Consider the following 60,948-nt stretch of genomic DNA (forward strand, 5'->3'; position numbering starts at 1 on the left):
TTCGATTCATTTGTGTATCCACCTTGCCTGAATCGTTAGACCATTCCCATCTGTTGATGTGTTGTTACTCCTCTTGTTGAGATTAATTCATTTCAAGGCTTGAAACGGTAATTCCACTTTTTTCTACATGCTGATATAGTCCCACACATCTACTGCCTCTGGCTGGGCTAACAAAGGAGATGTTTCACAGTAAAACTCTATCAGCACCATAAATATCTTGAAATGACTTGAATTAGAGCCACCTTTCCTAGGTCTGGGCTTCTGTTTATTTTCAGTGATTGGGACAGTTACAAGCACTGATTACCTTTTCACCCATGTTGCACATTGGTGAGTGTGGGTTACACTCGAAGTGTAGTCCACAGACCACTAGCAAGACCTGGGAGTATATTGGAAAATATATTGGAAATAGATCCCGGCATGCATCAGACCTACTAAATCAAGAAGTGCATTTTTAAAAAAACATTCTTGTGGGCTCCTGGACAGATGAAATGTGCAGGGGGGTGAACAGAGCCATTTTCCAGAAGGAATAAGCAGTTAAGTAAAGGGTCCCTTGAAGCAGAATTAGGTATGTTCCATGTGTTGCATCAGCAAATTAAGTAAGTTCTCTGGACCAAAGTGGATACTTTTTTCCTTCCAGGTTCATCTGGTTGACGTTATGGCTAAAGTGAGTCTAGGCTCCAACCTCGTTTTACTCCAGAAACCTGGGAAAATCATGTAATTTGGATTGCCTTGGGATTCTTGTTACTGTGGCAGGCTTTCATCATCATGTACCACTCTCCCCCACTCCGTTGTCCACCCTCTTCCCCCGTCTCTCTAGAGCCTAGGTCTGACTTCAAAGACTTAACCAAGAATGTGGTCTATAAGCAAGGCCCTGGGAGAGGGGCTGGCAGAGGCCGATGCAAGTGAGAACAGAGAAGGAGTCCACCCTGTAGAGGATTGGGATGATAATAACAATTCTTATTATCGGCAATTTCTATTATGTCCCCCTTGTTAGCACCCTAAAAGTATCAGCACAGTCTCATATCTGAAAATATCAGTTACTCACTGTCTTCAGCTTGGGCTGGCAGCATCAGGGTCACCACATGAGCAGAATCTGCATAGCGGAGTGTGGCACCAGAAGGGGTCAGCACACAGCACAAAGAGCCGTCAATGTCTTGGTTTTAGATCAAGCATGTAGTGATTGTGTGGGTGGTGGGAAGGGTTCAACTTGTGATGTCTAGACCCAGCCTGGTAGCTGTTTTGGCTTCATGGGGCCAATTCCAGAACTAGGGCTTTGTTCTGTTCTGGCTGGGTAATATTCAAGTCTCTTTCTGCATGTAAACTATTCAGTATAAACTTAACACACTTTTCTCTTCATTTCTTTTTGTACTGAGACAGGTTTTGTTAGTATTTGCAACTTTTTTCTCTTTTATTATTTTATTTTAGTTTAGTTTAGTTTTATTGACACAGGCTCTTGTTAGGTAGTTCAGGCTGGCCTTGAACTCACTATGTAACCCAAACTGACCTTGAATTTGCAGCAATCCTTCTGCCTCAGCCTCCTAAGAGTTGGGATTATAAAGATGCACCATCATACCTGGCTTTTAATAAATTTCTTTTTTCTTTAAAATAGCCAGATTTGTTATCAATTGCTCAAGATGAAAAATCAAGAATGATACTTTTGGTATGTTGGGCAATGGAGGAAATGCTGACAAAGATTTCAGCACTGAGTCCTCTTTATATAAAGAGCAAATGATCTTGCAGAAATAATGAAAAATTCTAGTTATTGTCTTGATTACCTAAATCACTTGATGAAAATATTTGGATCTTATTTTGTAGGTTGGGTTCCAGGACTAAAGTAAGGAAAATGAGTTGATCTTCTATGAAATTATCCAAGTCCTGGATGTTTTTCCAACTAGGCCTTTTTTGTTTAATTTTTTTTTTTTTACCAGTACCAGGGATTGAATTGATGACCATGCGCTTGCAAGGCAGGTGCTTATGCTGCTGAGCTAAATCCCCAGCCCCTCCAAGTAGGTCTTAATGGAACTTTAAGAGGTAAAGAGAGGGCACAGACTCTTGCTGGAAAATTGATTGTTAAACTGTACTTATTTAGTACTTTTTGGACTCCAAAATCTGGTCCACGTTTGCAGGATAGTATGGAGTGACACAAACAGAAAGATTCCCCCCAAAGCAGATGTTTACATTTGTAGTAGGTGGAAAGTACTGCAATGTGACAAAAAAAAAAATTCTCAAGAACACCCGTAGTTGTTTCTTTTTAAGTTAAGCAGCCAAATAAACTTTCTTAGCAATAGATACCCCTCCCTTATTGCCATAATGATCTCAGAAAAGGCTGACTTTAAAATATGGTCCTAACTTTAAAATTTGATGAAATAATTCATTTTGCTTCTTCCTATGATGCAATCCATCATTCCAATTATGAAGGTTAAGTCCTTAGGCAACTTAATAGAAAATAAAACAATATATGAGTTTATGTCCTCTCCTCTAATGTAAGTTGCATTTAATTAGAGCCTTTGCTTATTTTAATGCCATGTCCCCTGCACTTAGCAGGTGCTAGACCAAGTTTGCATAGCAGATGAAATGAATGTGCCCCCTCAGAATTTGTAAATAAGAGGGAATGCATGTGTATTATAATATAATATGCATGTACTTTGGCAGCTCTGGCAGTTGAATTTAGGGCCTCACACATGTTAGGCAAGTGCTTTACCTCTGAGTTATTTCTTCAGAACGTCTTAATTTTGTTCCAGACAGGAGCTACCCAAATTGTCCAGGTAGCCTCAAACATGCAATCCTTCTATTTCAACTTCCCGTAACTGGGGTTACAGGAGTGTGTTCCCACACCTAGCATACATAGTTAGGGGAGAAGATGGGTTACTCTCTAGTGTCTATTACTTTTTATTTCCAGCTAAATGAATGCTAACCAGGAAGTTTTAGTGTTAGGTTTTCTTATTCTGCACACCCCTTCTCCCCTGAGGACTTTCTGTTTTCAGAGATTCTTTCTATATAAAGGAATTTGACTAAAGCATTCTTGGATTTTGCTGTACAAGTCAATGGAAAGTGTGTTTGTTTTATAATGTGATGAAATGTGAAGCAATGTTTTAATCTTGCAAATGATTTTAGTAAAGCATAAGGCTTTAGAAGCCTCTATGATCATTCAATATTCTCCCTGTATTTGAAGCAATACTCCAAACACACTGCTTAGAGTTTTCAGAGTGAGTAGCTTCTATCTAAATTGTCAATTTATTTGTGAGTCTGCCATCCTCTAACTACTTTGCATAATTAATATCATAAACAATATTAATAACATTCTTTGATATTGGGATAAGGAATGAAAATTTAATTTTAAATGTATCCCACAAATAATTTGATAGTTGATTTAGTAAATGTCATTTTTAATGTATTTCTAATTGTTTTGCTAACAGCTCCTCTGGCAATAAGCCACACGATGCAGGAAATGCTTTCTTTATCTTCTTGGATTAAATAAAACAATGTATTTATCTTTGTCTTCGTTTGTTACTTACTGTGACTCACTTTGCTGGCAAAGTGAATTTTAAAAATAAATAATAAATTCCGATGACCTTTTGGTTTCTCCCATATTTGATAAAGGAAAAATGCAAGGGTAAATCCAAACTTCAAATAAGAATAGAAAGTGCCTCTCTTTTATTATGGTAGCAGGTTGACAATTGTCTTAGTTTTCTAGAATTGCTGGGACGAGGTACTACAAACTGGGTGACTTACCACACCAAAACTGCACTTGCTCAGCGTTCTGGAAAATAAAAATATGGAATCAAGCTCTCAGTAGGGCTATTCCCCTCCAAAATCTATAGCGAACCCCTTCCTTTTATCTACTCAGCTTCTGGTAGTTTGCCTGCAAGATTTGGCAGTTCCTGGCTTGTCTTCTGGCTTTCCAGGGCCGTCTTCTTGCAAGGACCGCAGTTGGAGTGGAGGAGGGTCCATCCTATTCTACTATACCCTCACTGTAATTAATTGCATCAGCAACAACCTGATTTCCAACTCCTGAGAGTTAGGATTTCATCATCTTTTCTGAGAAGGCACAATTTAACTTATAACAACCATTTGTCACTAAAGAAACAACGGTATTGGAGTTATCCAATTGTATTACTGAAAGATTTCCTTCATCAGAAGGAAAATTTGGTGTAGTAATTTGAAAGGTAAATGTGAATGCGCTTTAGCAAACTGTAGAGAAGAGAGAAGTTAGTCAACATGTGTTAGTCAAACTACATCAAAAAACAAAAAGGCAGGGGTTTCAGAAACAGGTGAATACAGTTCTCCTCTCTGTTCACAACTATGTCATCATCTTTAGACATTTAAAGGCAACACAAGTCTGGTACATATGAGCTTCCTGATTGCTGTGAAATGAATTGTGTTCTCCCAGAATTCATATGAAGAAGTCTGACTCCCACTCCGATGGCATTTGGAGAAGGGGCTTTTGGGAGTTTAGATGAGGTCCCGCAGTGGGGCCCTCAGATTAAGACTGATGACCCACCAAGAAAAGACACTAGAGAGGTTGCTGTCTGCCTCTCTACCATGTGAAGACAGGGTACCACGTGGCCATGTGCATGACAGGAAGAGAGGCCTTACCAGACCGAGATGGTTCCAGTACCCTGATTTTGAGCTTCAAACATTCATCATGGTAAGAAAATAACTTCTGTTGTTTAACCGCCTCCTGCCCCAGTGTTTTGTTCTGATCTCCTAAACTAAGACAGTAATACAAAATCAGAACTACTCAATAAAATCTTGCATTAAGATGTTTTCAGGCCAGAGATGGTGGTACTTGTCTGCAACCTCAGCACTGGAGGAGGCCGAGATAGGAGGCTAGCAAGTCCCAGTCCAGCATGTGCAACTTAGCAATTTAGTAGGAACCCGTATCAAACTAAAAAATAAAGGGCTGGGGATGTGCCTAAGTCCAAATGCCCTGGGTTCAGTGTGAAGTATTTTAACAATGTTGTTTTCAAAGAGCCAAGCAACCCAAATGTCAGTATCTAATGTCAATTCTACTGGGAAAATGGTGAAGGCAAGAGATCCGTAGACTTGTCAGGAATAAAGAGAACAGAAGACTTTGCCCACTGATCATGTATACGATAATTCAGCACTCTTTCCTCATCATACAAGAGATCTGCAGTCGCACTGTTGACAGTCCTTGAAGAGGAGAATCTTGTAATAATAACAAACACACACAGCACTTTCTGCAAACCAAGCACTGTTCTAAGTATTCTACTACAAATCTGAGCAACTCTAGAAAGTAGATTCTCTGATTCCTAAGCCACAATGAGATTAATTTGCCCTGGTTGGAGCTGGTAAGTAATAGAACCCAAGCCCTGTTCTTAATTATTTTGTCATGATGTCATAATGTTTCATATTCAAGAACTGAACCACTATCTCTAAGCAGTAATGCTTTTCCTTAGTCAATGTGGTTCTTTTTGTTAATAATGCAAATATTCTGGTATCTATTAGGTACAGCATTATATATCTGTGTCTGTGTGTTCATCTCACAGGTCCAAAGACCATGAAAACAACCTTTCACCAGAAGTCATCATACTCTGAATACTCCCAAACTGATCCAATTCATGTAGAATTAATTTCCTGACTACTTTGAAGAGCTCGGGTTATTCTCACAGTTCCTGAACTCTTTAGACTACAATTTAATTGTTTAGGCTTTGCTGTGTTGCATAGGCTTGTGAGCTTACTCACTTCCTTGAAAAAAAAAGCTTAAAAATAATGATTAAGTTATTCTAACATAGATAACATTTAACAGAAGATGCTTGCTCAAGTAAATGCTTTTCATTAGTATAACTGACTTGACTTTAGTACGTAGTATACAGTCTAGTAATAGACAACTGAAACTACCAGAAACACACAATGATAAGCTTTTCACAAATCCTGAAATATTGATAACTAGAAAATACTGATAGTAGAAAATTGATAAGTGGAAAATATTGATAAGTAGAAAGGTTTTTTTGATACATTTTATCATGGTTGTATTGTAGAATACAGGTATCTCTAAATGCTATTTAGTGACTGATGTCTCTATGTATGAGCTGATGTATGTACAAATGTGTATATACATACTTTGTGTATATAACTTCTTTCCCTGAAAATAAAGCCTAGTTAGAAAATAAACAGGCTTGAAAACCAGAGATCACAAGTGCCAGCCCTGGTCAGCCTGTCCTTGCCTGGCCTGCTTTGTAGAGTAGCCACCAAGCACGAGAACAGTGATAGCAGGGAAGGCAAGGATAGGTCGATGGGAGCTGGCATTCAAGCCTACTTATTTTCCAGCGAGGTCTAATTTTCAGGGAAACACAAGTAGGCACATACTTATGACATTTTTGTCCCTTTTTGAGGAGCCCGGGTTATTCTCAGCTTCTGAGCTCTTTGGACTATAATTAATTGAGTGCAGAGTATTCTGTGAATAATAATTAATGAGTCATGAAAAAGAACATTTGATGATATTTTGTGTGCCAGTTACTTTTTAAGGATGTGTCCTCAGTGAGGACTCAGACAGCCCTGGTAGTTGGAAGGCTTTCTTGGCAGTGACCTGTAAGAAAAGGCTTCACTCATCGTCTCTCGTCCTTAGGCTGCTCATTGGTAGAAGAAGAGGGGTTGACCTCAATGGCTTTTGAAGATTCTTTTACTTCTAATATCATGTGAGGATTAAACATTGCCTATTGCTGCCTGTCATGAAAGCAGAAATTGAATCAGAATCGTGTTCCCTTTTCTGTATTAATGGGTTTCAGCCTTCTCAGATTTTGTATTAGACAAGAAATATATCAGACTCTCTTTCTTCCAGGTATGAGAAAATACATATGGGGGCATTATATTTCTCTTGGGGATTATGCAAACTATTTCATATCCTTTGGGATGCTTCTGAAGACACAGGTGTCTGGAAAAGACAGTGCTAAAGTTGTTGCTGAGTAAAACCAAACCAAGAGAAAGTTTCTTTGAATTTGCAAAGTAAAACACATCATGCATTAATAGTAAAGATTTTTAAACCCACAATCTTGGCTATGAATAAATGTTCTTATTACTACATAGTATCTAATTTGAGGTTTAGCATTCCTGAGAGACTGCTAAAGGCATCTCATCACTTGTTATCCCTGTTCTGAGGGTTTTGCTACTCTGTCTTGAGAATCCCCTTGCCCAATTCAGCTATGACCCAGTCCCATATCCCACAGGCTTCTAGATGGCCAAGTTTATTTCAATTTGCCAAACATTATGGACTATATGCCATGCTGTGGAGTAAGTGTTAGGAATATGAAATAGGGACTCACCAACGTAAATCAACTACAAAGTACATCATGTGGTGAGTTGGCCAATCGAGCCACTATATAGATTCACTTTGCACTATACACTTGAAAATTTGAAACACAAAATTGATGTGCTGGTCTACATGTGTAATCTCAGCACTATGGGAGGCTGAGGCAGGGAGACCACAAATTCCACCCCAGCCTTTGCAACCTAGTGATTTAGGGAGATCCTGTGTAAAAATAATTTTTTTATACCAGGGATGGAACTCATGACTTAGTGCTTGCCAGGCAGGCACTTGTGCCACTAAGCTATATCCCCAGCCCTCTAAAAATAATTTTTTTAAAAAGAGACAGGAGTAGGGAGTTGAGGGATGTAGTTCAGTACAAAGGCCATGGGTTCAATACTCAGTACAACAACAATAACAATAATAATAACTCATCCAGAAAACTATAAAATCACCTCCTTAGGTGTATTTTGGTTTGCTTTTATTTCATTTATCTTTTACAGTTAACAGTGATCTCATCTTACTGATACTGGAAACTGTCCTGGAGCACTATGCTGATTCATGACAATAAAATAATCTCTTTGATGTCTGCAAGGAAAGACTCCTATTTATTATACTATAAGAGATGTATTAGTCTATTTCTGTTTCTGTAACAGACTTCTTGAAGCTGAGTCACTGGTAAAGTAAGAGGTATATTTAGCTCACATTTTGGGATGGTGAATACCCAAAGAGCATAGCATTGGCTGTAAAAGACCCCTCAACCACATCACATCATGCAAATGACCTCATCACAGAGGGTTGGGAAGTGAGAGGAGAGGTTACACGGTGAAAGAGAAAATCAGAAAGACGCTTGGGAGGGGTCGGACTTATTATATTATGACAACCCTCTAAGAGAACTAACCCCAGAGTCCAATGATAACCCCCTCCCATGGGCAGTGCCCCCACTCACCTAACAACCTCCCACCAGGGCCCCCTCTGTATCACCATGCCAAGGACCAAGTTCCCAACGAATGAACCCTAGAGGAATAAACCATAGCAGAGGGCAAATACTTCTTGTTATCCAAAAGTGATGCCAAAGTATTAACATATGTTAATACTTCCTTAAAGGAAGTTGTGCTAAGATAAATTGTTTTTATTTTTGAGACAAGGTCTGACTGTGTAGTGCAAGCTGGCCTCGAACTCGTGGTGATTCTCCTGCTTCGGCCTCCTGAGTGCTGTGATTACAGGTGTGCATCACTATGCCAAGCACCTGAGACAAATTGTTTATGACCATTCAAAATGATTGGTCAAAAGCCATTCTGTCTGAGTAACTTAGCAACCTGGTGAGACCCCATATCAATATAAAAACTAAAGGAAATAAATAAAGGAATGTAACTCAGAACGCAGGCCCTTGATTAAATCTTCGGTACTGTCTGCAAGGAAAGAATCCTATTTATTATACTACAAGAAATGTATTAGTCTATTTCTGTTTCTATTTTAAAAAGTCATCCTGTGTAGATAATATTAGAAGTTACATTTAGTAGAAACACTAATAACCAGAAATATATATGAAATTCATATACTCTTTTTTTTAAGTTCATATACCCTTAACACAGGTGGCTCCTTATTAAATCAGAGACTGAGGAAAGGTCAATAAACATATGAAACAATTTTTATTGTGCTTTTCTATTTTAATTCACAAGGTAAAAGACATACCTAAGTGTTTAGTAATAAAATAATTATGCCTGAAGTCACCTGGCTTCTCCTAAAAAGCAATGGACTTGCACATCACAAAAAAGGATAATGATATCTAGCTTCAAGGTCCTACCTAGCAATTAATCAGCCTGATTCTATAAGAATATACAGAAATTTGCAATCCCTCCACCTACAGTGTTACGAGGTAGTCTGTGTTTGATTTGCTTATTACAGCATTGTCAGCACCAAAAAGCATCTGTAGTAGGAGTTCAACTGAATAAATAAATTAAAACCAAAAGCTGACACAGATTTCCAGGGGTCCAAAGATTAAACTTTTTTGAGGATGTCATTTAAAGAAAAGCTCTCACACTACTAACAAATAAGTTACAAAAATGAAAATTCATTTCAAATAAGAACAAACTCAAATATTATTAGATTTTTAGGACTAACAGTATAATTATATAAATCTAGGAAAATAATACAGTATGCTTTTACTAATTAATTGCATAACTGACTTTCATAATATTTATTTCCCTATATGGTCTAATTTCAAGCTCTGTGATGGCCTATTTACAAGACAATGTTTTGCAATTTTATTTTCCATAAAGAGATCAGAAAAATCATTGAGCCTTTCCTTTAGCATGATTGTTTTAAAACATTAATAATAATTTAGAAAAGTTACTTTCAGATTTATAATGACTTGGCTGGTAATTATGTTTTTATAATTACTACTAATAATAATAATAATTTAGAAAAGTTAATAATTATGATGTAGGTTGTGTGCAAATCACCTCTGGTCTTGTACCATCATGTCATCGCACTGGTAAATTCAGACACTGGGTAACAAGAACATAAGGATATTCTTATAAGTCACTTGTACCCCAACACCAGAATGTTTTTTATTATTAGCAGTGGGCATTGAACCCATGGCCTCATACCATTAAGGAAGCATTCAATCACTGAGCTACGATTTCACTCTCAGAATGTCTTAATGTAACTAAATAATTTACCTATATATTGAAGTTATTATGACCAAGGTCTTGGTTGTAATTTTTAATTGCACATTTCTTTCTTATTTGTATTAATTTTCATGCTTTGCCTGTTAGGTTGAAAGACTTAATGTTTTTGTTGCTACTGTTGGTTCCTCAGTACCTAATTCTGTAAGTAAATTAAGTGCTTAATATATATCTTTTGAGGCTCAAAGACCTAAACATAGGAGCTAAAACTATAAAACTCAGAAAAAAACATAAGGAAAAGCTCTATGACATTAAACTGGTATCTTAGTCACTTTCTGTGTCCCTGAAACACAATATTCTGTGTTCCCAGTTTAAAGAAGAGGTTCTGTTTTTGGCTCACGGTTTCCAAAATTTCAATCTGTGCTCCACAGGAGGGAATCAAACTCATGTTCAGATGATTGAATGCAGAAAACAATAAAATTGAAAGCACCTAGAGAGAGGAAAACTCATATCACAGAGACCAGGAAAGAGATATAGAAGGGAGGAGATGGGAAAGGGAATATTTTCTTCCAGGTCATGCTCCCAAAAACCTTCCTCCCTCAACTAGAATCAACTCTGAACATGTGAAGCTCTTAGGGGACATCTAGATATAAATCGTAGCATGCTACCCTTTTGCCCAAAAAGACACATATCTAATTCTTTATGAAACATGTATTTAATCCATTTCTAAGAGTTGCCAAATTTTTCACAGTCCAAGATTGCTGAAAAGTTTGAGTCCAAAGTCTCCTCTGAGATTCAAGCAAACACTTAGCTATGAACTCCTGTAGAAATAAAAAGGAAAGTTAAACATTGGTGACTTACAATGGCACAAGGTAACCATTACCATTCCAAAAGAAAAAAACAGAGATAGAAGTAAATGTGACCAAAGCAAATCAACACCGAGAAGACAAACATTAAACCCTGTAGTAAATGGACAACATTTGGAACAAGTTGTGGTGACAGAATGTGAACTCCAAAGGCCTCTACAGCACTGCCTGTTGCAGCTCTCGCGGCCTCTTTCTTAAGGTGGCTTTGCTCATTGCCTGTAACTTTCCTCAGCAGATGTTCCACATTCCTGACTCTTCCCGCTACACGGGGTCTCCACTGCACTTTTGGCTTCGCATTCACAGCTTCACATGCTGCCCTCTGAGACCTTCTCAAATTTGAGTAGACACTTCACCTCACAGCTTTTGCATTCTGCGTGCCTGTAAAGCCAGCACCCTATGGATAGTGCCAACTAGAACAGTAGGTAGGCCTTCTTGGATCATGGCTACAGAGATCTCTCAGTGTCTGGGTGGCTGAGCAATGTGAACCAAATCTTAGGGAACAAATTTCCTAGGTAAGATGCCCCGGTGTTCCCTTCTCAAAGCAACACCTCTTAGTTTTGCACCATCGACTCAGCAAATGGCAGAGTCTTCCTGATGCCTTCAAGGCATCTTTCTTATTACCCTGATGCAAAGTATTTGGCTTCTTTAAAAAAACATTTTTTTTTTTTGAGGCAAGATTTCATTGTGTAGCACAGGCTTCCCTTGAACTTGTTTATGTAGCCCAGGCTGGCCTCAAACTCATGACAATCCTCTTGCCTAAGCCTCCCCACTAAAATTTTTTATTAGTACATAGTTTTATTAGTACATTCACTGTGAGCAGTTGGTATATGTCATGACATATCTTAATTCTTTTTACATCCCCACTCCTCCATCCTTCTATCTCTTACTCTCCTCATTTGCAAAAGATCTACCTCCTTATTTCCTTCAGTCTTTTATTTTGCTCTTTTGTTTATTCTTTAGATTACTCACATAAGAGAAATCGTACAATATTTAAACTTGTGTCTGTAACTTATTTTACTTAACATTATGGTCTCAATGTATCCATTTTCTCACAGTTGATTCAAATTTATACTTCTTTACAGCAGACTAGTACATCATTGTGTATGAATATCATACTTCATTTCATTTGTTTGTGGACATATAGGCTGCTTCTAAGACTTAGCTATTATGAATTATGCTGCTATAAACATGAGTGTGTGTGTAACCTTGTAATATGATGTCTTGAACTCTTTCAGGAAGATTTCTAGTAGGAAAAGTTTAAGTCAAACAGAATTTCTATTTTTCGCTTTTTGAGGACTCTGTACTGACTTCCATAGTGGGTATACTAGCTTACATTCCCACTAATAATGATTCATTTTTTTTCCCTCAGCCTCACCAGCATTTGTTATTATTTGATTTTTAATGACAGCCATTCTTTCCGGGCTAGCTTCTTATTAATGGTAATCTTTTTAGCAACAAAGTTCTCTGCTCCAACTTTGCAGGTTTCTCTTTTCTAGCAAAACTGAAAACTTTTTAAACAGAATTTTTGTTCCTATTTTCCAATATTAATCTTCCTAAAGCATTGAACAATATCTGCATCACAGCCTGCACAATATCCATATCACAGCCTGCAGGTTAGGCCGCCTTGAAATTTTCTCTGCCAGATGAATTACTCTGCGGCCCTTAGTCTCTACAAAGTCTCAGGACATGAGCAAAATGTAGGCAAATTTCCCGCTAGAGCATAACACACGTGACCTCAAGTTCAAATGCCGATAGAGTTGTGGTTTCCATCTCAGACCTCTTGAGCCTGGCTTTTACCTTCTGAAATCTGGATGGTAACCTCTGACTTCCCTGCCAGCACTTGCCTTCTGCCGATGCATAAAACCAGCACCACGTGGCTGACTCTATGATCTGCCACCAGAGGGAGCAGTAGTTGGATCCTTTTGCATCTTGCTGGTGGCTGCTAGAGGGCTCCGAGTTTCTGGCAGGCAGAACCTGGTAAACTAAATCCTGGGGAATCGTTTTGGATTCCCTAGGCTGCTGCCTTCTAGAGTACAGAGCCCTGTGGCTCTCTTCTTAACACAAAGACTTTCACTTTTTCACCCTTAAATTTGTAAATGATAAGGTCTTTCAGATTCCCCGCATAAGCTCAAAGCGTCTTTTGTATTGTTCAGATCCATAGCACTTGGTTTCTTTTCACTGCTAATATTTTTAACAACTCAAGCTCTCTTCTACTCCATCTCAGCAGGCTCTTTTACTGGATCTTCCCTTTTGGTCAACAACAAAACTTTTAACTGTTAACACTTTACTCTGAGCAGTGCAGTTGTTTACTGTACTATCACGAACATCGCTTCAGCAGGTGTCATTTCGGTCAGGTCTCGGCATTAGACACCCCCTACACACACACACACACACACACACACACACACACACCTTGCTTAACTAAGAGAGAAAAATTCCCCCAAACAGATCTGTTATTCACACCTCGGGGAGTGTGGCATTCAAGAGGAAGCCAGCAGCTGTCCCAACACAGCTCATCCTGCAAAGAGCTGGTACCACGAACAACCACAAGAGCTGTGCTGTGCCTACCAGCATACTGTACCAAATACTGCCCTGTCTGTCACCTAGCTTTAGACTCCCTACTCAGAGACCCAAAATTTTGCACACACATCCCCCTCAGCAATATGTTCTTCCTCTACCTAAAATCCCCTATAAAAACACGCTCTCACCCGTTGCTCAGGGCCAATGGTCTTTTTGCTCTTTGCCTGATAGCACTGGGTGGGCAATGAAGTCCTCGCACATCACTTCAATCTTGCCTGGCTCAGTGGGCTCAGCTGCACCTTGATCTAGCCTAACCATTTCAACCTGTTGATTCTTGTTTGCATGAGATACACCCATATGTCTGTTTATTTGTTTCATGTCAAACTATTTTTTGCATACTTTTTAATTGGAATGTTGTTGTTCATCTTTGATATTTGTTTCTAGTGAAATCAAATAACAGATTCTGGTTATTTTCTTTCACTATTTTATGTTATTTGTGAAAAATAAGCTATAATTTTGTGCTATAATCTATAAAAACTTACTGTAAGTACATTAGATATCATTTTTCTGCTTTTCCAGAACTCAGGCATATTCTTCTACAGTACAAAATGGACACATTTGCGACACTGAGACTGAATAAGAAAGAAGTACCAAAAGATCTATAAAAGAAAAAAACTGGAAAAGAGAGAAATGTTAGCGTATCAGAGAGGAAAAGTCTGTGTTATAAGATGTAAAATCAAAGACATCTTATAGTTAACTATTCATAATACAGAGATGATAGAACTTGAAAGAAGAAATGAAACTAAAAAAATTCTAATAGTGGTTAATGATTATAACAATTCTGTGGATGAACTCCAGGGCTGTGTCCTTGCTAGCTGCATGAAGATCCAAATGCTGCCCAGCCCAGCAACCCAGCCTAACAGAACACAAAGGTACTGAGCCCAGTCTAGCCCAGAGCCCCAGAGCCGCCCATTAGGGAGCAACCATTAGTAGGTCTTGGAGAATTTGAGCCCTACGCATCAGAGCACAAGGTCTCAATGCCATAGTTCAGGGGAGTGTCCCAGGTTTGGAACTCCACCCAGCCAGGAGCAAGGCTCCAGCACCATCCTGGAGATGCACCAGGCTAGCTACTTGGTCCAGAGGCTCTGAACTCCTCCCAGTCAGGCACAAGGCCCCAGTGGCACCACACTCTGGGAGTGCATCTCGGCTAGTGGCCTGGGTCTTGGAGGTTCTGAACCCCCACCAGCCAGGTGCAGGGCCATGGCACCACACTCCAGATATGTGTTCTTGCTACTGCACAGAGGATCTGAGCCCGCCCTAGTCCAGTGTCTCAGTGCAACCCAGAGAATCAATCAGGAGAGCACATAGCCAACCTTAGAGGTCATAGTGCACAAGGCTCTGACGCCATAGTTCTGGGGTGCTCCCCAGCTAGCCACAGGGATATTGGAGGATTGAAGCACTGCCCAGCACAGCATACCAATAGAACCCATCAGGAGGATACCTGGCCAGCCACATGGATCCCAAAGTGTGATAGCTCGGACCCCGAAATAAAACCCAAGGAAGCAAGAAATTAAAATTTGGGAAGCAAAGGCTTTATTTTAGGCCAGGCCTGGTGACACAGCCTCTGGTAGCTAATTTGGAGACTGCGCGCCTTACAGCTAGAAAGGTTGGGTTTTAAAGCCGAAAACCACAGGAATGTTGCGAACTTTGACCCACTTAGACAGCATCTGGGCCTTACAGAACTTCCTGTAATTTCCTTGAAGTTAAGCATTTCTTAAAGAACAGCACATTTTATTACAGATAGCTGGATGAGGGGTAGGGGAGGGGGTTACAGGAAACTGATACCTAAGGCCTTTACGGCCTTTCAGGAAATTGAAACTTAACCTAGAAAGATAGGAAGGGAAGGGGGGGGGGGCTGAGCGGCACATACAAAACAGAAATGAGGCGCAATGGTTAAAACTAGGTTACAACAAAAGGAAAATGACAAAACAAAAGAGCAGGACACAGTGTCAGTCTTCCAACCCACTGAGAACAAACCCTGGAGACACTGAGAGCAAAGACAGTAGAAATGGCACAACTGAACTTTCTGACATGATAGCAACTGAAGTAAAGAAACAACTCCATGAAGGAGTTGAGGAAATCAGATCAGAAATAATCTCTCAAGTAAAAAAAGAAGGGACAAACATTATGAAAGAAATGTTGAATGTACCTAAAGATCAAGATAAAAAATAGAGGAACATAAGAAAATGATGGAAACATTGAATGAATGAAATAGATTCAAAGGAATATTCAGGAAATTAAAAATTCCATTGAAAGCTGGCCACTTGCATGACACTGAATATAGACTCTCAGACCTTGAAGACAGGATGGAAGCTTATGATCATGAGAGAAAAGATTTCCTAGAAACGACAGGAGACCAAGAGACATATCAACACCTACAAGACGATGCAAAGAGAAACAATATAATACTAATGGGTATCAATGAAAAAGCAACACAAATGACATATGTCAACACAAATGACATATGAAGACTATTTATAGAAATAATAGCAGAGGGCTGGGGATTTAGCTCAGTTGTATAAGCACCTACCTGGCATGCACAAGGTCCTGAGTTTGATTCCCAGTACCAAAAAGTAAATGAATAATAAATAATAGCAGAATACTAAAAGTTGTCAGAGAAAAGAAACATATAACCCTCAAAGAAAAGCCTATCAGAATTACAGCATACTTCTCAACACAAATCTTAAAGTCAAGCAGAGCTTGGAGTCAAGTATTTCAAGTCCTGAAAGAAAACAACTTCCAACCCAAGCTGATGTAAAACTACCTTTGAAAATTGATGGAGAAATAAGATACTTCCATGACAAAGAACAACTGAAGAAATTCATGACCACTAAACCAACACTACAAAGAATACTGAAAGATACTCTAGAAAGAGACAATGATAACTACAATTCCAAGAACAATAGCAGAAAGAAACCACTAAGCAGGAGGGCAAACAATTAAACAGAAAAGGTAGAAAACCAGCAACAGAATGATAACATGACAGGGATAAAACTGAAAACTTTCAACTTAAAATCAAGAATAAGACAAGGATGGCCACTGTGTCCACTCCTATTTAATATAGTTCTGGAAACATTAGCTAGAGCAATTAGATAAGAGAGATGAATAAAAGGAATAAGGATAGGAAAGGAAGAAGTTAAATTATCATTATTGTCAGATGATATGATACTCTACATAGAAGACCCCCAAAACTACATTGAAAGACTTCTAGATGTAATAACCAAAGTCAGTAATGTAGCTATACACAAAGTCAACACTCAAAAATCAATAGCATTCCTGTACACAAACAGACTCACCGAGAGAGAAATAAAGGAAACCATACACTCCACTATAGCATCCAAAAAAGTAAATACTTAGGAATCAATCTAACAAAGGAAGTAAAAGATCTATACCTTGAAAATGAAATTAACTCTGAAAAAGGAAATCGAAGAGGATTTCAGAAAATGGAAAGACATCCTCTGTTCATGGTTAGGAAGACCAAACATTGTGAAAATGGCCATTTTCCTAAAATTGTTACACAGATTTAAGGCAATTCCAATCAAAATATCATTTGTATATCTCACAGATATAGAGAAGTTATTTGTAAAATTCAGGTTGAACCAGAAGAGACCTAGAATAGCAAAGGCAATTCTGGGCAACAAGTAGGGGACAAGGCATCACAATCCCTGACTTGAAGTTTACTGCAAAGATACTGTGATAAAATCAGCATGGTACTGGAAAAAATAGATTTGAAGATCAATGGAATAGATTGGAGGATGCAGCCACAACTACCAACATATGCGGCCACCTTCTCTTTGACAAAGGGGTCAAACATGTTCACTGGACGAAAGACAGCTTCTTTAATGAGTGGTGCTGGAAAAATTGTGTTTCCATATGCCAAAAACTAAAACTAGACCCATGCCAACACCATGCACTAAAGTCAAAATGGATCAAAGATCTAAATATTAAAACAGAAACACTAAATCTGCTAGAGAAATCTCAAAGACATAGGCGTAGGCAGAATTCACAAACAAAAATCAAACTGTACAGGAAATACTTCAAGGAATCAACAACTGCAAACTTCTCTTATTAAAAAGTTTTTGCATATCAAAAGAAACCTCTAACAGAGTGCAAAGAAAATCCACGAATTGGAAAATATCTTGACCAACTGCCCCACAGACAAAGGACTTCTATCTAAAACATATAATCAATAAAAAAATCAAGCCCCCAAGATTCAAAAACCCAATACAAAAATGGCATCTGAGATGAATACACACTTCCCAGATGAAGAGATACAAATGGAAAATATACACATGAAAAAATGTTCAACATCAATGGTCATTTGAGAGATGCAAATTAAAACAACACTGAGATTCCATCTCACTCCAGAAGCAATGGCCAAAATCAAGAAACCCACCACTAACAAATGCTGGAGGGGCTGTGGGGAAAAAGGAGCTCTTCTCCACTGCTGGTGGGAATGTAGACTGGTGCAACCACTATGGAAATCAGTGTGGAGATTCCTCAAAAAGCTAGGATTAGAGATCCCATTTGACCAAGCTATCCTGCTTCTGGGCATTTTCCCAGAAGAATTGAAAACATCATACCACAGTGATATATGAGCACTCATGTTTATAGCAGCACAATTAGTAATAGTCAAATCTTGGAAACAACCATGTACCCATCAATCAAGGAAGGAATAAAAAAGATGAGGTATTTTTATACAATGGAATATTACTCAGCTATGTAGAAAGATTGCATCTAGGCTTTTATAAGTAAATGGATGTGACTTGAGACTATATAAATGAAATAAATCAAATTCATACGTGTAAATACCACATTGTCTCCTTAGTGTAAGAAACTGAAAGAGTAAATATGATCCAAAATCTACAATAAATATGTGTAAGGATAAGAAACTGCTCAAAGAGGAAAAGTAACTGGGATAAGGGAAAGGAAGGAAGGGAAAAGGAAAAAGACATAAATTTGTGTGTGTATATATATATACATATATATATATATATGAATAAGATATCAAAAACAAATATACTACTAATCATATTAGTTTTTGGAAAGTAACAGTTAATGCTTATATGATTAGATCAGTTTTACATGTCTATATCTGGTAATCTGAGCAACACTTTCGAAGGTAACAGTCTTCAATATTACAACCATTGCTAAATTTCTGTCATCTTGCTCAAAACAATAATGTTTTGAGTTTGTTGTTGTTTGTTTGTTTCATTTGCTGTGTCTTTTTTCTCTTAAATTAATAACAATAATAATTTTATGAATGGTGTTGACAGAGTTTACCAATATCTAAAAAACTATGCTGCAATCAAATAATGAGGAAAAAGATTATTATAAAATATTTATGTATCTTCTGAACCAAAAAATATGAAACTTCATTATTTATTCAAAATAAGTGTTCAAAAACTCATTTATTACTTAGATTAGTTCTAATAGACCAAATAATTGAAAAATACAAAATAGTAAAATACCCATCACGATGTCCCTCATCAATATCTTCACCATTACATTTAGTGAGTAGTCATGTTATTGAAATTATATCACCCACAGACAAAAAGGAAAGACCAACACAAGAGTGTAGAGTGCTCAAAGAAAAACAATACAAAAAGAATTTAGATAGAGATTAGATTACAATATTGCATTGTATATTGAATTTTTAAAGATATACCATACACAAACAATATTGGATAGACTTGATAAAAATCATTATTTTTGTTTCCTGTTTTATTATCTTATAAAAATAAGTGAACAAGCATACAACTTTTGATCACTCTGTATTTAAATAATTGGACTAGTAAATGGTTAAAGTCCTTCAGTTATGCCTTTTGCTCTGGATTGTCTAGGTAAATCTGGCTAATAGATCCCCCAATGGTATCCAAACCACAGGCTGAGTATTCAGCTGTCTTGAAATTTTTCCTGCAAGATTAATTAGTCCATCAGCCTTAATCTCAGTGGCCTATAAATTCTCAGGACATGGACAAAATGTAGTCAAATCTTCAGCAGCCCATAACACACATGATCAGTAGTCCAACTGACAGTAGAGTCCTTCTTCCCAACTGTAACCTCCTTTTACCTCCTTTATGGTCTGCCTTCCTATCTGCATTCTGCTCTTCTGAGTTCTGATCAGAATCTTCAATCAAGCTCAGTCTACAGAATTCTAGGGTTGCTTCTTCAGCTGGCATTTCCAATCCTCTGATAAACCACTTTTTTTTAATTTTTAAAGAAATTAAGACAAAAGAGGACAGAACAAAGTAGATTAGAACAATGTAAGCAACACAGTATATCACCACAAGGCAACCCGGGATTAACAGTAGCTACCATAACGTCTCTTTCTTTGAAATAGTTGAGCATACTTTCACCTACAATAGTATCAAACATAACAAGATAGTACAAAACCATTCAAGAGAATGAAAGTATTACAGGGCATTCAGAACCAAATAATCAAAGATGAACAATGGCTATTATATTATCTCATTTTCCATAAAAAATTTGTTTATATTCTCACACATATTAAAATCCAGTAAGATACAACATGATAGAACCAATGGAAACAGAAGAACGAAAGCATGGTAGGGCTTCAAAGCAAGATGATATTAAATCAACAATGGCTGTCATAATGTGTTGTTTTCTTCAGAATAACTGTTCATACCATCACACATAATAAAATCAAACAAACCAGAATGAAACCATTCCAACTAATGAATGAAAACATTATAAGACTTCAAAGCAATGTAATGTAATGGGGAATCATGATTACCATAAAATCTTAGTACTCTTACCAATTCTTACACTAGGGAGACTATATGATATTTATATATGTGAGTTTGATTTATTTCACTTATGAGTATGGTCTCAAGTTGCATTCATTTATTTATAAATATCTCAATGTGATCATTCTTTATAGCTGAGTAGTACTCCATTGTATAAAAATACCACAACTTTTTTATCCATTCCCCAGTTGATGGGCATTTAGGTTGTTTCCAAGATCTGGCTATTACAAATTGTGCTGCTATAAACATGGGTGCACATATATCACTGTGGTATGACGTTTTCAGTTCTGGGAACATGCCTAGAAGTGGAATAGCTGGGTCAAATGGGACTTCCAATCTCAGCTCTTTGAGGAATCTCCAGACTGACCTCCACAGTGGTTGCACCAGTCTACACTCCCACCAACAGTGCAGGAGAGTTCCTTTTTCCCCACAGCCTCTCCAGCATTTGTTGTTGGTTTTCTTGATCCTGGCCATTCTTTCTGGAGTGAGATGGAATCTCAGTGCGGTTCTAATTTGCATTTCTCTAGTGACTAATGATGATGAACAGTTTTTCATGTATTTATTTGCCATTTGTATTTCTTCATCTGAGAACTATGTATTCATCTCAGATGCCCTTTTTTAGATTGGGTCTTTGAATTTTGGGGGTCTGATTTTTTAAAATTCTTTATATGTTTTAGACAGAAGTCCTTTGTCTGAGGGACAGTTCACTAAGATTTTTTCCCAGTTTGTGGGTTTTCTTTTCACTAGGCTGGAGATTTCTCTTGACATGCAGAAACTTTTTAATCAGATGTGATGCCAATTATTGATTCTGGGAAGTATTTCCCATGCAGTTTGATTCCTGTTCATGAACTCTCTACCTACCCCTATGTCTTCAAGATTTTTACCTACTTTGTCTTCCAACAGATTGTGTTTCTGTTTTAATATTCAGATCTTTGATCTATTTAGGTTTTAGTTTAGTACATGGTGACAGGCATGGGTCTAGTTTTATTTTTCAGCATATGGAGAGCCAGTTTTTCCAGCACCATTTATTAAAGAGACTGCCGTTCTTCCAGTGAACATATTTGGCCCCTTTACCAAAGATAAGGTGGTTGAGTGTGTTTGTAGTTGTGGTTGTATCTTCTAATCTATTCCATTGATCTTCAGAACTGTTTTTATTACAATACCATGTTGATTTTATTACAGTAGCTTTGTAGTATAACTTCAAGTCAGGGATTTGATTTCTCCTGCCTTGTTTCTGCTGCTTAGAATTGCTGGGGGCTGGGGGTTTAGCTCAGCGGCATAAGCGCCTGCCTTGGAAGCAGGCAGTCGTGAGTTTGATCCCTGATACCGATAAAAAGGAAAAAGACAAAAAAAAAAAAAAAAAAGAATTGCCTTTGCTATTTTAGATCTCTTCTGGTTCCAGATGAATTTTAGAAGTGATTTCTCTAAACCTATGAGGTATGTTCATGGTATTTTCATTGGGATTGCATTGAATCTGTATAACAGTTTTGGGATAATAGCCATTTTCACAATATTTATTCTTCCTATCCATGAACAAGAAATATCTTTCCATTTTCTGAGATTTTCTTTGATTGCTTTTTTTCAAGGTGTTATAATTTTCCCTGTATAGTTCTTATACTTCTTTTGTGAGATTAATTCCTAAGTATTTCATTTTTTTGGATGCTAGTATGAAGGCTGTGGCTTCTCATTTCTCTCTCATGATTTTGTTGTTAGTGTATAGGAATACTATTGATTTTTGAGTATTGACTTTGTATCCAGCTACATTGCTGAATTTATTTATTATATCTAGGAGTCTTTCAATGGAGTTTTGGGGGTCTTCTATGTAGAATATCATGTCATCTGCAAATAATGATAATTTAACTTCCTCTTTTCCTATCCTTACTTCTTTTATTTCTTTCTTGCCTAATTGCTCTGACTAGTATTTTCAGTACTATGTTGAATAGGAGCAGTGATAAGGGAATGCCTTGTCTTGTGCCTGATTTTAAGGGAAAGGCTTTCAGATTTTGGCCATTTAATATAATGCTGGCTGTTGATTTGTCATAGATGGCCTTTATCATCATATTGAAGTAAATATCTATTCCAATTTTCGGTAAGGTTCTTATCATGAATGAATGTTGGACCTTATCAAAAGCTTTTTCTGCATCTATAGAAATGATCATGTGATTCTTACTTTTGGCTCTATTGATATGGTGGATTACATTTATTGATTTACATATGTTGAACCATCCCTGAATGTCTGGGATGAATCCCACTTGGTCCTCGTGTATAATCTTCTTGATGATTTGCTGCATCCTATTTGCCAATATTTTATTGAGGATTTTTGCATCTGTGTTCATTAGGGAGATTGGTCTGTAGTTCTTTTTTTCAGTTGGGTCTTTCTCAGGTTTTGGTACTAGAGTATTACTTGCTTCCAGGAATGACTTAGGAAGAATTGCTTCCCTTTTGATTTCATTGAAGAGTTTGAGGAGTGTAGGCATTAAGTCTTCTTTGTATTACTTGTAGAATTCCGCAGTGATTCCGTCTGGGCCTGAGCTCTTCTTTATAGGTAATTACATTTTCAATTTAATAAGAATTGGGTTATTCAGCAGTTTTACATCTTCTTGACCCACCTTTGGTACTTCATATGTTTCTAAGAATCTGTCCATTTCTTCTGTGCTATCAAACTTATGAAAGTAGAGGTTTTTGAAATAGTTGTTCATCATCTTCTGTATTTCCATAGAGTCTGTAGTGATTTCACCTTTTTCATTTCTTATTGCATGAATTTGAACTTTTTCTTTCCTTTTTTAATAAGGTTGGCTAGGGGATTATCAATTTTATTTATTCTTTCAAAGAACCAACTCTTTGATTCATTGATTCTTTGGATTGTTTTCTTAGTTTCTATCGTATTAATTTCTGCTGAGATCTTTATAATTTCCTCCCTTTTTTGGCATTGGGCTTTGCCTTTCTTTTTCTAAATGTTTGAGGTATAGCATCAGGTTATTTATTTGTTTTCGTTCTGTTTTCCTGATGTGGGAATTCAGTGCAATAAATTTTCCTCTAAGGACTGTTTTCGTTGCATCCCATAGATTCCAGTAAATTGTATTTGTATTTTTTCTTGCTTGTAGGTATTGTTTAATTTCTTCTTTAATTTTCCCTGTGACCCACTGATTGCTCAAGGGTATATTATTAAATTTCAATGTGTTTGTGGGGGTTTTTTTTGCAGTTTCTTTTATCATTAATTTCTAGTTTCATGGTGCTATGATCTGGTAACATGCGTGGAATAAATTCAACCCTTTTGCATTTACTTAAATATGTTCTGTGGGCTAGTTTACAAAATGTTCCATGTACTGCTGAGAAGAATGTATATTCTGATGTTTTTGGATGGAACACTATATACATCTATCAAGTCCATTTATTTAGAGGTATGATTCAGTTCTGTTATTTCTTTGCTTATTTTCTGTCTGTTTGATCTGACCCTTGGTGACAAGGGTGTATTAAGATCTCCTGTTATAATTGTGTTATTGCTTATTTAACTTTTTATTTCTGTTAATACTTGCTTTGTATAGCTAGGTGCTCTGGAATTTGGTGCAATATATTGTTATCTCTTCCTCTTGAATTTTTCCCCTAACTAGTATGTAGTGACCTTCCTTATCTGTTTAGGTCATTCTTGGTTTGAAGTTCACATTGTCTGCAAACATAATTGCTACCCATGCTTTTTGTGGGGGTGGAGGGTGTTCCTGTTGCATGAAGTATTGTTTTCCACCCTTTGACTTTTAGACAATGAATTTCCTTTCCTTGTAGACAGCATATGGTTGGATGTTGTTTCTTGATCCATTCTGCCAGTCTGTTTCTTTTAATTGGTGAATTGAGACCATTTACATTAATGGTTATAATTGTTATATATTGGTTTATTGTTGTTATCTTTTCTTTCTGCTGTTGCATCTTTATCTTCCCATTCTGTTTAATTGTCTGCCTTACTTAGTGGTTTTTTCCTATGTGTATCTAGACTGTCTTTCAGTATTCTTTGCAGGGTTGGTTTGGTGATCATGAAGTTCCTTAGTTGTTTTTTGTCACAGGAGTATCTTATTTCTCCATCGATTTTGAAGGACAGTTTTGCAGGGTACATCAGTCTAGGTGAAAGTCATTTACCTTTAGGATCTGAAATACTTAGCTCCATATTCTATTCTTTATGTTGGATTTTTTATGGTGATTATTATATGTCTGGGTGTAGTTTTATTTTGGTTATGGCTATGGAGTTCTATATGCTTCACTGATGGACATAATGCATATGTCAATTTCCATTTTCATGTTTGGGAAATTTTCAGCTATTACTTCTGTAAATATCCTCTTGATATCATTTGTGCTGTCCCCTTCTTTTTCACTTGTCCCTATAAATCTTATGTTGTTTTTCTTTGCATCATCCTGCAGCTGTTGAATTGTTATTTCCTGATTTCTTGTTATTTTTAAAAGATCTTTTTTTTTTCCTGTTCACTAGCTGCAATCTTACCTTTGAGGTCTGAAATTCTATCTTCACTTTTGTTGAGGCAGTTTTGACAACTTTCAGTGGAATTTTTGATTTCCTGTATATCTCTTTGCATCTGCTTTGTGTATTCTGTTTGTTTCTTATATTGTTCATCCAGGGATTCTATCTTTTTGTTTTGCTCCTCTAATTTTTTTAACTGTGTCTTCTTTAGATGTGTTCAGCATTTCTTTTATCATTTCTTCTTTTACCTGGGAGGTTATTTCTAATTTGAATTCCTTTAAAGCTTCCTGGAGTTGCTTCTTTATTTCTGTTGCTATTATTTTAGGTAATTCAGGTGTACAGTATGTTTTCTTCTATGTACATGACTCCTAGGCTTTCTTGGGATGGGCTGGAGGTTTGAGATTGTATTTTGTTCTTTGGTCTTGTCATTTTCCTATATTTCCATGTTTCAAGTGATTTCCATGTTTCAAAGCTTCCCCTGGGACTAAATGGAGGTTGCTGTGTGTGGTCCGGTCAGGCCCACAGGACCTCCCTTGCCCCCTCTGGTGTTCTAGAAAGCTGGGTGGGCTCCTAACCACTGTGTGTGATGGTCCAAAGCTCTCCTTGGGCTAACACTGATGCACTGAAACTCACCTCATGTGCCCTCATCTCCCCTGATTGAAGAAGGTCGCTGGCCATAGTGTAGTGGGCAGCGAAATCTCAGGAGCCTAGTCCAGTGTGGCTGGAAGCTGGGTGGGCACTTAACCACTAGGAGTGATGACTTTAAACTCTCCCTGGGCCACACCAGTGTGCTGGAACTCAGCAGCCCCAGGTCCCAGGATTGAAATAAGGTAACCGGGCATGGCCCAGTAAGGCCCATGAAACCTGCAGAGCACAGTCTAGTGTGGCTAGAAGCTGGGCTGGTCCTTAACCACTGGGAGTGATAATCTTAAACTCTCCCCTGCCCACGCCTGTGTTGATAAACCACTTTTAAAGGCTTCTGAATACATGGTCAGGTAACATCACAGCAGTGATCTCACTTCTTTGATACCAAGATCTCTCTTAATCACTTTCTCATTGCTGAGACACCATACCCAATACTGTCAAGTTCAAGTTCGTAGTTTGTAAAGGTTTCAGTCCATAGTTGGCTTTCTCCAAGGAAGGATAGCATGGTTGAGGGATGTGGCAGAGAAGAAATAACTCACAGCATGTCAGCAGAAAGCAGACTAATCCACTGATGAATATCATACCTCCATGATCACCAGCCAAAGCCTACCTATGATCACATGAGGTTTTGCCGGGGGGGGGGGCAGGAATCTAGGTATAAACCATAACAATGAATATATTATTTTAATAATGAAAATTATTACTACATAGTAAATCTATCATTTAGAATACAAACAATTTTGTTCACTACCAGAGAGACCTAGACTGAAGAAAAATAAGTGTAAAAATGACTCCTTTGACTCTGATTAAAAGCATAAATATATTTAAAACTCATTCAGCTTCTAAAAGTGACTTTTTCAGGTTTTTAACATACCTAGAAATCCCGCTATGTGATACTGATTATTAATCATATTTTTATTTTAATAAATTTTGTTAAATTACACCTGAATACTATTATCTTCATCTGTAGAGTTAGTTGTACACATCCTCCATGATAAAGTAACAAATGCAAGGGATTCAGGATGGTAATATGTAAGTGTTAAAAGCATTGTCTCCTATTTCCTTGTAGGTTCCATACTATTGGAAATTTTACCTGTTTTGTGCTTTGCTTCTATAGGCAGAGTAAGGTTTCTAGTAAGTTATTCTGTCAGGGTAAGCAGAAGTATTTGAAGTGAAAGTAAGCTAGAGTCCTTGCTACATTTCAGGATGGAGAATTCTTTAATGTCCTTGTGAAGAGTAACAGTATACTTTATACTTTCAAATAGAAGTGCCTAAAATTTTCATTTCATCTTGCAAAACACTATTTGTAGGTCAATAATTGGAGAAAAGGTGGGAGCTGCTTGTCAGATTTCCTTTTAAGAAATACACTGTGAAATTTCTCTAAGAGCCAGTTAAAGTGATGAACAGGCAATTTAAAGCAATTCACTTATATTGATTGAGGCATAAAGTTGTGTTTCAAGTGTCAGAGTGAAGAAACTTGATCTCTGACTTTCAACAAAAGCCATTATAGTCCATCTCCTGCCAGGTCCAATTCCTGTATATGTTGATGCTTATGAGATGAAAGAGAGTGTGATGTGTCTTTAATTTCTGAAACTCCAGAATATAATATATATATATATATATGTAATTTTTTATCTTGTATATAAAATAACACAGGTTAAAAATTTTATGTAGCTTATTAAATAATGAAGAACTGGGAAAGGTACAAAAACTTGTTAAGTGGAAAAATCAAAGACTACAAATTTATATGGAGTAAAGGATATCGAAGTGAATTAACAAATCCTTGAAGTAAATATATAAATGGAAACAAATGGAGTAGAGGTAGAAAAGTCAATTAAATTTCCAACAAAATTTATTTGCATGTCTATAGATGTGGTAGGCAGAATAATCACACAATACACACACCATTCCCAAATGTCCATATCCTAATTCATAGAATTTATGAATGGGATTGAGTGTGTAATTTAGTGGTAGTGCTAGGCCTAGAGTTCAATCCCTAGTACTGAAAAAATAAACAAAAACCCTACAACATTGTGAATATGTTAGGTTGCATGACCAGGAGTTAAGGTTGCAGAGGGAATTAATACTGCTAACTAGCTAGGGGCATAGCTCAGTGATACAGCTCTTGCCTAGCATTCATAAGGTCCAGGGTTCAATCACCAGCACTAGGAAAAGCAACAATGAAATCAGGTGGTAGAGAAGAGTCAAAGATGCTGTGACTATGGAAGAATGGCCAGAAAGATGCAACATTACCAGACTTGAACATGGAGAAACGGTCCTTGAACCAAGGAATGGGATGGCCTCTAAATGATGGAAAGCCAAGGGAATGAAAAGAATACAGCCCTGCAAACCCTGGTCCTCGCCCAGCAAGACCTGACTTCTGAGAGTGAGACTTCTGACTTCCAAAATTTTTAAATTAATAAATGTATGTTGTTTCAAGTTACCAAATTTGTTATAATTCATTGCAGCAACATTGAAAAATTAGCGTAATGGATTAGAATTACTTACATTGCTGTGAGTTATCTATAAATTGTAGAGTTCAAATATCAAAAACCAAGATGTGTGTGTGTGATCATGTAATCTCCAGTTGTATTTCTTGAAAGTAAATTTTTCCTTACATTACTAATCTTGAAAAAATAAATTTTGTTAAGATCTCATACTTATGTTACCTCTGCAAAGTATATCAAGCTTACTTTTTTTTTTTTTTTTTTTTTTGTCTTTTTCCTTTTTATCGGTACCAGGGATCGAACTCACGACTGCCTGCTTGCAAGGCAGGCGCTTATGCCGCTGAGCTAAATCCCCAGCCTCAGCTTACTTTTCTTTTTTCTTTTTATGTTTTTCAAGCTTACTTTTCATGCAGCAAATAAAAGCAAGATTGTACTCCTTATGAGTGACCCAGCACTTGGCAATTAGAAAGACTCTCTATCCAACTACAGGATTATCAATCATTGCTGAAGCAAAAATGAGCAAATTGATGACTTGATGGCTCAGTAGAAACTCCCTTGAAAACTGGAGAGAGCCAAGTCATCAATAACGCTGGAATTAGTTCTTGCTCCCTCAGCCAATTTCTAGTCAAAAGGAATGACAGGATATTGGTAGCCAGCTACTTTAGTTTCTGGGCTTGTGTTACATCAGAATTTTCTTACCTTCAATTAAAATAAACTATGAATCACTGAAGAATTGGCATTGATCTTATGGAAGTCAATTGACAATCATTGAAAAATGTGAAGATATGAAAAACATCAATTAAAAAATGATGGTTGGCTGGGCATGATAGCACATGGCTGTAATCCCAGCTAATTAGGAGGCAGAAGCAGGAGGACCGAAAGTTCAACACAAGCCTGGATAATTTAGGAAGACTTTGAATCAAAATTTTAAAATAGAAACTGGGTTGTAGCTCAGTGCTAACCTGAGTTCAGTCCCCAGTAACAAAAGAAAAAACTGAGACAGAGAGAGGATTATAGTGGAACTATATATTTTTTCCCAGACATCCATGTCTCATCCTTTTCACAGTGAAAACATCACCCAGGATCCCTTGTTATAAACAAGAATGACACAAACTTTAGTGCCTGTGTCTTTTTTTTTTTTCTTTTGTACGCGGGATTGAACTCACAACCTTGCACTTGCCAGGCAGGTGCTTGTGCTGCTGAGCTAAAGCCACAGTCCCCTATTGCCTGTATCTTACATCAAATAACTGGTTTAAGAACTTTCATAAGCCCAGCCGAGGATTTAGCTCAGTGGCATAAGCACCTGCCTGGCAAGTGCTAGGTCATGAGTTTGATCCCTGGTATAAAAAAAAAAAAAGAATTTTCATAAGCCCAACTTTATTAAAAGAAAATCAATTGTGGATAATTATTTGAAAGAATTGGCAAGGACACTTTCTACAGAGTAGTTTTGCTAACCCAGGGGAATATGGGTTCCAGGGGAAGGAGAATCAGTTTGACAATGAAGTTAACTGAGAGAAAAGCAGAGAGGAGAATGAACTTCTTTAATAGCAGTAAGACTGTTAAATCTAGTCATGGATTCAAGAAAAGATCATCTACCGTTAGTCTTATTTTGCCTTTGACTACCTTATATCTACTAGGCTTAATCCTTTGTTTTATAGGAGTCTCACCTTATTAATGAGGGTTATATTATTCCAAGGCTTCAACAGACTCCTGGAACTGCAAATAATGCTGAGTCCCATAATGTAATACCTTTCTATACATATATATCTGTGATAACACTTAATTTATAAATTAGGTATAGCAAGTGATCAACAATGACTAACACAAAATAAAACAATTGTAATAATGTACTATGCAAATTATATGAATGTGATCTCTTTCAATATATCTTATTGTATTGTATTCACCCTTTTCTCTGAGATAATAAAGAGGTGATACAATGCCTATGTGTTGAGATGAGATGTAGTGTCCTGAAGAAAATGACATAGGTGTAAAGTGCCTACCTGGCAAGCATGAGGTTGTGAGTTCAATCCCCAGTAAAAAAAGACATAGGTTTTATGACATAGCAATTAAGTTACTTTGACCTTTTGGTAATATGTCAGAAAGAGGATTATATACCTCGTTTTGAATTAGAATGACAAAAAGGCTTCACTGTAATACTCAAAATGGTATGAAATTTGAGACTTACAAATTATTTATTTCTTCTGCAATATTCAACTTAATATTTTTGGACCATGACTGATGACAGATACATGAAACTGCAGAATCAAAATCTTCATATGTGGAGGAATTACTGTATTTGCAATCAGGAGAGTCACAACTAAGAAAACAATGTCTGAGAAGTTGCCTCACTACAGAAAAGAATGATCAAGAAAGAAAATAAAGACATATTTTGGAAAAAAGAAGATTAAACTCCAATTGTTAGAGGGGGAGGTTTCCAAATGATCCATATATTATGTTTACCATTTATAAGTATAACACATTGTAACACAAAACATAAACTATTCATTTTTTTTTGCAAAAGAAAAACTGGTAGGTATCACTGTATTGCATTATTGTTTATTTGTTTGCCTGTTGGTATTGGTAGGGATCAAACCTAGGGCCTCGGAGCATTGTGGGTAAGTGTTCCACCACTGAGGAATGTCCTTAGCCCTGTGTCACTGCATTCGATAGTTGAAACACTGACATCTGTTAGCTGAACAAAACTGCTTCAGCTTCTACTATGGCCTTGGTGTATTTTATACTACTGTTAATTTGCCTGAAACTTTGTCCTAGAACTCAAACTTTCTGTTTGAATCTGGGGGAACAGCACAGAAATGAGAAAAAATAGTCTACCTCTATGACGCTTGTGTTCTAAGAGAGGACAGAAAAAGAAGAAAATTTATCTGTTGTGAAAAGTAAAACCCATTTATAATTTTAGTAAAAATCTAATATGCTGTTATCTCTTTTATTTTTATCTGCTCAAAACATGATTTGTTTTCTTAATAACCTTTATAGAACTTTGAATGTAGACCTTTATGTGTGTTTCTTTTTCAGCATATCTGAGAATACAAAAGAATGAAATAAAACAAACTTAATTGTTAGATTAATATAATTCAGTTGATTTAGTCAGTATAACTAAGTCAACCTATTAACATGAGTTTTAATTGAGTATATCATCTTTCATAAATTGGACAAGAGAACCGTGATTCCTTTGAAAACAATTTGATTTGACTTTAGCTGCTTCACGGAGCCATGAGTCAGCCAGTTTCTAGCTCAGTTTGGGGTTTATGCTTACAGGAAAATTATTTCTCACCCCTTTCTCAGGCTAATTTAATATTTTTATTCATAATTAGAAGATAAGGAAAAATTTTCAACTCATATAATAAAGTTACTATAAAAATATGATTTTAACAAAACACTTTAAAACTTTAAAAATCAGTAATGGAATAATAAAAAAAAGCCACCAATAGAGAAGTCCTGAGTGAAAAGTGAAAAGTGAAAAGATGCTCAGCTTCACAACTACTCAGGAAAATAGAAACAGAATCAATAACAAACACCATTTTAAACACAGTAAACATCGTGGGCTAGATGTGGTTTGTTCCTCAAGAGTTCATGTGTTGGAGATTTGGTCACGAATGTGGTGGTATTAGGAAGTGGCAGAGGGCTAAGAATGTAACTCAATAATACAAGTGCCTGCCTAGAGTATAAGAGGTCCCAGCACCAAAAAACAAAAGGTGGTGGAGCCGTGAAGAGATGGGTCCTAATGAGAGGATGCTGGATCACTGGGTGTGCTGTTCTTGAAAGGGATTAATGATGGCCTCACAGAGCGTGTTACTTCTCTAGAGCAGGTTGGTACAAGAAAGTAAAGCCACTCTATGTATTTGGCCTCTTTTGTACGTGATTATTTCCCTTTCTATTTCTCTACCATGCTGTGATACAGCCAAGGTAGCCTTCATGTGAATTAAGCGCATAAGGCCACCAAACTTGGACTTCTCCTCCTAAAACTGTAAGCTCTAATGAACATTTTTATATTTTGTTGTAGCAACAGAAAATAAACTAATGTTGGTAGGGACTAGTATTATTGCTATGCTGTAAGTACAACCTCTTGGGAGAGTACATTTACAGTTATTTTAGTATGCAGAACTGAAGATACACTATGGCCTATTTCACTTTTTTTTTTTTTTTTTTTTTTTTTTTGTGCCAGGGATTAAACTCACGACCTTGCGTTTGCCAAGCAGGCACTTATGCCGCTGAGCTTAAACCCCCAGCCCCTTGGCCTATTTCACTTCTAACTGCCTATTTACTTTAGATAAACTGTCATGTGTACTGTTTATTATAGAATTGATTTATAGATGGAAAAATAAGTATCCATCATTAAGACAATGAATAAATCCATTTTGATTAGTCATAATAGTTAGAACATATAAAAACCTATGTGTACAGACCTGGATATGTCTTGAAAACACAATGTTGGCTGGGCATGGTTGCCCATGACTATGATCCTAGAACTCAGACGCTGAGGCAGGAGGATCACTCTGAGATCAACTATATTCTGAGCTCCATAGTGAGCTCAAGGGCAGCCTGAACTACTGTTATGGTTTGATAACTAGTGGTCAACTTAATGCCAGCTGGATTACATCAGCATGCATTGAGAGAAGATGCTCCACCTGAGGGGGATTGCCAGGATAAATAGGTGGAGAAGAAGAGAGGTGTGGACAGGGATTGAGGTGTGAAGGAGACATTGTGGGTTCTACTGCGAGTTACTGTCTGAGCTGTTGGTTCTCCTGGAGAAGCTTTGGTCTTCACATCGAGCATTGGTTCCTGGCTCCGGAGGGGAAGACATGTGCTGCTTGGTCTCCAGGGTGAACTCGTCACGCTGCTTCCTGGCACACACCCGACTGTGCTTGTCGTCGGAGGAGCTCAGGGCCTCTGTGTCGCTGAGGACAGCAGTGGTGCCTTTCAGGACAGCCCCACTCTTTGTTGTGAGTGTGACTTCTCAGCTTCAGCGTAGAACCCTCATCCCACTAGCACAGCTCCTTCATCCTGCTGGCATAGACTTTCTGGCTTCCACCGCTGACCCTTGGGTCTTCCTGGCAGGGATCTGTAAAAGAGACTGGCGTGAGTCCTTGTGGGCCCTGGACTTCCAGTTGGACTCGTGGAGGCGTTGTCCTGAGCTCTGGGTTTTTATCTGAACTCATGTGGGACATTGCCGTGGGGTTTAGACTCTTGACTAAATAATCTATGTCGTTGCTATTGCGGATAGATTTCCTGCATTCTCCTGTGTTAACTTCTGGTGACCATTATAAAAATATTATAAACTTCATGTCGTGATCTGAATTGTTCTCTGTGTACAACCCCTGACTATAACAACTACACAGTGAGACTGTGTCTCAAAAAAAAAAAAAAAAAGAAAAAGGAAAGGAAAATAAACAAAAGATGACACAACAACGTACACTGAAAAAGGCAGGCAGCAAGAGGATAGATAAAAATGCAATGAGGCCCTCAAAAATGCAAAAGGAGCCAAGTGGCACACATCTGTAATCCAAGTGCTTGGGAGGCTTCGGTAAGAAGATCTTGTAACTTTGAGGCCAGGCTAGGTTACATCGTGAAAGGCTAGTTGGAACTACCTAGTGAGACTCCATCTCAGTAAACAAAAACAGACAAAAAAAAAATAAAATCTCTGGAGTGATATTCTAGAAAAGTATCAACATCAATAGTTCATCCAACGGCATCCACTACTCTTCCTAGTATTAGTAGGAACATTTATTACCAATTTTTAATGTATTTATTTTTAAATTGACTGGCTTAAAAATTTAAAATTATAAATAAAGCACATTAGGCTGCCATCCAAAAATCCTCCATTCTCTTCTATTCTTCATTAACAATTTCTCATATTTCCTTTAAAAAATTTAAGATTCTGATGAGAACACAAAACCATAAAGTACAAAAGAGAATTAAATAAGCACCCTAAAAGAATAGGAATATATTCAGAGGTTTCAACGAGGGACTTTTTTTTTCTGACGGTTACTGGGGAGCTGGCCAAGATCCCCCAACTGCCTATATGATGGGTGCTGGCAAAAGGATAAAATAAGAGACGGGGAGAGTCATGCCTCAGGATGGGCAAAGACAAAGACTCTCCAGCTAGCCAGTGCACAGGTAGGAGGAGTGACTGATTCTGGGAACAGGAGTGGCAATTGCTGTAGGCTAGTAGGAAAAACAAAGTATTTTTGCAAGAATGAGACAAGGAACAACATGGAAACTGTGGTTTCACCGGGTAAAACTTTGTACTATTGCTACTACATTTCTTTAAGGATCCTTATCGTCCTCAGCAGGTCTTATTTTACCTTGTGAGCACCATAGCGTCACTAGTCATATGCCTTCAGCTGTGACCAGAAGAAAGTAGGGAGTTTCCTTGTTCCAATCTGGCTCAAAGGGCAAGACAAGGATGGTCTCAGACATACTCTAGACTCAATTTGTAATCTGTGCTCCCTGACAGGCAGGAAAGAAATATTAGAGATAATGTAACTGAGCAGTAGCCAATGAGTGCATTACAGTTTAAGGAAAAGTTCACTACTTAAAAGAAGTGGGAGGAAGATACTGAAAGGATACCATGAATAAACAGAACAGAACAGTGAAATCAGCTTGTGGTGGCTTACAAGAGATAATTATTTTTAGAATTTTTGTGAACTTGTTATGCATAACCATTACTAAAAATTTAAATTGTATACATCTTTGTTATATTAAAACAAAAATAATAACTATTTAAAACTCATCACTTCCTAATTACTATGACATCTTACTATCATCCATGCTCTTGAATTATCTGTAACTATTATATCTGTATGATGGAAATTGTGGTTATGTAGTGGTGTGCTATGCACATCCTTTCCTAGCTCTACATTCAATGACTTTATGTTTGCAGTTTGAAACAGGTCCCAGTGGGAATACTTACACTGTGGAAATATTATCAAACACTACAACACAGGGCTTGAGGGTTAACTGTTGTTTTATTGGTTATCTATACAACAAAAATGATGGAGAAAATATTAATAATTAAATTTTAAAATGTGCTACACATCTATAGGTGTTACATTGTGAGTAGCACCCCAAAAATTTTGAGTAAATATTCTTCCAGTGTACAAAAACTAGTGTTTAACTTAGCAAAGAAAACTATGAAATTTTTAATTCATTTTTGAGTGAATTTCAATGAATGGAGTTCTGATATATGTCTTTTAATTGTTCCATTGTCATCTTATTGCTTAATAAAAATATCAAGCAGCAGTCATGGAATTGTACTTGTGCATTAATTATAACTGTACATTACATGGATGCAAAAGTTCAGCAAAAGTTTTTAAAATGCGTTCTATGTGAATCAACTGGAATTTATAATACAGAATATATTTTAAATATTGCTATAATTTTAGCATTCTTTTAACACATACATATTGCTGCTATGGATTGAATTGTGTTTTCCACCTTACCCTCCAAATTGTTACATTGCAGTCCTAACCCCTAATATTTGGAACTAGGATTTTAGCAGGTAGATAAGGTCATGATTCTTATGACATAACGAATGCATTCCCCACTCCCACACATCTGCTGAGCACACAGAAAAATGGCAGCTCCCTTCACACCAAGAGAGAAGCTCACAAAATGAAGTCCACACTGCTAGTAACTTGATCTTAAACTTTCAAACCTCTGGTCCATACCTATGAAGAAAAGGATAGCATTTTTGTGATTGTTTTTTGAGCCAACATATGCATGAACACATATGCACTGAAAGACAAGTAATTATATAAGATACTTTACAAAGTGATAAGTATTACAAAATATGAGCCAAATGATACATGAGAGGAAGTAAAGGCCTGAATCTGAGCAACAGCCTTAGAAAAAGAGATGTTTACTCCTTTTTAAGAGAGCATGATTTGACTTGTGGGCTGCAGCGACTAGCACTTAGACTGCTTTAAGGGTCCGGAAGGATAACCACAATCTGACAGAATAGGAGGAGCATGACAGGTGTGTGATTTTCCAGTGTTGTACCAGATGTCCTGTAAGTTTTTAGTCAGTTCCTCCTCTCCAATCCTTTAGTGCTTCTCAGTCCCCTGCTCTTCTGATGCTATCTTCTCTACACCTCTTCTATAGGTCTCAGAAAATTCTTTTCTCTTCTACACACCTAATCAGTTACCAAACTTTGGAAGTTACCTTCAAGTCATCTTTCCTCTTCCTTCACAAACTCCCTTCTAGATGTATGTAAGCCAACAAATCTCTTGGCTTCCCTTCTGATCATCCTCAACTCTGTAGTTAAGAGTGGTTTTGCTAAATCTGATGATATTACACTTCTGCTTAAAGTTGCGCCATGGTTCTCTGTCTGGTACAAAATCAAAGTCAGATTCTTTGCTCAACACATCCCTTCCTGCCTTTCTACCCATATGTTTTTATAGTTCTCTTACTAGTACCTTTTTCTGTTCATACTGAACTAGATCTCTGTCCTATTACTTGCACTTTCTGTTCCTATCTGAAATTCCCTTCTATTGTCGCTCAACTTCCTCTTTTCCTTCATGATTAGAGTCAGAATTAACATTTCCGGGAAACCACCCGAGGCACCTTGAGCTCCCTGAGATTAACTCAGCCGCTGACCATATTATAAATTCATCTTGTGATTTTTTGCTGACGTATCTGTCATTCAGTTTGTAATAGTCATCTTTTTATCCTTCTAGCTAAGCACAGAAACTGTCACATAACAAGCTTTGTAAGATCTGCTGAAAAAATTTTTAGAAGTTGAGAAATAGGGTTAGCAAGCAAGTGAAGCAGTGATCAAAGATGCTTCTTAGGTTTCTGTGTTAGAGAGTAAGAGATTTTGTGGCTGCAATAAGTGCAGGGAAGAGCTTCCTCGCGCCGAAGATAAAGCAAAATTCGGCGTGTCTCATTTCTTCCTTCACTGAACCAATGACTACGGACAGGTGGAGCCGGAAGGAAGAGAAAAACTACACTTCCCGTCATGCCTCCCGTTTGCCCTCACAGTCACCGCCTCATGCCTACGGAAGTGACAGAAGTACTTCCGAGTTAGGCAATAGCCTGAAGCCGGCTGCATTAGGCGGCCCATTAGGGCTTTGCTTGAAAGCCCCGCCTTTGTTTCGGTCTTTCTAGAAAGCCCGCTTCGATCTCGGCGTTGCGGGACAGGTATTTCCCGACTGCCGTGGTGTCTTTGCGGCAGTGTGTTGCACAGTGTCCGGCGAAACCTTGCCCTCTGGAGTCTGGAAGTTCCTGCAAGGCGCGGCGGGCCTGTGGCACCCGGCAAAGAAACCAGTTACCCGGGGCGCGGTCCCGGCGCTGACGTTCTGTCACTTCTTCTTGCTCCGCGATTACAGCGTAGCAGACGCGAATTTGTCTCCCATGGCTGATACGACCCCAAACGGCCCCCAAGGGGCGGGCGCTGTGGTGAGTGGGCAAGGTTGTCTCGCTTGATGTGCACTAGTTAGGAAGCGAGGTTCCAAGGCGTTCCAGAAGCTCGGAGCTTCCTTGACCCGGACTAGAGTGGGGGTGGAGGTAGGGTAGGGGTAGGGTGGAGGTGTTTGTAAGTGAGCGCTGGGAGTTTGTTCCTGCAGCATCCACCGGCAGGCCTGGAGAGGTGACCCCCACCTGTGCGCCCTGGAAATGGAGTTTTCCTGGCTTTTCCTACTATTCCTTTCTGATTGTCCTAGACCCCAAGGTTGAAAATGCCATTCGAGGTGCTGTGACACGCCTCGTGGCCCGCCCGCGAATTAACAGAGAACCTTTGTACTTACTTTGTTTCGTATAGAAATTACGCAAAAAGAACGTTCGGCTCCTTTACTTTCTCTTTATGAAAACAAATGTCACACTTCTGTAAATTTTTTATTTTTAAGATACTGAGCTGCAGTTTCTAGTTGTTTGTACCAGAAGCGTTGTATTTTAGTTTTAAAAGTATGAATTTGTAATTGGGCAAATTTTTTGTTTTTGTTTTTAAATTGCAACGTTGTTGAATACCGCATTTTAATCTTGCTGGGCCATTTGAGTTAATCTTGTTTGTTAACCCGAAATATTTAGGTATTCTTTCACATGACCAGAATGCAGTTATCACATTAGGGAAATTTAAAATTGATACGTTATTACCTAATATGCAATCCGTGTTCAAATTTGGTCGTTTCTTTAAAATTGCTTCCATCTCCAAGATTTTTCTAGAAAGCACATACTGCATTTACTGTTCATATCTCTTCAGTCTGTCATAATGCAGAACAGTTTGTCTGCCCTCGTCCCCTTTGTGTCTTTCAAAATAGTGGTAATTTTCAAGAGTCCAGACTTTTTCTGGGGAATGTGTCTCAAATTGCAGTTACATAAGTAATATTGTGTCCCGTCTCAGTGCATAGATGAGGCAGTTCCTGTTGATTAGTCCTGTATTGGGGAATTTAAGTTTCATTATTTGGTTAAGGTCATGTCCATCAGTTTGTTCACTGTAAAGACCTTTTCCCTTTATAACTGAAAGATGTTCTATATCATGAAATTGACATTTTGTGACTGTTGCTCTTCAAAAATTTTTCATTCACAAATCTGTTAATAGTTTTTGCCTTTAAAACATTACTAGCTGTAGTGCTGGGGTAGTTCACTCTTAACATGTAAATCAGTTATACCTTTTTATTGTGTGATGAAATTCACATCTGTAAAATTGTACCAAATGAAGTGTACACCTCAGTCATTTATTTCATAGTAAACACTGTACACAAGTAGATTTTAAAGAGAATGTTAAATTTTTAACTGCGGTGCAGTTTGGGTATTTGTAGAGAAATTTTGCACAGTAAGCTAAATTCATCCTTTCACTTAACTGCTACAAATCCTTTAAATTTAGGGGAATGACAGGATGGTAAGTCTGAATAGAATAAATCAGAGGAATATTTCTTATTTGTGAAATTACCTGCATGTGCTTAAGAAGTCTTACAGTAAAATGTCTTTGAATTTGAAAATGATTTTTTCCCTAAAAAATTTTCCCCAAAATATAACAGTTAAATTGCTTTAACACAGTATTTTTAGTTTATAAAGACAAGAAAAAGCTTATATTCACATTTGACTAAGAAGAGGCCACGTGTAAATAAACACATTAAAGCTTTAGAGCATTTTCTTTACAGTTTTTTGAACCTCAGACCAAATATACTGATGAGTGTGTAATTCCTTTTATTTTTACAAATACAAATATTGGTTCATAATTTAGTTTTATTTTTACAAATTATACCATGATAAAACTTGACAGAGCTGGGTGTGGTGGTGCATGCCTGTAATCCCAGCACACTGGAGGCTGAGTGAGGCAGGAGGATCAACAGGAGTTGATCCAGCCAGCCTGGCCTACATCGAGAGTTCAAAGCCAGCCTGAACTACTTATGGAGTCCCTACCTCAAAGACAAAACAAAACATGATGGAAGTTACTCACGTGAAAGTTTCCTATAGCAGTTTTTTCATTGCTACAAGTCTTCCATGGGGCCAAACTTAAACACTAGTCCTACAGAAAATACAAATGCATTCTGGAAAAATACAGCAATGCCAAAATATACTATTGTTTTTTTCTTGCCAATATAACCTCCAAAGAAAATCCAATTAGACACAATCAGAGATCCAAAGGCCAGCGTGAAACCCAGTGAAGAACCAAATGCTAGTACCTGTTTGACTCAGTCTTCACTATAACTGGCACCCTAGGCTTGTCCTATAATACTGCATTACTCATTAGGAAGGTTATGGTTGCTTTAATGCCATAGGCATGGTATTAGTGGTTGAACTCTTCGATACTGAGATAAATAACAGTTGTATTTACAATAATCCACCCGCCTGTGAAAAACACCACCAGTAGGGATGGAAGCAATAGTATTGTGCTTTTTCCTCCTGTCAATGCATTGGGAACATCTCGTACCTTCTAGAAATCCAGACTTCAGTGCAGTCCAGCCCTGGCCTTGTAGTAGGTCCAGTTCCTGGTTTGACGCCAAGCAGTGTTGCCTCACTCTTAAAGCAATATTTTAACTTTAGGTAGACCCATTTTGAAATTAATTTAGTAGAAGCATCATCTATTAAAAAAATAGAAAATCCATCACATATGCTAAAGATAAATACTGTTTGGTGGAACTGTTTTATACACCTATGTAAGTTTGCTTGGATCGTGATACTAAATATTATATCGTTGAAATGTGAATCTCCTTATAATTTAAAGATACGTGGTAAAACATCTTAATATTAAACCAGATTTTACATTCTTGCTTCAGTAATAATGGATCTTCATGGGGGGCATACAGCCTAGGGAAAGACAAAAAAAGTGAGAAGAAAATGGTAAATGGAAGTTTAATTTAATGTCATTGAAACTGGTGCAAAACTTACAGGAGAACCTTGAGGAAATGTAATCATAGAAGAAAAGCAGGTGCCACTTAATACCCGACAGCTGTATTTTGAGTACCTGAGGTAGATAGGCCCTTCTGTGTATCAACAATAGACTAAGGAGTTTGATAAGAACAATTACCATGATTTTCTCTTTTATTTTTATTTATTTATTTTAAAGGTTTATTTAATTCAAACTGAATATATGTGATGCCTTCTTACTCAAGTCTGAGACATACTTATTTGAATTTGAGATTTTCTAAGAAAAGGCATTATGGTTATCTTGAGAGGAATCAGTTCTTACTTAATGTTTTTAACATAGAAGCCAGAATTGCAAGTGTTAAAGGAACACATACAATTGTAGATTTTTCAGGTTTTTTTCTAATTTCTTTTCAAAAATTTTAAAATATAAATTGGTATTTTTAAAAATATTTCCTGAGTTTTCCACATCAAAACTACAGAGTATTTGGACTTAATCATTGCCCATACATGTTAAAACAGTAAGTTTTTATCTAATGACCTAAAAACAAATGTTACGTGTTTGTTAAATATTTTGAATAGGAAATAACAATCACCTTCTCTTTTTCCTTAAAAACATAATTTGCAGACTTAGATTGCTAAATATTTTTCTTTTTAAATCTAGCAATTCATGATGACCAATAAACTGGACACAGCAATGTGGCTTTCTCGATTGTTCACAGTTTACTGCTCTGCTTTGTTTGTTCTACCTCTTCTTGGGTATGTATTATGAATTTCTGATTTAATAAGACAGTTGTACAGGCAGTTTGTAAAATGTCTTTAAGGTGTAAGAATTCTAAACTGTGAGGGGTTTAAGGACAAAAGCACAAATCTGATTTTACATCACTAATAACCTAGTAGTTGATTGGGTAAGTGTTTTTTATCTGGTGATTTGTGAAACTAACATTACATTGAAAATCTGAGGAAACAGTTGTATAGGAATGAAGGGAGTTCATGATTTTTGCATTTTTTTTAAGCTGATAGAAAAATTGCCATTGTATAAAATTCAGTTGCACATGTATGTGAGGAGATGCTTTTAAAAAGGTAGAATCTGTTAAAGTAATTTTTTTCTTTTGGCAATTAAATGATTTTGGTGTTGTGCAATTCTGATGCAATTCACAAAGGAGGAAGAGACACGGTCGTTGTTTATGTCTCATGGTAACTTCTCCTTTGGTAATTTGCAGGTTGCATGAAGCAGCAAGCTTTTATCAACGTGCTTTGCTGGCAAATGCTCTCACCAGTGCTCTGAGACTGCATCAGAGATTACCACACTTCCAGTTAAGCAGAGCATTCCTGGCCCAGGCTTTGTTAGAGGACAGCTGCCACTACCTGCTGTATTCGCTCATCTTTGTCAATTCTTACCCTGTGACAAGTATCCTTTTCTACTCTTTTTGACAGACCAGTCATCAGCTAAGCAAATGGGAGATGGTTTATGTTTTGGTAGGAAAGATTCAGTAATGAGAATATTCCATGAAGCATGGGTTTGTTTGCTTCTTGGCATTTGATATCTATAAGGAAGATGGTTTTAGTGTAAGAGGTTCTGACCCTGTTACTTAAAATGTATACATGGAAAAGCTGATTTGGAAATTTTCTTTCAGTGTTCTGACCTCTTGTCAACTTCTACATTAGCGATGAATGTTTAAAAACTTAAATTGGTATATTGATGTATGCCTGTAGTCCCAGTACTCTGGGAAGCGTAGGCAGAAGCAATGCAACTTTGAGCTGTGCCTGGACATGTTAGCAACTTAGTAAGAACCTGTCTCAAAATACAAAATGATATGGGCTGAGCATGTAGCTTAGTGCAAAGTCCCTGAGTTCAATTGCCAGCACATACACAAAAAACTCAGCTTCGAGCCACAAACTTACACAGGACTTAAAACATTTGAAAATTTCTTTCATTTAATTCATGTTTGGAAAGATATCCAGATCTCTTGCTTTCAGAACGAGAGATCCTGGCATTAGGAGGCTGAGCCAGGGTGATCACGGTGAGTTTGAGGTCAGCCTGGACTACTTAGTGAGTTTACATCCAGCCTGAATTACATAGGTGAAACCCTATCTCAAAAAAAAAAAAAAAAAAAAAAAAAAAAAACCCTGAGCTTGTTTCTTTCGTATTACCCACTGTTAGAAACAAATGAAAATTAATTAAGAAATAAAAATTGGTAGTCTGTGTAGCCAGTGAGGATTTAACAATTCCTTTGGGATTTGTATGTTTTCATATTTCAGGAATGTGATAAAATGGGAATTAGTACAAAAAAGAGAGTTTTACAATTTAGTAAGCAAAGTGATAAACATTTTAAAAATAGGGTTCTTACAGGACTTTTATGCATTGTGAGGAAAAAGTTACCAGTCTTTAAGTTTTTTTTTCCTTGTAGAGCAGCCCTCTGGAAATTAACCATTTTGTATTTGTTGAAGTGTTGCTCTAAAAGCATTTGAATACTTAATGATACAATTATACATATGGAAAACACAATAAACTATTTCTGTAATATTAAATATTACTCACAAGCATAATACCTATGCTTGTAAATGTGTAGTTGTTTTTTTTTGAGACAAAATCTCACTATGCAATTCAGGCTGTCAGGAGGGATGTAACATCCGGCATTTTAACAACTGTACTATGTAGTCCAAGGTGGCGTCGAATTTACAGTGATCCTCCTGCCTCAGTCTCCAGCTTCCTGAGTGCTGCAATTATAGGTGCATGCCACCACACCCAGGTAAAGTTTCAAACTTTAAGCACACTTTGTTGTTGTTATTCAGGATTGAACCCAGGTCTTTGCATATGCTAAGCATACTCCCTACCAATGAGCTACCACTCTAGCCCCAGATTTACAAGTGTTAGAAAAACTAGAAGAGGAAAAAACTCAGGTTTCCTGAGCACCTCAATACTGTATAGAGGAACTTGCCTATTTAATCCAAGGTGTACTTTGTTGTTGTTTTTTTTTTATAGGTACCAGGGATTGAACTCACCACCAAGCATTTGTAAGGCTTATGCCGCTGAGCTAAATCCTCAGCCCCCGAGGTGTATTTTGAAAAAAATAATTGTTATTGCTTAGAACTTTGGAGGCTAAACAGTAATACTGACAAGAGCTTTCCTTTTGAAAGGCTGACCTAATTGTGTTTAAGTACAGTTTTTTGGTGGTACTGAGGATTGAACTGAGATACTCTTACCATTAAAGACATTCCCAGCATTTTTGTTTGTTTGTTTGTTTAAATGTTGTCTTACTAAGTAACCCTCCTGCCTCAGCCTCCTGCAGTGTCTGGATTACAGTGTACCACTGCATCCAGCTGCAGTTTCAAGATATTTTTGTCTATTCCTAGGTAGAACCAGTAACCATTTATATGTGTGATATATGCAGATTCTATTTAGAGTTCGTTTTATCAGGATAATGTAAGTAGGTTGGGACATAAGGATAGAGTTTTTTTATATTTTAATGCATGGATCTTTAATGTCACATCATAATTTGTGTTTGTTTATTTTTTGGTAAAACTCACTATATGTTTGTTGTATTACAACTGTGTTTATTTGGCATATCATCGGAGTGGCTAGCTTTCCTTAGGCTTATTCATTGAGGAGCTTTGCAGTTAATCTTATTTTTTTGTACCTGTGATAAAATTTATGACCTCACACGTGCCAGGCAGGCACTTACACTGCTGAGCTAAATCCTGGCCCTTGCAATCAATTTTTAAAATTCTGGTTTGTTTGTTTGTTTTAACACAGGGTCTGGCTATGTAGTTCAGGCTACCTTTGAATTCACTAGATGGTCCAGGCTGGCCTCAGATTTATAGCAGTCTTTCTGCCTCAGTCACCCTAGTGCTGGGATTAAAGGCATGTGCCTCCATAACCAGCCTCACTTTTTCTGAGATACTTTGGGAAGATATGTAAAGATTTTTAGTTATTCCTTTTAATAGCTTAAAATTTCCTTGGAGAGAGAAATAGAAGTGAGAGGAAATATATTGTAGGTAATTAGTTTAGAGCAAATTGAATACATCAGTACTGAACTTTGGGTCAGTACTTGGTACCAACAGGTGCTCAGTATGTTGTGTTGAGTGAATCCTCAGGTCATACAAATGAGACTGTGACTGCAGACAACCCGTCTGCCTTTTCTGTATTGTTGGTTATTTGCTAACTTGTCTCATGGGATGTTGAAGCCTAAGAATTTCATATTCCCTACATTCCTATGGAAGGAGCAGTGGTAAGCAATAGAAATAACATAAACTAGGTAAACTGATTCTTCAGAAATTGGGTAAGGGCCATAATTTCACTTGGTCTGTTAAGGACAAGTAACGTACTTAGAGTTAAAATTGTACTATAGCCCTTTAAATAGTTTAAAAAATGACACTGAAAGTGGAGTCTTTTTATGGATTCCTGAACTGTACATTGTAACAGGTGGGTTTGTGAATTACACAGTATTCGAGCTGAATGGCTCATTAGAAACCTCTAGCTTTGGCCTGTCTATAGTCTTTTTTGTTGTTGTTGTAGTTGTTCGTTTTACTCACCTTGAACTGGCTTTTTAGCCCAGATTGACCTTGAACAAATAAGAGGATGAAACAGTCTAGGAAAATCAGTGGTTAACAGAGTCAGAACTAAAGCCCAGATACTTCAACTTACAATTGAGAGTTCTGTTTTAGCGCCTGACATTACCTGAGTTATTGAATCAGTCTTCAGGTCTAAATATGTCAAAGTTTAAATTGAATTATGTAAACTACAACAGAGTTTTACAGTGACCATAAGAGAGGACTGTAGCTTTCATCACTTTTAAAGAGGTGTATCTGTGATTCATTAAAATGTTGAAGACGTGTGTGTGTGTGTGTGTGTGTGTGTGTGTGTGTGAGAGAGAGAGAGAGAGAGAGAGAGAGAGAGAGAGAGAGAGAGAGAGAAAGAGAGATCTCTACTCAGAAAATTGGTATTTTACCTAATTTGTGCGAATAGAAAGGAGGAATTGGTCAGGTTATTAATTTGGAGAATTGGTATATTATTACAGAATTAGGTTTTTTTTCTAATACTTGGATAGGTGCTCACCAATTAGAAGTTAGGAAATACGGAGTCCTAAATGAGTTGTGGTTATAATAAATTTGATATGCAGATTGTTATAGTAGTCACTCTTTCCCATTCATATTGAGGCACTGTCTAAAGTACGAAAATATAATTCGTTTCTTAGAAACTGCTAGTATTTTGAGAGTTAGCATTTTTGTCATTCATGATTAACAAACAGTATCATTTCATGGAAGTACTTGACAAGTTTGTTTTTGTTTTTCTAATAACAACCTGGCAGTAGTTGGGATTGTGAATGTGATCTTTTGAGCAATTTCCATTTTTCAAAAAGTTAGACGAAAATTGTACATTTATTCAGGGCATGAAGTCAAACCATTTAGACTTAAATGTAAGGTTTCACTGTTTATGTCTATAGCTAAATTGCTGAGTATATAACTGAAACAGTTTTTAGGTGCAGGAGCTTAAAATTACGGCAGTTTTGTAAGGAAAAAAATAATAAAGGATCTTCAGCTGAGGAAAATTTGGGAATTAACTGACGTTAACCTCCATGGTCAGGATCTGTGAAAGCATGCAAGTGTTTGAAGGCTCAGAGTGACCAGAATGGCCATTGTTGGGTTAAAAGTTACATATAATTCTCTGAGGTAGCCTAGGTTTGAATATAATTAAGATATTTACAGTGCTTTAATAACCAATGAAATGAGAAAAACCTTTCATTGTCTTTTTTCTTCTTGAAAAGAACGATGAGTTTTAGAAAGTTAAATAGTTAAATACTTTTTTATATGCTTAAGTAATTGAAATTTTCCATTATGTGCAGTGTCATAAACATATTCATTGTATTATAGATTGAAAGTACATTTTAGATTTTTTAGTTAAAATCATTGATATATTTCATATGTATAATGATCATAGGGAATTTTTTAATAAGTAACCTGTTTGGTTCAAGATATATCACTAAAACAGACGCATTGCACTGAATTTATTTTGCAGGTGTTTCAGATCTTTATATTTGGATATAGTGCATACCTTGTTTTGCAAAATATTTGATAATTGGTAAATTTTTCCTTAACTATTTTCTTCAGTGAGTATTTTCCCAGTCTTATTATTCTCTTTGCTTCATGCTGCCACATACACGAAAAAAGTCCTTGATGTAAGTAAAATGCACTATTTCTTTGACTCCTGGATTATAGGCGGCTTATTAAAAAAAAAGAAAATATTGTCAGTGTTCAGTATCCCTGGGGTGTGCAGAGAGTGGCTTTAACCATCTTAGATTAAAGTAGTTGCCAAAAAAATTACCTGTAATGAGTATATATAGACTTTTATTATCATTTCTAAACGATACAGTACAACTTCTTACATAGCATTTACATTATACTAGGCATTGTAAGTAATCTGGAGATGAAGTATGAGAGGATGTGTGTAGGTTATGTGAAATTGTCATTTTAAATAAGAGTCTTGTGCTTCTGCAGATCATGGTACCCCTGAAACTAATCTCCCATGGATACTAAGGGTTGATTGTAACTGGATTACCAAAATGCTTCACTATATGTAATGTTTGTTTTCTCTTGTTTTAGGCAAAGGGTTCAAATAGTTTACCTCTACTGAGAGCTGTCTTGGATAAATTAAGTGCTAATCAACAAAATATTCTGAAATTCATTGCTTGCAATGAAATTTTCTTGATGCCTGCTACAGTTTTTATGCTTTTTAGGTAAGAATAAAAAATACATGTATTTTTGGAAGACTGATAAGTGACTATAATAAAGATACTAACTCAAATTTTGTGTAGGTTGAATCAAATGAAGTAGATATTGACATGTAGAGCTAGATGGATTTTAATCACTTTAGTAAAGAAGCTAGACACAATAAAACTAGTAATTTGTTGTGCATTCCTCATAATACATCATTGAACACTTTGATTTCAGAGTTACTACTTTCTAGAAAATCTTTGCCATTAACCAAGATGATTTTTTGAAGTCAAGAAAATAGTAAGTGTGCTAGATGTGCTGGTGCTATACAGGAAGCTGAGGGAGGGATACCAAACATTTGAGCCCAGCCTGGATACTTAGTGAGACCCTGTATCAAAGTAAAGAAGAAGGTTAGGAATGTAATTCAGTCATAGAGTACACCCTGGGTTTGATCCCCAGGACCAAGAAAAAAATTAGATATATAGTAATAGTTGCTTCTGCAGGCATATAATAGTTGCCCAGGTTGGCCTTGAACTGATGGAAATCCTCCTGCCTCTGCCTCCTGGATGGGATGACAGGTATGCACCAGTATGCCCAGTTTAGACTATTATCTTGTTACCTAGCGTGCGAAGATAGGCCTTCAGATTCAATCCCCGGTATGGAAAAAAAAGTTAAGTGAAAATAAGTAAATGTATACAATCCAGCAGCAGCAATCCACGAATGCTGGATATAGGATTTGATGAATTTATTGTAACTGTATTTATAAATTACTATTCTATAAAATTACTATAGTTTTTTTTTTGGGGGGGTGTGGTTTTATTTTATTTATCTTTTTTGAGACAGGGTTTCACTGTGCAGTTCAAGGCTGGCCTTAAAATCACTATATAGTCCAAGCTGATTTTGAACTCATGATGATCCTCCTGCCTCCGTCTCCCAGGTGCTGGGATTATAGGTGTGTACCACCACACCTGGCTACTGTAGATTTAGTAAGTTTTATCCTATGAGGCAAAAGCACAGAAAAGGGTAATGTCATGTGTGGCAAAGGGAAAGATAAAAATTGTACTGTCTTCCTTATGATGTATAGATTGTATTTTTCATCTCTGTCTTTTGTAACCCTGACCAGACACTTACATAGTACAATTGGTAAGAAGAACTTTTTGCCTCCTTGCTTACTCATTTTTCTGTTTCTTAGATCACCTAATCTTGGCCTTAGAACATACCATGTTCTGTCATTTGTTTCATGTAGGTGATAGAAGATTTAAATGGTAAATACTAAACCTACTTTTTTAAATAGATGTAATTGATGTCTACGTTCTAAAAATAAGTAAAATAATTTATCATGTTCATCTTAAATCAGGCTCAGTGCCCGCCTATCATTTGTGAGGCCCTGGTTTCCATCCCTTGTGCTCCAAGAGATAAAAACAAGGCGGGGTAGTGTTTACCTATAATCCCAGCTCTCTAAGAGGCAGGTGGATCACAAGTTCAAATACAGCCTGGACAATTTACTAAGACCCTGTTTCAAAAAGTGTGGGAATGTAAGTCAGTGTGATGCCCTGGATTCGGTACTCATTACCATAAAGAAACAAAATGAAATGCTGTGATCATGTATAAATTTAGATAAACAAAATCTCATTTTAAAACCGCAGATTTTTTGTTGAAGCACTGCATTTTGACTTCATTGGTGTATTAACTTGTTTGTGCCCCCTTAAACATGTTACCTAAACACTTAACTGTGTATAAACAAGTCTTAATTTCTAGTTACTGTATAGGAAATGAAATTTTATCAGACATACTTAAATTTAGAAGAAATTAATTATGCTTTTTTTGTTTCCAGTAGAACTTGCTTCTCTGTTGAAACTGGATTTTCAGTTACCTATTACCAACTTTCTTGTCTCCACCTTCCCTCTTACACTTCTTAATCTCTATTCTGTGCTTTACCGTGGAGCCAAATCACTATTTTACTGTTCTTTGAAAATACACTTCTGAATATGAATGAGAACATAGGTATTTGTCTAGCATTTGTCTGTGCTGGGCTTGTTAGTTTCCTCCAGTACCATCCATTTTTGCTGTAAATAAGAATATTTCATTTTTCAATAGGGCTGAATGATACTCCATAGTGTTTATATACTTGGGTACATATGTGTCACTTTGTCTTCATTCATCAGCTAATGGATAACTCAGTTGAGACAGTGAATAGTGATGAAATAAACATGAGAGTGTAGCTATGCTGATTTCACATCTTTAGATGTATAGCTCCTAGAAATGGAATGGTTGGATCATGTACTTTTAGTTGTTTGGGGCTCCTTCAATGTTCTTCATTGCACTAATCTACATTCCCCATTGGCTGTGTATAACAGTTCTTTTTATCGCTGCATCCTTGCCAGCATTTATTTTTGCTTTTGTCACAGTAGCCATTTTGATGGGTGAGAAGACATCTCATGTGATTTTGATTTGCCTTTCCCCCATGACTAACGATCTTGAGCATTTTTTTGTATACTTGTTGGCTATTCATGTATCTTTTGAGAAGTGTCTATTCAGATCATATACCCATTTTTTTTTTTTTTTTGGATTGTTTTCAGCTTAAGCTTGTTATACATTCTGGATAATAATCCCTTGTCAGATGAATGTTTGCAAATAATTTCTCCCAGTCTGTATGGTGTCTTCATTTTTTGTTGTTGCCTTTGCTGTGCAGCAGTTTTGCAGTTTGACATGTTCTTACTTTTGTTGCCTGGGCTTTTGGGGTCTTATCCAAAAAATCATTGCTTATACTGATATCTTGAAGTGTTTCTTCTATTTTTCTTCTGCTAGTTTCAGAGTTCTTTGACAATTTTGAGGTTTTAGTACATGAGGAGAGAAGATTATCTACAGTAGTTTGATACTTCCACTTACAGATACACAGTTTTCCTTAGCACCATTTATTAAAGAGGCTGTCCTTTCTTCAGGGTATGTTTTTGGTTCTTTTGTCAGAAAGTAGTTGGCTATAAATGGACTGTAGGTCTTATTGTTAGGCTCTCTTTTCTGTTCTACTGGCCTGTGTGTGCCTTTGTGCCACTATCATGCTGTCCTGGTTACTATAGACCTTTACTATGTTCTAAGGTTAAGTATCATTATGCTTTTAGAGTTTTTCTTTTGGCTCAAGATCAATTCGGCTATTTCAGAGTCTTTTGTGTTTCTATATGTATTTTATGATTTTTTTTTTTTTATTTCTGTGAAGAATATCGCTGAAAATTTCATGAAGATTCCATTGAATCTGTAGTTGCTTTTGGGACGTAAGGACATTTTAACATTTTTCCAACCCAGGAACATAAAGACAGGTGATATTTTTTTGTGTCTTTCAATGTTTTGTAATTTTTATTATAAAGAACCGCAGTGTTTATAAATTTGTACTCTGTTCCTTTTTTTCCATTTTGTTTTGCACTTCATTGATCCCACTTAGGGCCTTGCACATGCTAAGGAAGCATTTTATCAAGGAGCCAGATCTCTAACCCTCCATTTTTATTAGGAAAAGCTACTAATGCTTTAAGTTTGTAACTGGAATATAACCCAAAGTGTGAAATTTTTTAAAGTTGTAAGTCATTGACATTTTTATGTGGTACTCTTGAAGTTTGACAGTCTGATATTAGAAGGCTTTATTAAGTTTTATTTGTAGAGTGGTATTGCTGAAAGGTCTGTATTTAAAAATGAATTAACAGTTTGTTAATCCTACACATATATGCACATGTGTACAGAGACAGATAAAAAGAGGATCATTGTATCTTTATTTCTAATTATATATTGGCATAATCCTAAATATCCAGTACTTAAGAGCCTGTCACCTAGGCTTGGTATAAGCCTTAGATGGAGCTTATAAAAAAAGAATGAAGTAATTTATATATTGTCATGTGGGATGATCTCTAAGATATAATAAAGTTGGTTAAAAACAATACAGAGTATTCCTGTTTATATTTTGGGGAAAGGATGTGCACAAATAAGTATGTATGGTTCTGTCTCAGTTTCTTGGAAACGATATTACTACTTTCTTAGATGATATTACTACTTGCTTGTTATGTGGATCAGTGAATTATTACTATAAAGTAAATGCTATGAGTGTCACATTTTATATACTTCTGGACAGAGATTGTGCTTTGGGAAAAGGACTAAGTTAGATAATGGAAAATATCAGTGACTATGTATTTATACTGTGTATATAAAGTTTATCAATACTTGTTGGAGACAAAGGATGTGATATTTAATTTAGTGATGTTTGTAGTCATGTAAATTATTTTAGTTATGAAAATATCACACAATTTAAAAGGCTAAAAAAATTAAACTAAAAACCTACATTTAGCATTTTAATGTTTTGAGATATAGTTGTATAATATATATATAGTTTTATATTCCAAAGTTACTATATAGTTTTTATTACTGGCATTTTAAGTAGTTATATACCAAATCCAGCCCTCCTAGCTCATTGTCCACTTCAGGTTGCTGCTGTGTTTTTTGTTTCTTTATGTATTTTTGCAGTTCAGGAGATGGAACTTGGGCCCTCACACATTCTAGGCAAGAGCTCTACCATTGAGCCACATCCCCAGCCCCATTGCTATGTTTTGGTTTTAGTCATTTCAGTGAATACCATAGAGTTGTTTTGTATGGAAGAACTCCAAACTTGAAATTTGATAAATATATGTAACTTTGGGAATATTGTACTTATACTTTTAAATCAGAAATACTTACTAGTGTAGGCTATGTAGGTTAGCCAGGATACTTTTGAGCTTTCATTCATTTATATGGAATAAACCCCTTTTTTTTTGAGTACTTACTAATTTTAAAATTTGATGCCAATTTTCTGTGGTAATTATGGAAGCATTTGTAATGTTCTTGACTTAGTATTTTAAAATTTCAAAAGAAATACATTTTTATTTTATTCTTTACCAGTGATCTACATTCGTTTGTTTCCTTTTTAAGAATAACTTGGATTTAGCGCTGATAGATACTACTGACCATTTTAATGTATGAAGATATACGTGTTCTCCATTTAAATTGCCTATGTTTTGATTATACTTATAAATTGGTAATAATTTATTCATTATATTTGTTTATTTCAGTGGCCAAGGAAGTTTGCTCCAGCCTTTTATATACTATAGATTTCTTACGCTTCGATACTCCTCTAGAAGAAATCCTTATTGTCGGTAAGCTGATAGTTTAAATTTATATTATTTGTTTAAGCTATTGACAATTTATAATTTTTATAACTGTTAGGAGTTATTTAGCTAATAGTTTAGAATTTAGAAGGAAGAAGTGTTTTTGTAATTCTCGGTCTCAGAATTAGCTAGGCTTAATGAGGAGAGGATTGTGTAGACCTCTTTGAGTTATGAAGGGGTTGTGTCCTGAAAAATTCATCTTAAGTTGGAATTGTCATGAGTTGAAAGTACAGCTAATACACCTACCCTAGCAAACATAGCTTAGCAACACTAGTGGCTGATTGGGTGTTTAGAACTTTCTGCTATTGCAGAACGGCAGAAAACATTGCGATAAAGAATACCATACATGTATTTTTAGCCTCGGGAAACATTAAAATTTGAAGTACAGTTTCTGTTGACTGAATACCATTCTCGTAACATTATAGGATTGAAAGTAAGTCAACATACAGCAAGTCAAAGTGTACATTGGGGACCACCTGTATTTTCAGAAATTAGTATTGGAGATATATTTGACTGTCTTTAAAATACCACTAATAGAGTGTATAAAGATATGAGACTTAAGTCCCATTCTCAAAATTATTTCCTTCAGGATAAGAGATTTACAGGTCAATACACAACAGTTCCCCCCTCATCCACAGTTTGATTTTTTTTTGTGATTTCAGTTGCATGTGGTCTAAAAGTATTAGGTGAGAAATTTGATAAATAAATAATTTATGAGTTTTAAATCATGTGCGGATCTGAGGAGGGTGATAATATCTTGTGCTGTCATTCTCCCCCTCACATGACATGTGAATCATTCCATTGTCCAGAGTATCAGTGTTGTACAATGCCTAGTTTATAAATTAAACTTTTATCGAAGTTTGTAGATACAGGAAAAAGCAAAGTATATGTAGGATTCACCGCTGTCTGTGCTTTCAGCATCTCTTGGGGGTCTCAGCACGTAGACTCCTTGGGTAAGGGGGTTACTGTACAATGAGCTGCCATATTTTTGTTGTATTAGTACTGTCCTTTACTGGGGGGGGGGGGAGTGATTGGGCCAAAATAATTCTAGAAAGGTTTTCTAGAATGGGATTTAAATTTGTTCTGGAAAGATTAAATACACAGTGAGAGGGGAAAGCCTTTTAGTAGAGAGAGTAGCAGCTTGAATTCAGAGGCACAAAGGATAAGCCGTATTTGAGGAGCACTGAGTGCACATGTTTCATGGTAGTGGAGATTCTGAAAGGTGTGTTGCTGGAAGTGGGACTAGATTAGAAAGGTACATGGAGCCGTATCATAAAGCTTCTTGAGTTTCAAGACTAGAAGTTTTGAATTTGTCTTTTAGCTATGTGGGAATGATGATTTGGACATGATCAGAATATTCTTCTGGTACTCTTTTTTTTTTTTTTTTTTTTTTTTTTCTTCTGATAGTCTTATACAGAATAGTTTGCAGGAGAAAATTAGAGAAGCTTAGAAATATTTTAGGCAATTAGTAATAGTTTTCAGGAACCAAATACTTAAGTTATGGATTTTGTTCTCAAAGCAGAATTAAAATGAGTATGTTTATATAGCATTTTCAATTAACTCAGTAAAAATGTTGACACTGTTTTTATTCTCATGTTTAAAATAATGTAGAATTCACTTAGAAATCCAGTGTATTAGGATGATGTCTGTAATATCACAAAATGAATTTGAATGCTGGTACATCTATAGTATGGTCGTAGGCAAAGTTATTTCAACTTGAATTTCTTTATTTATAGAAGAAAAAGCATTTTTAAAGTACTTCACTGTGCCAGGACCCAGTGTGGTGGCACACGTTTGTAATGCTAGCACTCAGGAGGCTGAGGCAGGAGCATTGTCATGAGTTTGAGGTCAGCCTTGGCTACATAAGTGAATTGAACACCAGCTTACACTACAAAATGAAACCCTGTCTCAAAACTATCAGACAGAAGTACTTAATCGTGCCAGGCGTGGTGGCATGTACCTATAGTCACAGATTAGCAACACCAGCAGCTAGTAAGACAGGAGGATTTCAAGAGTCCAAGAGTTCAAAGCAACTGAACTGTGTTGCTTGGGCAACAGAGACCTTGTCTCTTAATTTGTTACCCTCACCCCCCAAAAAAGGTTGGGGAGTTACATGGAGGTTTTAAACTATTGTGTTCTTTGAAAGCAACTTTATTTTCCCGAGTCTATGTCTGATTCTCCTTCCAGGAAATGTTTTAATGTTGATTTTGTGAAATGGAACTTATTTTAGATACAGACTTCTTTTTTTTAAGGGGGGGTTGATATTAGAGATTGAACCCAGGAGTTACTGAGCTACATTCCTGGTCTTTTTTTTTTATCCTCCCAGTCCTTTTGAGACAGAGTCTCACTAAATTGTGAGGGCTGGCTCAAACTCGGATCTTTCTGCCTCCGCCTCCTCAATAGCTGAGATTACAATATTTACCATCACATAAGAACACAGGTTCTTAATGAGTTTCTGGTAGTAAATAAGCTTTCCCTTTACTGGATTCCATGATTCTTTATCTTTTTTTCTGGTCTATGAGTTGATTTTACATATTGTCTTCTGGTTTGTTGCCCTCACATCCATTTGTAAGTTTGGTTTTTTGTGCTGCTTTATACCTTATTTTTTCTATATACCTTTTATGTCATTCCACTAAATCTGGAAGTTTAGAGCTGGAGATGTAGCTCAGTGGCATAAGTGCCTGCCTCACAAGCATGAAGTTATGAGTTCGAACTCCCCAAAAAAAGAAAGAAAAGAAAAAGCAAATCTAGAAATGTAGAATTTTTGTAGACCGAAAAGGAAAAGATAGCAGTGGATCAGGATATCACAAAGATGTGCTAATAAGCATCTTCAAGCTTCTCTGATAAGCATACATTTTAATGAAGACAGTAAAAGGTAATGGAAAACATTTGGGCTTGTAAATATCAATAAATAGGCTGTACAACTACATTTTTTCATTATTTTTGTTAAGAGTTATGACAGTGGGGCTGGGGATTTAGCTTAGTGGCATAAGTGCCTGCCTTGCAAGCAGGCAGTCGTGAGTTTGATTCCTGGTACCGATAAAAAAAACGAAAAAGACCAAAAAAAAATTGAAAAAAAAAAGAGTTATAACAGTTTGTATAGTATTTTTACTTGTCATAACATTTATTCTCAAAGTGGTAGTATCCTTCTTTCTAGATGTCTACAGTAAATTATAACCATTCTGTCTAGGTCATCAGACATGAGTGACATTTAAATTCATAAATTTAAGATTCATTTCCTGAGTCACAGAAAACTACAAGTTAGGGACTTAAAAAGCCATGTGTCCCTGGTGACAGTTATATTGGACAGCACAGATCCACAAAATTATCACCATTGATCTCTGCTTGACAGCACTAAGCAGTGATGGCGAACCAGTTAGAGGTTTCAGGGCTAACGTTCTCCGCAGCACGCATGCCATAGGTTCGCTACCACCAGTCAGTGACTGGTGTTTGCCAATGAAAAAGCCAAGATTTTCCTTTCTTTTTGTTACTAGAGTATTTTTAGGTGTTTTCTTACATTTTTCATTTGAAGAGTATTTTCAAATGAATACTCAGGTGTGGTAGTGTCTGTAATTCCAGCACTTGGGAGACGAGGGAAGGGAGTCATCGTGAGTTCAAGGCCAGCCTGGGCTACATAGTAAGTTCAAGGCTGACCTCAACTCGTGTGCAGATCCTGTCCCAAAAAAAGAAAGAAAGTAGGTAGGTAAGCGATTTTATATGATTGTTAACAAGTTTATGTAGAATTAAATATGTCCTTTTGAGAGATTTATTCCTGATAGATTAGACAACTGAGTTGGTGTGATGATGAAGGTCCTATGAAATCATGGGGAATAGGATAAAAATGAGAATTCATTAGGAGGTGTGAACAGGAGCCAGATCTTTCGAAGAAAGAGTCTGAGTAGTTGTACCATGGTACTTGGAAGTACTCAGCATACCAGTAGTTACATGTTGCTTGAGCTCAGAAAATACATAGGACAGTGGTAGAAAGACATGTGCTCAGAGAGGTAGGTAGTAGAAGGGACCAGATTGTGAAAGTATTTTATTTTGATATGTAGGAAGACTTATGAAGTTTACGGTGTGAAGGGTTTAGAAACCCCTGTGATGAAATTAATTTAGAAGTAAATATTCCGGAAGCCTGCAGGCATATCAAGAAGAAAAAATAGATCAATTTGAACTAACCTAGTAGAAAAGGAAACAATTAGAAAACTACTCAAAAAATAGTGTTTTAGATCATGGGGAAGAGGACCCTAAAAGGTAAAGGAAGAGCAGGATTTGGGTGTTGTGCAATTTTCCAAATTGTGTATTTCTGACTTTGTGGGAGAGCATATGAAATACTTAAAAAGAAAATTCTAACCATAGACGTACTCAGAGACTACAGAAAGTTAGAAATCGGAGTTACAACTTCATGTAGATGAGGCAGCATATAAAGTAGGAATTGTGAAGTCAAAATTGCTTGCTTTTGATAATCTTTTAAATCATCTATAAATTATACTACAATATATATGATTTTGCATATATTAACCAGATAATGCATGTCATCTATACAGAATATAATAGAGAATATTTTGTAGGCAACAAGCATACTTAGGAGAAGGGCAGAATCCTCAAAGTATTTGGGGCACAAACGTGAAACAAAAGTTAGTCAATGAAATTGTGGCAAGAGATGAGGCAGCAAATTCGATAGAGACCAGATTTTGATGGTTCTGAAGAAAAAAGAGCCAGTTTGATTTCTAGGAAGCTGAACGCCCACTTATCTCATTTAAATTTCACTATAATTGTGAAATTCATGTTCCTAATGAAGAAAGCTCTGTGAGAGTGCATGTTCATTTAAAGAAATAAGATATGGGCTGTCCATGTTAGATAACTTTGCTTGCTTTCTTTTTAAATAAGCCTGAATTCGCCTAAATTAAATGTGAAAGTTGCATGACTACTATAAAGGAAAAAAAAAAAATAAGTCTTCCCTAATCTCAGGCCTTAGAGATAGCCATTTTTCAAAATATTTTTGTTAAAGACAGCTGCTGATTTTAGGGATTTAATTTTGTGTGCGCATGTGCTTGAGGCAGCATCTCTGTATTGTCCCGGCTGGTCTCCAAGCCTGTACTCAAACAATCATGTTGCCTCAGCCTGCAGAGTGCTAGAACCACAGAGGTGCCATCCATTTTATGTGTATTTTGTATGTTTTCTGTAATGCATTCTAGGTTAATCTTTATTTCTGCAAATTTTTTATTGGCTGTGATAAACTTCATAAACATTTGATAGCATTATATTGCTTATTCATTGTTTTTTCCTTATTTTGTAGGAACTTGTTTAATGAACTGAGGATTGTTGTTGAACATATAATAATGAAACCTGCCTGCCCGCTGTTTGTGAGAAGACTTTGCCTCCAGAGCATTGCCTTTATAAGCAGACTGGCACCAACAGTTGTGTAGTTTAACATTTAGTTAAGCTATGTACATAATATAAGCATTATTAGCAGCTGGTACTTCTACTAGGGGTCAAAAATTCCAGGTCTTAAAATGACCACAATCCAATTTACGTAACTTAAATAATTGCATCTCATTGGAAAAGTAATCATTTCCCTGGCATGTTAAATCAAGCCTTTTTAATAAAAGTTTCAGAAAATTTTACTGTGCTCTGTTGCTAATGGAAAGGGGAGTTTGTATCTAGTGGTAAATATACCAAATTTTTTTAGATGCTGCTGTGCCTGTATCATGAAATACATTTATTTCTTGTAAAGTTCTGAAATTTGTTTCACTCTAATTAATAATCTTGAGTTTTTATCTAGCATGAGTTCAGAATAATAATAACGTGTTAATTCAGTGTATTTTGAGACAGTATTCTTTTGCCATTCAGTAATTTTCATTGATGCCTTTAACAAATTATTCTCACTGTAATTTTATTTCAAATTGTTACTGACTTTGCTGCCTTGCTAGGACAGCTGTTAGGGTTCATGTAACTATTTTATATCAGAAAGTAGTAGTGACAGCTTCCCTTTTAGAGACTCATTGAGTAACATTCGTCAATCATAAAATCTTTTTACAAACATGAACCAGATAGGTTATTAGTATAATTATAGTTTGTGGAGTTATCAAGTTCAGATTCTTGACTCTAGTTTTTGGGTCTCTTAGGCTTGAATTTTTCTGGACAGTTGCAGCAGTTAAGAGTCCATATGAAAGAAATGTAACTAAAGATTGAGAATATGTGACTGGGCCTAGGGTTTAGCTCAGGAGCACAAGCGCTTGACTGACAAATGTGAGGTGAGTTCAATCTCTGGTACCACAATCAGAGAGAGAATACATGACTAGTGCTCATGTGTGTTCTAAAATAATAAAGATATTCGGTAGATTACATATTTTCCCATCAAATTTCACTTAAAAGGTTAAATGGAAAAGTTTATAGGATTGCAGTTCATTGAGGGTATGGTTGAGGGAGGAGGTATGGGCAAGTGTGGATTTCAGTTTGACAGTTTCAGTTCACTGATTGGGGAATTGGATATATTGTGAAGCTGTGACTTGAATTGTATAACATGTTAAATCGTGTTCATTGAGCTCCTGTCAACTGCTTTATAAAATTTATTCTGATCCTTGCTACTATTGCATGATTGGAAATGTTTAAAAGATTGCACAATTTTAGACTAATGAAATGGTTTTTGTAACCAGTTTTCTTCTCTCTGCATGTAATTTGGATTTCTCAAATACATTTATTAGTGACTTATCAGTAACATTTTTCCTTTTGTTCCTAATTTATAAAAAGTGATATTCTTAGGATAGATTACCAGAAAAATTCTACTTGGTAGCTTAACAACTGACTATTTTTGTATTTTTGTAATATTTATCCACTGAATTGGAGAAGCAACCTCATAATATACAGTTGATTTTGTATGTGTGTGTGGCTATTTATGTAATTGATGGTTTTAAGAACTAAACTTTTTAGAGCAATAAAGTGACTATAATGTTAAGTAAACATACTGATTTCTAATGATGTTTAAAATACTGTCTTAAATTACATCCATTTGGGGCAGCTGAAGGCACATTCTGAGGGATTTTTTTCTACAGTTTTTTTTTTTTTTTTTTTTAAAGTCTGGAGATAATTTTACTTACAGAAGTTTCAAAATTAGTGCCAAAAGTTCCTGTATACATTTTACTGAGCTTCCTATTATGTTAATCTTATATAACTGGTAGAACAATGGTCCAAAATAAGAAATTAACTGGAACAGTACTATTAACTAAAGTATAAAACGTATATGGATTTCCCCAGTTTTTCTGTTTCTTACATATATGTGGCCTGTTTTAACTTGATTACCTTTTACTTCTAAAGACTTTAAGTGTATATATATTTGTTTTTCTTCATTTTTAAAGTTAATGCTGTTCAAAAGTTTCCTAAAGTAAATATGCCATGTTGGTTTTAACAAAAATAACTTGAACACTACTACAATATTAAATACTTTAATTTAATTAAGTCTTTTTAATCTTATAGCAGAATTTAGTAGTTTTGATATGCTCACATATGAATGAAAATACAAATTTATTCCTCACTGGAAGGCTTTATAATATATCGTACTCTTAAACCTATGAAAAGATAAATTTTACAGTTTGAGCATGAATAGATGGCATGAAATTAACAGGAATTCTGCATTGTGGATATTTACAAGTAGCTGATTTGGCATCTGAAGTTACAGTATTACATGTACCAAATTAAAATTAAGGAAATACAGTAGCAATATATAGATGGAATAAATAGTAGGTGAAATAAACTCTTTCTGTATTATTGAACTTATTTTTTCTTACAGGTTTAAAAGGAGTTGATTTAACATCTAGAATTTTTTTTTTTTTTTTTTTTTTTTTTTTGGTACCGGGGATTGAACTCAATACCTTGCACTTGCCAGACAGGTGCTTATGCCACTGAGCTAAATTCCCAGCCCCCAGAATATCTAATTATTTAGAAAATCAAATAGTGCAGTGATGAATCTGTGGCACACATGCCCCAGCATGCTGTTTGTATCAAAACTCTAAAGAGTTTGCTATCACTGATATAGTACACAGCCTTTTTGCACAGTTAGAAGGTTCATACAAAATCTGTTTTATTCTGGCAAGCATTGTTTATTCCTTTTGTATACTTGATTTTTTATTAATTCAAACCATATTTAACATTAGTCTAAAGACATTTCTTTTTCTTTTCTTTTCTTTTCTTTTCTTTTCTTTTCTTTTCTTTTCTTTTCTTTTGTACTGGGAATTGAACTCACAACTTTGCACTTACCAGGCAGGCACTTAAGCTGCTGAGCTAAACTCCCAGCCCCTGATAAATTTCTTAAGTACAATTTATATTGAAGTTTCTTGGTATAAAATTTTCCAAGGCATTTGCTTCTGTAAAACAAGAAATCTCTTTTAAAAGAGATTGTATTTGGATATTTGAGACTCCCTTTTAAGCCAAGCCTGGTAGTGTGCACTTGTAATGGGAGGCTAAGGGAGAAAGATTAGGAATTTGAGCCCAGCTTGAGCAGCATAGCAAGACCATGTCTTAAAATCATAATGAAAAAATTAATAAAAGAAACAGGAGGTGTGGGTCAGTGCAAAGACCCTGGGTTCAAATTCCCAATAACCCCTCTCCCCCAAAAAAGAGACTATCGTCTGTCCTTTACATAGAACATCAGAGCAAGCCAATATTAAGCCTTAAGCCAAAAGTTATAAAAAGTTAATGGGTTCTGTTATAACAGTAAAAATTACAGAGCTATCAGTATCAGGGTAAAAAATTCTAACTAAGGTTTGTACATTTAGAAACTGAATTCTATGTATCCAGAAAAGGAAAGTGAATCTATGTAATAAGACAAGTATAACTGAGAGGTTTAGGGTTCTTTCTTACAGTGAGAATATATGAAATTAACTTGAAGAATTGTGGTAAAGTGTTGCCCAGCCTCTCCTGTGCCAAATCTAAGGATCTACTAGTCTCAGAACTGTCACCTAGTTTTGACAGTCAGAAATTAAAACCTCAGCAGAGAAAGCAACCAGTTATGTTTATGAACACTGGGTGATGGTCTTGTGTCAAGTAGCCTCCTCCCCCCATTTT

At 36.4% G+C, this 60,948-nt stretch overlaps 1 protein-coding gene and 1 pseudogene across 1 annotated transcript; one reads left to right on the forward strand and one right to left on the reverse strand.

Moving 5' to 3' along the window:
- The first annotated feature begins 36,698 nt into the window (after positions 1-36,698).
- Positions 36,699-58,848, forward strand: Tmem33 (transmembrane protein 33). The gene is made up of 7 exons (XM_003471557.5): positions 36,699-37,084; positions 40,656-40,750; positions 41,215-41,402; positions 46,103-46,170; positions 46,595-46,728; positions 51,790-51,873; positions 57,185-58,848. Exons 1-7 carry the CDS (start codon positions 37,040-37,042, stop codon positions 57,312-57,314), a joined length of 744 nt encoding a protein of 247 aa, XP_003471605.1. The 5' UTR covers positions 36,699-37,039; the 3' UTR covers positions 57,315-58,848.
- On the reverse strand, positions 39,115-40,157 carry LOC106028017 (transmembrane protein 50A-like; annotated as a pseudogene).
- Positions 58,849-60,948: the final 2,100 nt, after the last annotated feature.

This window comes from Cavia porcellus, unplaced genomic scaffold (assembly GCF_034190915.1).
Source record: "Cavia porcellus strain 051 isolate PalLab524CR breed Dunkin Hartley unplaced genomic scaffold, mCavPor4.1 scaffold_30, whole genome shotgun sequence".
NCBI classification, from domain to species: Eukaryota; Metazoa; Chordata; class Mammalia; order Rodentia; family Caviidae; genus Cavia; species Cavia porcellus.

Excerpts from the sequence above, each read along its gene's own strand:
- Tmem33 (XM_003471557.5), top strand. The coding sequence starts at position 37,040 with ATGGCTGATACGACCCCAAACGGCCCCCAAGGGGCGGGCGCTGTG. Across the intron at positions 41,403-46,102 it reads CAATTCTTACCCTGTGACAA|TGAGTATTTTCCCAGTCTTA; the intron begins GTATCCTTTTCT and ends TATTTTCTTCAG. Across the intron at positions 51,874-57,184 it reads AGAAGAAATCCTTATTGTCG|GAACTTGTTTAATGAACTGA; the intron begins GTAAGCTGATAG and ends CTTATTTTGTAG.